This window comes from Homo sapiens, chromosome X (assembly GCF_000001405.40).
Source record: "Homo sapiens chromosome X, GRCh38.p14 Primary Assembly".
In the NCBI taxonomy this organism is placed as follows: domain Eukaryota; kingdom Metazoa; phylum Chordata; class Mammalia; order Primates; family Hominidae; genus Homo; species Homo sapiens.
In genome coordinates this window covers 113,911,590-113,983,678 of record NC_000023.11, presented here as the reverse complement: position 1 = coordinate 113,983,678, position 72,089 = coordinate 113,911,590, and the positions used below count along the sequence as shown (strand labels likewise).

At 37.0% G+C, this 72,089-nt stretch overlaps 2 long non-coding RNA genes, 1 other non-coding gene and 2 pseudogenes across 4 annotated transcripts, besides 2 other annotated features; 3 read left to right on the top strand and 2 right to left on the bottom strand.

Annotated features, from left to right (window-relative positions):
• Positions 1-6,553: 6,553 nt before the first annotated feature.
• Positions 6,554-12,890, bottom strand: LOC102724491 (uncharacterized). Of its 2 annotated transcripts, none has more exons than XR_430542.4 (3): positions 12,845-12,890; positions 7,882-8,023; positions 6,554-6,701 (listed from the first exon to the last, which is right to left on the bottom strand). It is a non-coding gene; the product is annotated as an uncharacterized LOC102724491 (long non-coding RNA). The 2 variants fall into 2 exon arrangements; XR_430541.4 differs by having other exon boundaries at positions 6,554-6,688.
• Positions 7,046-7,338, top strand: RN7SL93P (RNA, 7SL, cytoplasmic 93, pseudogene; annotated as a pseudogene).
• A 7,044-nt stretch (positions 12,891-19,934) lies between the features above and the next one.
• LOC124905236 (uncharacterized) lies at positions 19,935-56,605 on the top strand. The gene is made up of 2 exons (XR_007068366.1): positions 19,935-20,126; positions 45,359-56,605. It is a non-coding gene; the product is annotated as an uncharacterized LOC124905236 (long non-coding RNA).
• Positions 22,940-23,758: an enhancer, noted in NCBI's record as "OCT4-NANOG-H3K27ac-H3K4me1 hESC enhancer chrX:113203206-113204024 (GRCh37/hg19 assembly coordinates)". NCBI's record gives its function as "activates a minimal SCP1, AML or CMV promoter by ChIP-STARR-seq in primed H9 embryonic stem cells {active_cell/tissue: H9 hESC(primed)}" and the evidence as "EXISTENCE:reporter gene assay evidence [ECO:0000049][PMID:30033119]".
• Positions 33,597-33,762, bottom strand: RNU1-57P (RNA, U1 small nuclear 57, pseudogene; annotated as a pseudogene).
• On the top strand, positions 39,275-39,493 carry LOC124905291 (small nucleolar RNA U3). Its single transcript, XR_007068449.1, has one exon. It is a non-coding gene; the product is annotated as a small nucleolar RNA U3 (small nucleolar RNA).
• Positions 54,165-54,840: an enhancer, noted in NCBI's record as "OCT4-NANOG-H3K27ac hESC enhancer chrX:113172117-113172792 (GRCh37/hg19 assembly coordinates)". NCBI's record gives its function as "activates a minimal SCP1, AML or CMV promoter by ChIP-STARR-seq in primed H9 embryonic stem cells {active_cell/tissue: H9 hESC(primed)}" and the evidence as "EXISTENCE:reporter gene assay evidence [ECO:0000049][PMID:30033119]".
• Positions 56,606-72,089: the final 15,484 nt, after the last annotated feature.

Sequence of the window (72,089 nt, the reverse complement as noted above, 5' to 3'; positions counted from 1 at the left end):
CATTTGGGTTATCTAGAAGCATGGCTTGGTACTTTCCCAGTTGGCCTGCCGTCAACCAATAGCCCACTTTCTTCTGGAGTACAGTAACACATAATGCATAGTATTCACTGTCATGGGATACCCCAAGGTGAACTTTTCAGCTTCCTGCAATATATCACAGGTGGCAGCCACCACACTGAGGCAAGTAGGCCAGCCCTTAGCTACCATGTCAAGCTTTTTTGAAAAAAATGATCACAGGATGCTTCAAGGTCCCAAGGTCTTGAATTAATACTTCAAGTCTAATTCCCTGTCTTTCTTGAACAAAAAATAATCAAAAGGTTTGCATAGGTCAGGAAGACCCAGGGCAGGGACTATCATCAATTTCTCTTTGATGGTTAAAAAGGCTTTTTAACATTCCCCACTCCTAGAAAGGGGCTCCTTATCTTCTTTTAAAACCTCAAAGAGAGGTCTCGCTCTTAACTTGAATTTAGGGATTTAAATTTGACAAAATCTGGGAGCCCCATAGTTGTTTGTGAGTAGTGGGAACTGCCACCCTAATCTAATCTGAGAAAAGATTGTGAGCCCCTTGGAATAGTTCGAATCCCAGGTACAGGGGGAAGAAATATATATGCTTTTTTCCTCGAAGCTTTGGGCGCATTATCTACCAGGAAATTTAAAACTTTAAAGGCATAGAGAAGGAAGTCACTCTCTGTTTCACTGGCTATAAAGATATCATCTGTATTTGCAAAATAAGGCTGGGTGCATTGCATCACACCTGTAATTCCAGCACTCTGGGAGGCCAAGGCAGGAGAATCGCTGGAGCCAAGGAGTTTGAGACCAACTTGGGCAACATAGTGAGACCCTGTCTCAATAATAAAAATAAATAACAAATAATACATATGGCAAAATAGTTCCTTTATTGCAGGTTGTTTCCCTCGAGTCTTTGGCTAAGATTTCTCCAAAAATATTGGGGAATTTTTTAAATCCCTGGGGAAGCACAGTCCAGCAATGCTGACACATTTAGCTTGAGACTCCAAATCTTTCCACTCAAAAGCAAACAATTCCTGAGAGTCAGGAGACAGGAAGATGCAAAAAAAAAGCATCTTTAAGTCTATTACTGAGAAGCAGGCAAAATTCCCAGAGAGGGTGATAAGAAGAGTGTAAGCGTTGGTTACTATGGGATGACTATCTTCTGCTATTTGATTTATTGCTCTTAGATCTTGGACAAAATGGTATTCTTGGACGCCGGGCTTCTGAACCAGAAAGATAGGGCTATTGTAAGGAGAACAACAGGGTCAGAGAAGCCCATAATCTAGGAAAGCTGTGACAAAGATTGGAGCCCCCTTTAAGCCTGAAGTTTTAGAGGATACTGTTTAATTGGGGTGGGGGAATGTAATTTCTGGTTTCAACTTAACGTGGATTGGTGCCATATGATCCTGTCCAGGACACTCAGTGGCCTATACTTCATGGTTTACCTTCTTGAGGACTTCAGAGGGCAGAGCCTGAAGAACAGTCAAAGATGCAATTAAGGCCATTTGCAAAAAGCATGCATGTTCTGGACTTGCTCATTCTGGAAAGTCATTCTGAAATGTCACTTGGGCCTGTAGCTTGGAAAGAAGATCACAACCTAGTAATGGGAGAGGATATTCTGGCATATAGAGAAAACTGTGGGCCAAAGAAAACTTTCCTATTATACATTCTAGAGGCTGAAGAAAATATTTTTGGGATGATTTGCCAGACACTCCAGTGACTATCAGAGATTCCCTTCCAAGTTTAGCCAATTTAAGATTTAAAACTGAGTAGATTGCTCGAGTGTTGATCAGAAAAATCAACCAATTTATCACCTACTTTAGCAGCTACCTTAGGTTCCTGGTGGGTGATACTAATCACGGAAAGAGCCTTAAGGTCCTGTCATGCCAGGTCAGAGCCATGGAATCTAAATATTTGCAATTCTGGGTCTTGGCTCCCCATTCTATTCAGCTTGGGACAACATTTTTTCCAGTGTCCCTCTTTTCTGTAGTATGCATGTATTAGTCCGTTCTCACATTGCGATAAAGAACTACTGCAGACTGGGTAATTCATGAAGAAAAGAGGTTTAATTGACTCACAGTTCCACAGGCTTCACAGGAAGCATGATGGGAAGCCTCAGGAAACTCACAATCATGGTGGTAAGTAGTGGGGAAGCAAGCATGTCTTACCATGGTGAAGCAGGAGAGAGAGAAAATGAGAAGAGGTAAGTGCCACACACTTTTAAACCATCAGTTCTAGTGAGAACTCACTCACTATCATTAGAACAGTAAGGGGGAGATCTACCCTCATGATCCAATCACCTCCCATCAGGCCCCTTCTCTAATTCGACATGAAATTTGTGTGGGGACCCAAATCCAAACCATATCAATGCACATTGTTTTGTTTTGTTTTGTTTTTTCCTAAGGGAGAACTTTCTAAGGATTTTCTCCCTTGCGGCCTTTGCCCTTTCTGAGGAGGACCTTTTGCACTCTTAGCTAAGGCTGCTGCTAGGAACTTAGCCTGCTATTTCATCTCCTGCAGTTTCATTTCTGCTTTTGTTGTTCCTTAGTCTGCTCTCAACTTAGAAAGACTTTGTATGGCACATAAATCAAATGAGATACTGGCAACATTAGATTGCCCTCCAAATTTTGCAATTCATATTGAATGTTGGGCATCCTCTCTCCTATGAAAGTCATATTAATTAACCTGGAATTCTCAGGACTGTCTGGATATATATCTGTATATTTCTGATAAGCCTCCAAAATCCTTTCCAAAAATGCTAATGGGTTCTCATTCACTCCTTGTCTAATTTCCTAAATCTTGTCTAACCTTTTGGTTTTGTGGACCCCCTTTCTGAGCCCCACCAGAACAATCCCCGAAATGTTGGATCTCACTTTCATCACAATCATTTGGATTCCATTTGGGGTCATGGAGAGGCATTGCCATATTGGCATCAGTCCTCACTTGGTTATTAGGATCTTCTGCATGCAACCGGTCAGCCTCCTCCCAAGCCTTTTCTAGTACTCTGATGTTCTTCAGATTTCAACAAGACTCTAAGGAGGCTCTGAGCATCAGCCCATGTGGGGTGATGAGTAGTGAAAATAGACTCAAAAAGGCAAGTTATACTTTTTGGGTCATCCCTGTAAGCTGGGTTGTTCTGCTTCCAATTATATAAGTCAGACGTAGTGAATGGTCAGCATATCCACATCATTCCAGCAGGCTGTTCTTCAGTTAAACCCCAAATAGGGATCTGCCTTAGAAGAAATTTTCCTGCAAGGAGTAGGGGTGAACCTTGGCTAAATTGTGTTCCTTGACAGGTATGAGAGGGTGAGACCATTCCCCTGGAGTTCTCAGATATCTTCTTGACGAAATGAGAGAACAAAAGATAAAGGGAGGGAGGATCCGGTGGAACTAGGGTAGGGGTCCCAGGTTCATGATGAAGAGGACTAGCAAAAGTCAGGAAAGGGTTTTTCAGAGGTTCAGAAGTCTCAGGGGTTGGAGCTGTTGGAGAGGCAGAAGCTGACTCCAGGGCAGCTGGCAGAGGTCGGAGATGGTGGGATTGGGGTTTCAGAAGTTATAGCAGCTCAGGCTTCCTCATCTAAGGGAGAGTTTTCTTCTGCTGGTAAATATGATAACCTTAGTGCAAAGTGCAGACTCACCACCTTTCTTAAAAGTCTCTGTCCATTGTATCAAAATTTTACATTTGATTAGGTTTGCTCTGATAAAGAAACATAAAAGCCTAGACACAAGGAATTTCATCCCTCTTTCCCATTCAACAGCAAAATTAATCTAGTTTTAAGATCGCATTAAAATATAAAGACCCATTGAGGAGCCATACTTCTCCAGATTACAAAGAATATAGGGGCCAAACTGTACTATCAAAAATATCATTTTATTTTGTTCCATTGGATTATAACTATATTCAGACCAATTTTGAAGAATGCACCAGAGTGGGCTGCATTCTGGGACTGAATTTTAATTTCCCATGACTATATCAACACACACACACAAACAGAGGGACAGAGAGAGAGAGAGAGACACATGCACACACTTATCAAAATGCAATCTAGGTACTCAAATATAATCTAACTGCTGCAGTAGCAACTAAGAAGCCCCAAGAGTGTTCATTATCCTCTCAGCTGGTTGGGCTTTTTCAACCTGGAAATGGAAATTCCTTCAGAAGTCCTCAAATTGAGTGGAGCACATCCCATGTCTGGTAGGCACAAAAGACACTCACCCATTTAGACACAGATGTCTAATTTCAAAGACTGTTTCTCCTACACAATCAGGAAAATGGTAGGGATTTGAAGTGGCAGGGCCAAAGAGATAGAGACCAAACCCCACCTCTGGCCAAAAATGGGTAGGCAGCTGCTTAGGAACTCTCTGGGCCTGTGACAGCTGAGCCACGAGCAATGCGATTTTGATCAGGGAACGAAAATCTGTTACTGAAACACCAGAGGTTCGGTCTAGATCCTGCTGCTCGCTGCACAGAAAGCCATTCACTAAGGCAACGAATGTTTCCAAGGAAGAAGGCTTTAATCAGGTGCTGTAGCTGAGGAGATGGGAGATCAGTCTTAAATCAATCTCCCTGACTAAAATTAAGGGTTTATATAGCAAGGAAGAAATGTAACTATATGTGTGAAAATAGGAAATAGGGAGGGGTAAAGTGAGAGGAGTTGGTCAACAAGAAGCAAGTCTTCTTGGTTTCTTGGTTAGGAAAACAGGAATTAATGAGGAGTAAGGAAGCAATCATGACAGATGAGGGGTCTGTCATCTCATTGTCTAGATGCGGTGATCTGGTAAGTTTCAGTTCTTTGATACTTTTTGAGAGGTCTGAGGGTCCTTTCCTGAGGAAGGAACTTAGATAAAAGAAATGTAAGTTTCAAGCTTTAAGACCTGAGGGTTTGGGGGATAGCCAATTCAAAGGCCTTGATCCCCTTAATTTGGAACTCTCCTTCAGATTTAACCAAGTCAAGAGGTGTGTCTTGTGGACATACATTCTCAGGGCCATTATCCCATGAGCCGGTTTGGTCCCGCTGTATTATGGCCCCCTGACACAGCACATCAGAGGTTCAAAGTGTGGAGGGGGTTGGTACCTTATATGTACCTGCCAGCTGAGATTAGACCATAAGTACGCTTTTCAGAGGGGCAACCTAGTCAGAGCTGCTGTGCATCACTGGGAGCATTCCTCCCAGATACCTGCATGTGATTCTCAGTAACCTGGGAATGCCCTGAAAGGCTGAGGGGAGCAAGGGCTTTTTCTCTTTGGAGTGGAAATTCCACACTCATACACTAGAGGAGTTTAGAGTTGGTCAAATCCAATGGGAGAAGAGACCAAAACAACAGCAAAAACAACCAAAAAAAAAAAAAAAATCAAGTAAGCAATTGCAAGATTTATACAATGAATGAGCACTCTAATTGTAAGAAGTTAAGACCAGCTGGTTGTCAACCTTATATTTTAATCATTAAAGAGAATTTTTAAGATAAAATCTCAACTCAGCTATTTACCTAGGAGTGGGGCCCAGGCTGCAGATTGCTCTCTACCATTTTAGAAGCAGGAAGAAAGCACTTTCCTTATTGGAAGTGAGCAGAACTCCAGGAAGTAGTTAGCTGCTCCCCATCATCATGAAAGCAGGAAAAACTTGCCTCTCTTGTGGGAAGAAAGCAGAACTCCATAAATGAGCTGTACAGCAAAATAAGCCTTAAATCTCACCCAAAATTTGGGAGATCAGGTGTTCTCCGGAGCTGGGTAGCTTCCAGACCTCAGCAAATTTCCTTATTGGTTTGAGTGATAAAAATAGCCCAACCAGTACCAGCCACGGATAGGAGATTTGCCACAGGTTAAGGGCCACCTCCATTCAGAATTCCTCCTGTAGTGGCCAATTTGTAAACCCAAAAGTATCTGCAACAGGTTTCAATCAATTTCAAGGTTTATTTTGCCAAGGTTGAGGATGGGCTCAGGGAAAAGAAACACAAAACCCACAGGGACATCTGTGATTTGTGCTTTTTATTTCAAAGGGGGCTTGGGGACTCCAGTATTTCAAGGGGAAAGGGTGGGCAGTAGGAGAACCAAGAAAGAAACAAAATGTTGGGGTAGGGTAGATAAAGCTGCAGGTGGTTCCATTCTTCTGAGGCTTTCATCAGTGTTCACTGAATCTACATTTTATATGTAAAAGGAGGGGATAGAAGAACAGTCAATTATGCACTGGCCTGTGCTCAGTGAATCTGCATTAATACGCATTTGTCTCAGTTGGGTGGAGTATGGCTTCTGGTCTTGCCTTTATTTATTTGTTTTTATTTTATTTTATTTTATTTTATTTTATTTTATTTTATTTTATTTATTTATTTATTTATTTATTTATTTATTTATTTATTTATTTATTTTGAGATGGAGTCTTGCTCTGTCACCCAGGCTGGAGTGCAGTGGTGCGATCTCAGCTCACTGCAACCTTCGCCTCCCAGGTTCAAGCGATTCTCCTGCCTCAGCCTCTCAAGTAGCTGGGATCACAGGGGCGTACCGCCACGCCTAGCTAATTTTTGTGTTTTCAGTAGAGACGGGGTTTCACAATGTTGGCCAGGCTGGTCTCAAATGGCAGCACATATACTAAAATCTGTTCTTGTCTTTATCCGTTATGGTGGCAGCACATATACTAAATCTGCTCCTGTCTTTATCCGTGATGGTCTTGTCTTTGTCCCGTACCTGTGAAGATAAGCTGTTAATTACCTTGTCAGCATGAAATTCAACAGAACTGTTTTAGGGTAAATATCTTGCGACCTATGAGGAAGTTCCTTGTGAGCAAATTGTGAGGGAGGCTTCCTGGGGAAGTATGTGGCCTTTAATTTTTGTAGGAATAAAAATGGGAGACAATTTTCTATGACTCAATTCCCAAGCTTGACTTTTCCCTTTGGCTTAGTGTGTTTGGGGTCCCAAGATTTTATTTTCCTTTCATAATCCCAAATTCATATACTGATCTCCTAACCCCTATACGGGGGAAGGAAAACATTCCCTTCACTCTCTGAAGATTCACTGAAATATCAACTGACAAAAGGCAGATTAGCCAGGTACAGTGGGCATGCTTATAGTCCCAGCTACTCCAGAGACCAAGGCAGGAGAATCACTTGTGTCCAGTAACAGGCTGTAGTGCACTATGCTGATAGAGTGTCCACACTGTTTGCCATCAATATCGTAATTGCCAGGGAGTAGGGGACCATCAAGTCACCTAGGGAGGGATGAACTGGCCCAGGTTGTAAGTGGAGCAGATGAAAACTCCCTTGCTAATCAGTGGTGAGATGGTACCCATGAATAGCCACTGTAATTGAGCCTGGGGAACATAGTGAGACCGTGTCTTTATAAATAAAATTTTTAGAAAGGCATATTAATAGGAAGGAAGGCATACAAATTTATTAACATGTACATGGAAGAATCACAAAGTAATTACACCAACTCTGCAATGGGATACAGAAGCTTAAACACCATCTTGAGGTTAGAGAAAAAAATAGGGGCTCAGAACAGTTATGTTGGTAAATCAGGTGATGGTGGCAAGACAGGTTATGGGAAGGGGAGAAGAAGAGGTCTGGCTAGCAAAGGTGGTCTTGTTATGTAGATGAAACCTCACTGTTAGCAGCCCTCAGGGAGAATACGTTTTACATGTTTTTTTCAGACCTTTAAAAGTGTCAGGATCTCAGTTAATCTATCCTAGATCCGGACAAAGAAAGGTCTGCCTGCATCAATGCAGAAATGCAACTAGACTTAAATGCTAAATGGTCACACTTGTTCCATCATAGACCTAACTTCTAATTCAGTAATAGAGTCCTTTCCATAGGCAAGTAGTAGTAAATTTATACAAAGGCCATCCATAGCTTTTAAGGTGGAGCTACAAAGTAGATACTTACATGATACAATTGTTTTTTAAGAGTCTAACGTTGATTCAGCTCTGAAATCCTCATGTTTGTTCTTAAGCGTGAAGTGGGCCATAATGCAGCACTCATAAAGAATTCTGACCTGTTGCAATGGATGTCATCTTGAGGAATGCAACTATGAAAAAAGTGCATCATCATCATAAGATATTGCCTATTATGACTAAAGTGCAATTCCATTTCTCACTGTTTCTTAAAGGGGACCATATTAAAATTTTGAGTGTGACAAGTCTTTGTTATGTGGGACTTTTTGGTGTCTCTGACTAATAGTCACTAGTTGCTAATATGGTATCCCAGTCATTGGACAATGAAAAATATCACCCATATGTGCAGGATAATACTCTTCTTTGAAAATTACTGTTGCAGCAATAGCCAAGAGTAATGGTATTTAAATGGCATTGTTTTCATGGGTAACTACTAAAAATTATAGAGAAATATACACAGTTTCAAACAGTGTACATTTAGTCTGTCAACTCCTGGCCACATAGTAAAGCCCTTCATAAGTAACCAAGAGCTTGAGATTTTTATATCATTGTACCTTTCATGCAGCTGAGAGAGGCATTATTGGTATAAGTAACTCCCCAAAGATCCCAAGAAGTGTTTCTGTGACACTTGTGCTTTTTACATTTTACATTTGAATATCTGTCTTAGAGTAATTTAAATGTAATTTGAAGTACAACAATGGCCCTATCAAAGATCATTCTCAGGCCAAGTTTCCTTGGATTAAGCAAGCTTTAATGAATGCTATTTTCTTGTACTCCATTTAACCAGTGGTAAACTTGGAACAGCTCAATAAACTACTGAAAGGGCAAGAGATGCAGAACCTAAGCTGAAAAATCTGTTTGCTATAGGCAAGATAGTGTTTCTTTCATGTTGCTCCAAATGCCAAGGTATTCAGACTCTGGAATAGACAGATTTTTAAAACCCTAATTTTTAAATCTGCAGGCATCACTTGAAAAATATAATGACCATTCCCACTGCTAATTATTTAGGAAATTAGTATTATAAAATGTGAGATTGGAACACCTCACTCAGAGACCAAACCTGAGAGTTACTCTTGGGTTACATTCAAAGATACTAAATTGAAATTTCCTTGGAAAAGACACAAACTGAAATAAATCTGAGAATGGCGATCTTTCTAACTTTCTGTGATCCTCCATGTCAGACCCATCTGGTCTGAAGAATGCTGACTGTGTAACAACTGTATTTGTAATATGTATCATTCAAACTTCAGTAGACTATGATAAACATTCTGTAACTGTCTATATCATTTGAAATAGAAGTATCTAGTATGCCACAGGGCCTTGCAATAAAATTAGCCTTGCTGGCTAATATCCAGAGAGGAAGAATAAATGTGTATGCGTACTGCGGGGAGGGAGCGAAATGAGAACTATCACTACCAAAATTCTCATGGAATTATATTTCCCAAAGACATGCTATCTATGGAGGCAGCAAAACCTTTCTGAAAAATAAAAATTAAATGAGGCTATACTTTTGATATAACAGACAGTTTTGTTTATATCCCCAAATATTCAACTATTGAAATGTTCCCTTCACACTGTGCAAAGATGATTTATTAGAAGAATGTATTACTATATTGTAGAAGACATAATGTTCTGCAGCTATGAACAAAAAGTCAAAGCTGTCAAAGGTCCTAATAAAAGTAGCTTTACAAAAACCTCTCCTTCTGAAAAGCAATCGGAACATTGGAAAAAATCATCAAAACAAACCTTTCTAAAACTCTGGAAATTAATCAAAGGCTTGCAACATTGCAAGGAGTATTTCTCCAAGAAAAACAGCTAAACTTCTGTAAGAACTGCAATCTCTGTGATGTGTTAGCTCGCTCTATTACTATTCTTCACTCCCTAGATTTGTGAGAGTCTTGAAATCAACAGCCTCACTACTGCAGTAGTCATGAAAACTTGCATTTTAGCAACCACTAGAGGAAGCAGAAACAGGCATGTTCTTCCACAAAACCCATTCCCTGAGAAATGTGACTATTTGAAATGTCTGGAAACTCCCTAAATAGCTCTATTCTCAGGGTTGTCTTTAATGGACCTGAATCAGAGCTCACTCTGTACAAATAAGCCTATACCTAAAAAATTTTCTCACAAAAAGTGGTAGTTGTTTAACACTGCAGCTACCTGAAGCAATTAACAAGAGGTTGACTAAAAACTTAAAAGGAAAAACTGGTGAATGAGACATTCATAACAATCTTTGAAAATGTCAACATATTTCTGAGAATCTAGAAGGCCACACAGGTGTGCAAGGCTGTAGGCTCAAGAAAGTCCTCAGAATGCCCTATTTGCTCAAGTCTAACTAATCTTTTTCTTTTCTTTTCTTTCTTTCTTTCTTTCTTTTCTTTTTTTTTTTTTTTTGAGACAGAGTCTTGCACTGTTGCTCAGGCTGGAGTGCAGTGGCACGGTCTTGGCTCACTGCAACCTCAGCCTCCCAGGTTCAAGTGATTCTCCTGCCTCAGCCTCCTGAGTAGCTGGGATTACAGGTACCCACCACCACACCCAGCTAATTTAAGTCTGACTAATCTTAAGCCTCTGAAGAAGTTGAAAGTAAGGATAACAGAGTTGTTAATTACAGGAATATTTGAGGCATGTCTAAAAACTATACCAAATCCTTGGCAGTGGCTGGGAGAATTACTGGTTCATGGCATTTAAGGACACCTCTGTCTTGCTAATCACTAACCTAACCAAGGAGACACTTTAGTGGCTACATATGTCAAAGAAAACAGACTTTACAGTATCAGTCCAAGAAAGTCAGCAAACGAGGAACAATAACAATATAAACAACAACAACAAAACAGCTAACAGCAAGACCAACAAACCCTGGGAGAAGAAGTTCTGATTTCAAGATTTACAATGTTATATTAAAATGTCAAGTATTTTAAAGAAAAAGTAGACATACAAAGAAACAGGAATGAATGGCCCATACAAAGAAAAAAAAAAAAGAAAGTCAATAGAAAATGTCATGGTGGAAGCCAAGATGTCAGATTTATTATATAAAGATTTTAAATAGGCAATTATAAATATGTTCAAGTAACTAAAAAACATCTTGTCTAAAAAAATAAAGGAGTGTATGGCAATGATTTCTCACTAAAGAGAGAGTGTCAACAAAGAGATAGACATTATTTTTTAAAAGCACCAAATAGTAACTCAGTAGTTTAAAAATCACAATAACTGAAATGAGAAATTCACTAGAGGAGTTCTATAGCAGATTGCAACTGTCAAGGAAACAATAAGAAAATTTGAATATAGTTCATTGTGATTATAGTAAAGAACAGAAAGAAGAAATAATAAAGAAAATTAATGTAGTCTCAAAGATATGTGAGACACTGAAGTCCCTGAGGGAGAAGAGAAAGCTTCGAAGAACAGAAAGAATATTTGAAGACATAATTTCTAAAGGCTAACACAATTTGATGAAAAAACATGAATTTGCACATTCAAATAGCAAAACAATCTTCCAGTAGGATAATCTCAAAGTAGTCTACACCCAGACACATCATAGACAAAGTGCCAAAACACAAAGAGAATCTTGAAAGCAGTAAAAGAATTGTAGCTCTACATACAAGGTATTTTTTAATAGCAGTAACAGCTAACTTCTTATCGGAAATGTGGAGGGCAGAAGGCAGTAGGATGACATATGTATCATGCTGAAGTGAAAAAAGCAACCCATTAACCAAGAATTCTATCTCTAGCAAACTGTTTCAAAAATGGAGATATTAGGACGTGCCAAGATTTTAAAAATAACAAAAAATAACTGACATAATGAGTAGACCTTTCCTATAAGAAATACCAAAAGGAGTCCTTCACTCTAAAAAAAATTTTCACTAGACAAAAACTCAAATCCACATGAAGAAATAAAGAACACTAATAAAGGTAACTGCATAAGATGAATATAAAATACAGGATCAGTATATTTCTGTTTGTAACTATTTTCTTCTCCTATCTGACTTAAAAGACAACTACATAAAACAATAATTATAAAACTATTAGTAGGCTTCCAAGGTACAATATAGTTTCTATGTCAATAAATCATAATACAAAGAAGGGTGAAAAAAACAAAGTTGGATTAGAGCTACACTTTTGGATACTGATCAAAGTAAGTTGGTATTAATCTAAACAAGTTCTTTTTAAGATATGATATTAACTGTCATCACAAGGAGGACCATTAAGAAAATAACTAAAAGAATGGTAAAAGAAATAAAAAGGAAGTTAAAATGGTACACTTGAAAATGTCTATTTTATACAAAACAAGGCTATCCCATAAACATAAATATATACAATTAATAAATTTTCAGTTGATAGTAAAATAAAATTTTTAAAAATGCCAAAAATCCTAAGGCAATAACACAGAAATAGAGGAAACAAAAAGAGATAAGACATGTGGAAAACAAATAGCAAAATGGATACTTCAAAGGTACAGAGTAACAGAATGCATAAAATATAAATCAGGATCATACTGTAGGCTATCTACTAGAGACACACTTTAGATTTAAAAAGACATATGAATGTAAAGCAAAAGGATGGAAAATATATATAATGCAACAGTAACCAAAACAGAGCTGGAGTAACTATATTACTATTGAACAAAATAGACTGTAGTGCAAAGAATATTTCTAGAGAAAAAGAAAGATATTCTATAACGTTAAAAAGATGAATCCATTAGAAAACCATAACAATTACAAATATACATGTAGGTAGCAACAAAGCCCAAAATACATGAAGCAAAATCTGTCTGAATTGAAGGGAAAATAATGTTGGCAATTGAACAATAATTATTGGAGACTTCAACAGCTTCTTTCAATAATGAAAAGAACAACTAGACACAAGATTAACAAGGAAAAAATAAGATTTGGACAACACTATAAATAAACTAGACCAAACACATATATAGAATACTACACTCAAAACAGCAAAATACATACGATTCTCAAGCCCTTGTATAACTTCATCCTGAATAACACTTATGCTAGGCCATAAAACAAGTCTCAGCAAATTTAAAAGTATTGAAATAATGCAAAGTATGTTCTCTAGCTAAAATAGAATGAAATTTAGAAATCAACAACAGAAGGACATTTGGGAAATTCACAAGTATGTGAAAATTAAACAACACACTCCTAAATAACCAACGGGAAAGCAAGAAATCACAGGAAATTAGGAAATAATTTGAGTAGAAGGAAATGAAAACATAGCATACTATGCACACAGCTAAAGCAGTGCTTACAGTGAAATCTGTAGCTATTAAATGCCTATATTAAAAAAGCGAGCTCTCATATCAATTAACACTTCACCTTAAAAAATTAGGAAAAGAAGAACATGCTAAATACAAAACAAGCAAAAGGAAGTAAGTGAAAAGATTAGAACAGAAAAACAAAAGTTAAGAGTAGAAAAAAGAGAAATCAGTGTAACTGCAAGTTGATTCTTTGAAAAGATAAAGGAAATTAAAAACTAACATGTAAAAGGCAACTCAAATTACTAAAATGAGGAATGTAAGAGAAGATGTCATTAGTAACATGACAGAAAAAAATTATAATAAAAGAATACTAGGAACAATTATACACCAAAAAATTAGATACCCTGGATAAAATGGATACATTTTCAGAAAGATGCGAACTTCTGAAACTGATTCAGAAAGAAATAAAAAATCTGAATAGGCTTATAAGAAGTAAAGAGATGGAATTAGTAACAAAAACACTTCTCACAAAAAAAATCCAGGTCCAGCTGGCTTCACTGATGAATTTGAGCAAACATTACCAAAAAGAATGAACAGAAATCCTCACATGTTTTTATAAGTAATAGAGGAAAAAGAACCCTTTCTAACTCATTCTATGTGGCCAATATTACTCTGATACCAAAACCAGAAAAAATATCACAAGAAAAGTACAGGCTAATATACCTTAAGGCTGTAAATGCAAATATAGTCAACAAAATACTAGCAACCAAATCAGGCAACATATAAAAAGGATTATATATCATGACTCAGTGAGATTTATTCCAGGAATTTGGGATTGACTAAAATCAAACAGTGTTGTACAACCATATTGATACAATAAAGGACAAAAACTACATACTGTTTTTCAGAAGACACCAAAAAGGCCTGTGAAAAATTTAATGACATTTCATAATAAAAATACTCAACAAATAAGTCGTAAAAGGAAACCTCCTCAACCTTATAAAGGCTATCTACAAATAACCTATCATTAAATTGTGAATGATTAAAAAGAAATAAAGATGTTGTTCTCACTAGCAACTAGGTAAGTCTTTGCTATTGTGAATAATGCCGCAATAAACATGTGTACATGTGTCTTTATAGTAGCATGATTTAGAATCCTCTGGGTATATACCCAGTAATGGGATCGCTGGGTCAAATGGTATTTCTAGTTCTAGATCCTTGAGGAATTGCCACACTGTCTTCCACAATGGTTGAACTAATTTACTCTCCCACCAGCAGTGTAAAAGCGTTCCTATTTCTCCACATCCTCTCCAGCATCTGTTGTTCGCTGACTTTTTAATGATCGCCATTCTAACTGGCATGAGATGGTATCTCATTGTGGTTTTGATTTGCATTTCTCTGATGACCAGTGATGATGAGCATTTTTTCATGTGCCTGTTGGTTGCATACATGTCTTCTTTTGAGAAGTGTCTGTTCATATCCTTTGCCCACTTTTTGATGGGGTTGTTTGTTTTTTTCTTGTAAATTTGTTTAAATTCTTTGTAGATTCTGGATATTAGCTCTTTGTCAGATGGGTAGGTTGCAAAAATGTTCTCCCATTCTGTAGGTTGCCTGTTCACTCTGATGGTAGTTTCTTTTGCTGTGCAGAAGCTCTTTAGTTTAATTAGATCCCATTTGTCTATTTTGGCTTTTGTTGCCATTGCTTTTGGTGTTTTAGTCACAAAGTCCTTGCCCATGCCTATGTTCTGAATGGTATTGCCTAGGTTTTCTTCTAGGGTTTTTATGGTTTTAGGTCTAACATTTAAGTCTTTAATCCATCTTGAATTAATTTTTGTATAAGGTGTGAGGAAGGGATCCAGTTTCAGCTTTCTACATATGGCTAGCCAGTTTTCCCAGCACCATTTATTAAATAGGGAATCCTTTCCCCATTTCTTGTTTTTGTCAGGTTTGTCAAAGATCAGATGGTTGTAGATGTGTGGTGTTATTTCTCAGGGCTCTGTTCTGTACCATTAATCTATATATCTACTTTGGTACCAGTACCTTGCTGTTTTGGTTACTGTAGCCTTGTAGTATAGTTGGAAGTCAGGTAGCATGATGCCTCCAGCTTTGTTCTTTTGGCTTAGGATTGTCTTGGCAATGCAGGCTCTTTTTTGGTTCCATATGAAGTTTAAAGTAGTTTTTTCCATTTCTATGAAGAAAGTCATTGGTAGCTTCACGGGGATGGCATTGAATCTATAAAGTACCTTGGGCAGTATGGCCATTTTCATGATATTGATTCTTCGTATCCATGAGCATGGAATGTTCTTCCATTTGTGTCCTCTTTTATTTCTTTGAGCAGTGGTTTGTAGTTCTTGAAGAGGTCCTTCACATCCCTTCTAAGTTGGATTCCTAGGTATTTTATTTTCTTTGTAGTAATTGTAAATGGGAGTTCACTCATGATTTGGCTCTCTGTTTGTTTGTTGTTGGTGTATAGGAATGCTTGTGAGTTTTGCGCATTGATTTTGTATCCTGAGACTTTGCTGAAGTTGCTTATCAGCTTAAGGAGATTTGGGGCTGAGACGATGGGGTTTTCTAGATATACAATTATGTCATCTGCAAACAGGGACAATTTGACTTCCTCTTTTCCTAATTGAATACCCTTTATTTCTTTTTCCTGCCTGATTGCCCTGGCCAGAACTTCCAACACTATATTGAACAGGAATGTGAGAGAGGGCATCCTTGTCTTGTGCCGGTTTTGAAAGAAAATGTAAGTGAAAATCTTCCTGGAATTTGGCAATGGATTCTTAGAAATGACACCAAAAGTATAAGTAACAAAAGAAAAAAAATGATAAGTTAGAGTTTATCAAAATCAAAAACTTTTATGCTTCAAAGGACCCCATCAAAAATGTGAAAAGACCACCCACAGAATGGGAGAAAATGTTTGTCAGTTATATATTTGATAAGGGATCTGTATCCAGAATATATAGTAAACTCTTACAAATCAAAAACAAAAAGGCAGATGACCTGATTTACAAATGGTCAAGGTTTTGCTAACTGCAAATGGAGTCTAGCTGCAAATAGAGTGCAGCTCACATGTGTTAGGCCATATTTTCTAAGGTCTCAGTTCTCAGCTAACTGTTTATGTTCGAAGCCCAAATGGACGATTAAAAGAGATAGTAAAAAAGGAAAACAAAAGCAGCCATGGGAATGGTGCCAAAAGTTGGAAAAATGTGGGAGGGTAAATTGATGGGAAGAGTAAAGTCGACTTCTAGATCCTTTGTTGCTGCTGTCTCTGAGCTGATAAGCAAGTGTTGTAAAGAAGGCTGCTATTAGGTGGGTGATATAGTTTGGATATTTGTTCCTTCCAAATCTCATGTTTGAAGTAGGGCGTAAAAGAAGGGTTTGGGTCATGGGGGCAGATCCCTCATAAATGGCTTGGTGCTGTCCTTGGAGTAATGAAGTAATGAATTTCTGCTCTAATAGTTCACACAAGAACTGGTTGTTTAAAAATATGGCACCCCTCTCTCTCCTCTCTTTCTTGCCTCCTCTTCTCTCACCATGTGACACCACTGCTCCCCTTCACCTTCTGTCATGATCGGAAGCTTCCTAAAGCCCTCAGCAGAAACAGATGGTTGCATCATGCTTCTTGTACAGCCTGAAGGAACGTGAGCCAAATACATCTCTTTTCTTTGTGAATTATCCAGTCTCAGGTATTCCTTTATAGCAGTGCAGTAGTCTTAATGCAGTGGGAAAAGGCAGGCAGGAAAATCTTTGTCTTTGTAAATTGCTGTCCTGCCATCAGACAAGTAGAGGAAAAGCAAAGAGAGTCCCTCTGGATTATACCTGTCTTCAGCTCAACAATCTCCAGTATTTTAGAGAGGGATATTTTGGTTTTCTTCAGTAGAAAGGATTACAAATGTATGCCCTCAAAGGTCAAGAGTCACACAAATAATTTAAAACAAGTAATTCAAATTAATTTTTTATAAATATTTATCTCTTAAGCTAAAGTTACCCACTGAGGAAAGGAATTTTGTGCTGGTCTAAAGGACTTTAACTCTGTTTCAAATCTGATCTCAGCTGGAATGTTGCTTAGCTAATTCCCTGGATGTTAACATTTCATGGACATGGTAAGATTTATATCTCCAAGGGACCGAGAGGGCTCTGTATTAAAAAACAAATGAACAAACAAAACTTTGAAATCCCTTAACTTTGGGGCAAAAGAACTCTCTTTCATGCACATTTTAGTTTAAAACTAAGAAGCATTGGTCACAAATAAGACAAAAACAAGTCTGAATTAAAAACAATACAAAGCAACAGCCATTTGAAAAGAATGCTATGTGATTTAGGCCAAAAAAGTAAAACCAGTGGTGTCATTGGACTGCTAATACCATGACCTGGACCACTAGCTGTGAAGCAGGGGTAGAGCAGGCAGGTTTCTTCCCTTCCCTTCCCTTCCCTTCCTTTCTTTCCTCCCTTCCTCCCTTCCCTTCCCTTCCCTTTTCTTCTCTTTTCTTCTCTTTTTCTTTTCCTCTTCTTTTTAAATCTCCCTAAAATGTGAATCTCTTGTCCGGAGGAAAATATGGAACCTCTTTTCTAGAAAGAGAGAGTTGAAATAAGCAGACCGAATAACGTCTAGACCTCAGCCAAGAAGAAAGGAGGGCTACGAGCAGCAGCTCATGTCTGTAATCCCAGCACTTCGGGAGGTTGAGGAAGGAGAATCACTTGAGCCCAGGAGTTTGAAACCAGCCTGGAAAACATAGTGAGACCCTATCTCTACAAAAATTAAAAAAAATTAAAAAAAAAAAAAAAAGGCCAGGCATGGTGGCACATGCCTCTGGTCCCAGCTACTCAGGAGGCTGAGGTGAGAGGTTCGCTTGAGCCCAGGAGGAAGAGGCTGCAGTGAGCTGAGATCGCACCATTGCACTCCAGCCTGGGTGACAGAGTGAGACCCTGTCTCAATTTAAAAAAAAAAAAGAAAAGAAAAAAAAAAGAAAGAAAGACACTGTGGCAAATTAATATAGAGATTTTATTTGGCCTCAAGTTGAGGACGGTAGCCCGGGAAACACTGGGAAGTGGTCCAGAGAACAAAGGGAAGGTTCAAGTTTTTAAAGATAAAAGGATGAATCGGAAGAGGAGGCAATCACAAAAGTTGTTTTTCTAGAATTGTCATTGGTTTACAGAAATAACATTTATTTGTGATTGCCTATGCACTGTTGAACCGCAGGGTATGAATTACGGTGTCCAGCCTGGGTCATTGTTAGGTTAATTTATAAGGTATTTGCAGCAAAACTCACTCTAGTGTCCATGTAGCAGTTGGCTTTGAAATGATTACTTAGCTTAAGTGGTGGGGGAGCTAAGGCAGGGGGCGATGTAAGACATTATTGCTGTGACATTTCAATGGCTTTCTGGGTCTGATAAGTAAAAGGGGCTCACATTCCTCAGCGAAAAAGTTTCTTTTCTTTCTCATGCTAATGAGATATAGTATTTCAGTTAAATATTGGAACACCTATCTGAGAAACAAAGCTGTCATGGAATTCTAAAGAATTTCAGGAACATGAAAAGGTTGAAATCACAAGAAAACACATGAGTACTAAATATACTTACGAATGCTGAAAGAAGCCATGCCTGTATAAGCCAACTGTCAGGCCTGGTTTCTTTTATTCAAATTTTGATATAGTCATGTAATAATAACAAAAATAATAGGTGACATTTATTGAATGCTTACTATATAACATCAAATAAATAAGGAACAAGTATCATCATTTTATAGATGTGGAAACTGGAATTTAAAGTGGCCTCATGCCACTTAGGTAAGGCTAAAGTCACTTTGATTAGCAAGTGGCAGAATTGAGATTATCTGAAATTTTCCACATCTGACACATTCCAATCCTTTTAAACTTGGTTTTTGGTGACTAGTTTATAAAGCAAGTATTCCTTTAATAAAGTAGAAAAGTAAAGTATAATAAAATAGCATACTTTTTCTGGCTCTTGAACTGAACAAAGATATTGCATAAAATTTGATATTTATTCTTTTTTTTTTTTAAAAAAACAGAAATTTAACAACTGCAATCATCTTTCAATCTCAATTTTCCAAGGGGATCAGGTTTAAGAAGAAAATTACTTAGTATTTGTGAATACAATCATTTCGGTTCTTTTCTCTCTCTTTTTTTTTTTTTTTTGAGACAGGGTCTCTCCCTGTTGCCCAGGCATGAACATGGCTCACTGCAGCCTTGACCTCCTGGGTTCAAGTGATCCTGCCTCTTCAATCTCCTGAGTAGCTAGGACCACAGGTGCAGGCAACCATGCCTGACTAATTTTTTATTTTTTTAAAATTTTTGGTAGAGACTGGATCTTGCCGTGTTGTGCAGGCTGGTCTTGAAACCCTGGGCTCAAGCAATCCTTCCTCCTCAGCCTCCCAAAAGTGTTGGGATTATAGGCATAAGCCACCACATCTGTCCTTGGTTATTTCCAAATCCCCAAACAAAATGTGTTAAATTTGTATAAATACCTCTTTCAAATATGAATAAAATACTGAGTTTGATGAATTGGGTGCATAGACCAATGGTCTACTGCATTCCCAAGTTAAAAGCTAATGTTGATATGGTGCTAGTTCTGTGACAGTTTGTGATAAATAAGTATACATGAATATTTATGGATTCCAGATAAATCAGGTGTGTGTTAATTTTTGCAATGATATGATCAGCAATATGATGAAAAATGGTGAAAGTTACTGACTATAATGATCATTTAGCTTGTTGACAACATTCATAGTCCCATATTTGTAAGTTATAAAATTTGGCTGAACAAACAACCTAAAACAACTTAAAATTTTTTAAATAATGTACTCGTTATATTATCCCAATATCTACTATGAAAGTACATTTTTAGTGCAAGATATAAACACTTCATAGTCAAAAGAGGTGGAATATATTAAAGTAACCACATTCTGCAATTCCCCAAATAGGTAACATGTATACTTGGTAAACAGACAAAATTTTCTGCTTTCAGATGGTGTCCGGAATTTCAAATAATACTGAGTTATGGGAATTGCCACAGTAAGTAAAGATCTACAGTCGGGGAAAAGGATTTATAAGGCGTATGTTTTATAGCTCCTGTATGAGTAGGCTTTTGATGCATCATATACATGCTTTGAAGGTAGTATTATGCAGGGTACTAAATTGAGTTATACTTACAGTCAATGAATATCATTTGACCAATGACATTTTAGAAAAATATCTATATAATTTTCCAAGGCCATGTCTTAGAAATTTTGCTCTGAGTCTTATATCTGAACATCTCAGAGAATTTTTAGAGAAAACAATTTCACAGATAATGATAATTAGATACCTTCACTTTGCAAATATATGAACTGCCTTTTGAATGGCCCTTTTAGTAAAATGAGATTGATTACGTCCTCTTCATAGCAGAGATTTTACCACAAAACATCAATCTATTATGAAAAGTACATACGTGTAACCTGGTATCCTTGCTTGGCAGGGTGATGTTACATTTAGGTACATGAACTACCTACTGTGATAAGCTCCCTATCTCTTCAAATATTAACTCTCCTGCTCATTCCTGTCTGATGCCTGAAATTCCTTTAATATTACAAAAAGCTTAATCAATTTATTAATAATCCTACATTTTCTTGCATTATTGCTGCCCAGTGATCTGGATTGTTTGTGGTTGTTGATTGGAAAACTAAAAAGTCTTAGAAAATATCATTCTAATGTTATTGTATCACAGTGAATTACCCACATACAAGCACAAAGTAAAGCTGTAAAGCAATTAATTCAGTTCTTCAAATAAACCAAAAAAAGAAGACAGTGAATGATAACTATCAGTTTCTTTCTTAATTTGATGGATGAATTTATTCACTCTCCATTTTTCTCTCCCAGCCTATTTGTGGTTTTGTAGCAAAAAGATTTCTACATGGCTTTTTCTGTAATTATTTTGTGAAAACCCACAATATAAAAGAAACTGACTTATTTTAAGAATAATGGAACTTCCTCTTTTCAGAAGGGTCTGAAGCAATTTTTCTCTTTAAGCAAAACCTCTGTTCTATGGTTCACGTTCAGATGTGGCCTTCATTCAAACATACTTCCCTTCTTAGCTGCTGATGAAAGCATGTGGCAACATTTCTGCCTTGGCAAATTTAAATCATCTCCCTTAAGGTGAGGGTAGGTAAATACCTTAGCAAGTTATCTCTTTTATACAAACAGACTTATTTTGGCACAGTGTATAATTGTATACATACAATTGTATAAATACTATTTTAAAATGCTAGATTTTTTTCCCCATGCACACTGAATTGAATTCATTGTAACGTGAAAATGACTGACATGTAATTCTTTTCTCAGAGCAACATTAACCATAAAAATGGAGACAGAGCAACAAACTCCTGGGTGACTACAAGTCAGGAAAGGGAAAAACACCGTAGGGGTAGAATTTACAGAAGTCTTATTTTAAATACAATTTTGCCTCAAAAGATGGGCCATAGAAGGGAGGTGTGTATTCCACTCTCCTTGTAAAATATGAGTTTTTAAATCTATAAGTAGGAAGAGATGTACAACACATACTAATGAAGAAATCTGTTGCCACGTTTTAAGTATTAAAAAAAAGGCATGTCTATATCTGGTGGGATTTTTTTTTAATGACTTAATTTATTCCTACTGCAATAAATTAGGCTATTCAAGCAATCCAGGGTCCATCCATCTATTAATAGTATCAAGCTTTTAAAATGTAAAGCTTTTAGTTTTGCTGCTTCTAAAATCATATAGTGCTTTCATTCTAATTTATGTTGATTCAGTTCAAATAATAGAAATTTTGAATGACATCATGGCTATTTTGACACGTATACAGACTATAGTAAAGTGGTTTTGGACGTGTGTTCAGAATTCTATAAGCAGGGGAAAAATAAAAATAATGGATTCCTAATTTACAATGGTTGCTCTTTGCAATAAATAATGTTATAAGCAATTATTTTATAAGATCCTTATGTAATCAGTAAAATATGCAATAAAATTATAAAGATGCTGAACCTCCTATCAAGTTTAGTTATCATATCAAAATTCTTGCAAAAAGATGCTACATTTCATTTATTTAGAAAAAAAAGAACAATGATATTGTCAAGATAGATAATTTTGAATTCTGATTTACAAACATTCAGTGAGTTCCTAAAGCTATGTATTCCAATAGGGTACAGATATTTGAACTGAAAGTGAATATTTCTCTTGATCCCAAAAAGCGTGGGGTGTCTTAACCACCCTGAGAGTTTTCTACATAGTACTCAAATTGATTGACAGGTTTGTAGATCAACAATGTCTTTCTTTCTTTTTTTTTTTTTTTTTTTTTTTTTGACATGGAGTCTCGCTCTGTCGCCCAGGCTGGAGTGCAGTGGCACGATCTTGGCTGACTGCAGGCTCCACCTCCCGGGTTCACGCCATTCTCCTGCCTCAGCCTCCCGAGTAGCTGGGACCACAGGCGTCTGCCACCACGCCCGGCTAATTCTTTTGTATTTTTTAGTAGAGATGGGGTTTCACCGTGTTAGCCAGGATGGTCTCGATCTCCTGACCTCGTGATCCACCAGCCTCGGCCTCCCAAAGTGCCGGGATTACAGGCGTGAGCCCCCGCGCCCGGCTGATGTTTTTCTTTTAGCTTTACGTTATTTCTCTTCGAAGGTTATCTCAGCCCCAGAGATTCACTGACACTTGGGGGAATGGTAGTTTTAATTATTGATTTTTGAACAGTTTAACTTTGTGATCACTACCTCTTGATACGTGCTCAAGGTGGGGTTGGCCTTAGACTCCAATATAATAGCTAGTTGGGATATGAAGATCAGAGTCTCCTAATCTCTGTCTGCATCCCTTCCTTCCCTGAGACTCTTTATGGTGCAATGCCCACCAATAAGGATTTCTCCTTTATAAGCAGTGTCTTTCAAAGTTTCTCTCAGAGAGGTAACAAATTAGGATCTGACACATTATTGTGAAATAATTTATCAAATCTCTTTCCTTCATTGCTGGGAGGGAAGATCCCAACCATCAAGAATACACTGGACACCTTAGGCTGAGGCATTACACAGGGGCCAAAGAACACTCAAAGGGAGGCAGGGGAACTCAAAGGATCAACACTGCATCCTTCATAGTTTGGCTAAGGGCTGACTCACCTCTGAACAAAAGTAACCTCCCAAATCAACAGCTGCATCCGTAGGGTGCATATCTGAAGGACAATTGTTTCAGGCTGGAATGTACAACACTAAATAGCTTATTTTCCCTTCCTCTTTTTCCATTGAGGTTATAAAATCCTAAATCCAAATTCCAAGACAAAGGTCCTTAATAAGAGGAAATTCCTCTGGCATTGAATAGGGAAGATTAGCAATGGCTGTTATCCCGTTTTATAATCATGTAGCTACTTATAACAAAATGAAAGAAGACCCCCTGCCTTGCTCACTTTGTAAACACATGGGAAAGAATGGGATCACATGCCCAGGCAGGTCTGCGTGTGCTTGAAGGGTATTGCAAGGTCCTGCACCCCCACCACTGATTTGGCTTGGCATTTGCACCATTCAAGTCACTCTAGATCTCTTTTAACAAATGGAAGAAAAGACTGAGGACCTAGGAGCCCCCAGGGTTATTCACTCCCGGTTCCAAGGTAGCTCTATGACATCAATGAATGCTTTACTAAAAGGAATAACAGAAAGATATTATTTATTGAATGTTCATTATATGCCTGGCACTTTACATTTATCTGAGTTAATTTTGGCCACAATTCTGGTAGTTATGCTTATTATCTTCATTTTGCAGATGCAGAAATAGGCAAGGAAAAGCTATATAACTCCCTTAAGGTAACACAGCTAGTAAGCAGCTGAAAAGGGATTTGGACTCTAGCAGTGTACCCACATTGTCCACACTTTTTGCCATTATAGTAAGTTGTCAGTAGATGAACACAACTCAGTGAAGTGGAGGTGGCTATTGATGCAATTGAGCAGTTTATTGAGAAGTAAAACTTCTAATTGGATACAGCACTTGCATCGCCAGTGTCAAAACATTGTAAAGGAAAGATGAAAAATGTCATCAATAGTTCAGCACTTTGGAAGCATTTGTATATTTGGCATCACAGAGACAAAATATCCAGATGGGAGATTGAATATTTTATTTTGCATCTGGGTGTTCTGGCAAAATAGAAAGCAAGAAAAGTGATTTCTATTTGGTTATTTTTAATTTGTGGTGATATCAGCACCCTACAAACTGAAGGAGAGAAACTCAATGGTAGTGGTCCTACTATATCTGTTTTGTGCTGAAATGCACTTGCAACTGGAATTGTTTGCTTTAATATATTTCAGTGGGGTGTCACCAGGGGCAGCCTCAGCAAAATTGTAAGAGTTAGACTCATCTTTGATGTTCTTCTGCATCTTCAGGGATGCACTACCCTTTTGTCCCTACCAGGTGAAAACTGACTTCATGCTTTATATATTCCCCATTCCCAGCATGCTCTTATAAATAAGCCATTTGTAATAACATATAAAAGGCGTCAAAATTTTAAGTAACTGTGGGACAGAAGTGATGGTAGAATTTTAGGTACCTGTCATAGGTGACAAATTTGTGAGGAGAGAGGACTTCTGAGCCCCTTACATGCCCTCTAAATTACCACCAAATTATATGATTTCCAGACTTATAAGTCTTAAAACCCTTGTACAGGAAAATCACAGTGATAAAATAAAATCAAAGACTGATTAATTACTAATTATGTAACTTACAAGAATGGGGACACAAAGACTACACATGGTAATGGTTTAGATTAGAAGTATTTCTTTGAGAATAATCAGAAAGCTAAATACTTTAACTATGCCACTTTCTTCCAAAGGCAGTAATTCAAGACCCTCTGTAAAGGCTATGGCAATGCCAGTTACTATAAAGCATAATCTGTTTCTCTCTCTTGTTCTCTTTCAATTGTCCTAGAAATACAACTACTCAACCCTGTCATAGCATGGAAACTCTTATAGACGATATGCAAACAAATGAGTAGAGTTGTTTTTCAAAAAAACTTTATTTACAAAAACAGAAAGTCAGTCTACTGCCATAGACTGCTGTCCCTTTCTCTACAAGTGTTATTTTAGATTGTATATTTGAGTCCAGTGACCCGTTTTGAATTAAATTTTATATATGGCGCAAGGTATGTATCACAGTTTATTTTCTTGCATATTGATATCACATTGTGCAGTAACATTTGTTGAAAAGACTATCCTTTTCCCATTGACTTGCCTGTGTACCTTTGTCAAAAATCAGTTGTCCATGCACTTGTGGATCTCTTTCTGAACTTGCTACTCTGTTCTGTTGATTTACTTGCCTATTTTTAGGCTACAATTACACTGCTCTGTAAGTATATAATGAATCTCAAAATAAGATAGTGTTAGCTCTCCAAGTTTGTTCATTAACTCCTGGCTACTTTTAAGATTTTTCTCTTCATTGCTGGTTTTAAGCAATTTGATTTTGATGTGCTTTGTTATACTTTTCTCATGTTGTCGTGCTTGAGGTTCATTGAACTTTTACAGGACTAACAATAATGTTCAACTCAGTGGTGCCCCATTAACCTCAGTATCTGAATGGTATTATGAGTACAGGCTCGCCTTGCCACAGTGGACAGGTAGTATGAGCAAGCCATAAATCTTTGTTGCTTCAGCAATTGAGATTTGGGGGTTGCTTGTTATAATAACACAAATTAGACTATCCTGACTGATACTGGGGAATTATGGAAGATTTCGCTTTTCTTATTTATATATTTATATATTTCCGTCCAAAATTTACACAATGAGCTTTACTCTTATGATATAAACACTAATTAATATTAACATATTTCATTGAATGAAAGGTGACATCAATTGTAAGACACACCATTATTTTATGTATCCCTAAGAAAGAACAAATATTTTAAATTATACTATGACTCAGATAGTTCTATGTGTTATTTGAATTGGTCCACCAGTCTCTTGTTGCTTTGAGATTTCTTTTATCAGATCCCAAAGACTTGGCGATTTCTTCTGTCTTCTGCCTTTAGTTGCGCTACTAGTTGTATGGTAAATAATCATTTTCCACATATATGTGTAAGAATTTAATGGTATATAATGCAGGTTCAAGTACATGTAGGTATCTTTTACTTTTTAGTTTTTATAAAATATTTGGTTTATTCTTTGCCAGAAAATCAGAAATTAGAGTCTTTTCTCCACTAATCACTAATATAATTGTATTACCGTTCTATTGCTGCTGTAACAAATTACTACCAAATCAGTGCCCTGAAACAACACAAACTTCACTGTCTTATAGTTATGGAAGTCAGAAGTCCTAAATGTGTCCCAAAGGTCTAAAATAAAGTTGTCAGCAGAGCCGCATTCCTTCGCGAGGCTCTATGATAGAATCCGTTTCCCTGCCTTTTCCGGCTTCTAGAGGCTGTCCACATTCCTTGGCTCATTCAAAACCAGCAATGGAACCAGCTGGTTCCATTCAAAACCAGCAATGTCAGGCCATGTATTCACACTGCCATCTCTCTGATTCTCTCTTTTGTAGTCACATCTCCCTCGACTCTGACTCCTCCCCTGCTTCCCTCTCCCACTTTTAAAGACTCTGGTGATGTGATTGCATTGGACCCACCCAAACAATCCAGGAAAATCTCCCTATTTTAAAGCCATTTGATTAGCAATTTTAATTCTCCTTCCCCAGGTAAGGTAACATATTCACAGGTTCCCAGGATGGCTATGTGGACATCTTTGAGGGAAGAGGGATATTATGCTGTTTACCACAATCACTAACATCAAACTCATGTACCTGCTCTTTTTCTGCACCGTCCTGTATGTATAACAACTTTTGTTTCAATGAGGAATCACATTATAGTTTCTCTGGAGACATTTTAAACTCAATGCATGTAATATAGTACCTAGAAAGCATATAACACATTGCTGTGATGATCATATAAACAGCGATGAACAAATCTCGCTGTGTAGAAAATGACAAACAAGTCACTCTTAATTGATGAAAAGATGCCATAGAATTTCAGGATGCAGCCCTATTTCAGAGACATTAGCATGTAGAAAAACAATGTAATCTTAAAATAGATGAAATACAGTATATGCAAAAAACTAATCTACAGATCTGCCAGTTAATCATCTAATAGGTGTCTAAAGAATGGAACACATACATGATTCACTTTGATGGGAAAAGGAGAAGAACAAGGGCATGTTCCATGTCAGACAGTGAAAAACAGGCATGAGGACACTATATGTCTATGTCATGAGATACTGAAATGAGCTCTGAGATGACCAGCATATGCATTGACTAGAATATAAGTAATCCCAAGCTTTTTAAAAAAAAAAAACAAAAAAAAAAAAACAAAAACAAAACAGAAGAGTCCAACAAATATTCAGGGAAGTTTTCCATTTTTATAAATAAGATTTTCTACACGTGTATTTATTTTGACATTTTGAGTTGCACAGGAATGAATGTGCTTTGGAGGGTGGCTAATTTTTTAAAAATCATGTGCCATAAATCAGATAATGGTTATAAAATGATTTCACAATCTAAAAAGTCTTGAAGTACACTTTTCAACAAATCATTTTTCTTTCTTTTTTTTTTTTCTTTTTGAGACGGAGTTTCGCTCTTGTTACCCAGGCTGGAGTGCAATGGTGTGATCTCGGCTCACCGCAACCTCTGCCTCCTAGGTTCAAGCGATTCTCCTGCCTCAGCCTTCCTGAGTAGCTGGGATTACAGGCATGCTACACTACGCCCGACTAATTCTGTATTTTTGGTAGAGACAGAGTTTCCCCATTTTGGTCAGGCTGGTCTCGAACTCCTGACCTCAGATAATCCACCCGTCTTGGCCTCCCAAAGTGCTGGGATTACAGGCGTGAGCCACCACACCCGGCCTACAAATCATTTTTCTTAGCTAAATTTCCTTTTTCTTTATATCCATGGCATGGACTCTATGAAACTATCTTGGGATGATAAAAATACCAGGACAGCAAATATAAACAAAACTTTACCATTATGTCCTAAATTTCTGCTTTGAAAAATAGCAAAGCTTTAAGATGCAACTACAGCTAAAACTTCAGTAACTAAGAATAATTTGGAAGAAGGCAATTCTGATATAGTGAAAAGTCTAAATCATATAATTTTGAAAAGAAACGTAGCTGGGTTGCGTTTAAGCAGTGTAGTAAGATGCAGTTTTTAAAAAGAGATAACCAATTATTGGCAATCGGCGGGCCTGCTTTAGTAAAAATAAGGTTGTGATTAAGTTATATTATTATTATATATTATTTTGTCTCATCTAGACTTGTTTTTTCTCAATAGTGATAATTGCTAGAAATAGAAATCATAGGGTCAGACTTAATTTTAGGGGAATGGGGTCAGGGTGGGTGAGTTGGGAGGGAAACAAAATAAAAGGAAGGGGTACAGTGAAAATAAATTGGATAAGGAAGGCAAGGAAGGGGTTCTGGAAAAGTTTATAGTGGCACAAATGTAGAGTGGGATGTAAGTCACATACACACATACACCAAAAAGAAGGAAGGAAGAGTGGAAATACCCAATGGACTGGTGACATGACACATACGCCCTGCTCCCAGATCTGGCACTAGAAATGTTTTCAGTGTTCTCATCTATAAAATGAATGGATTAGAATAGATTATATCTGAGATTTCTTGAAGATCTACTACGCCTTAAGTATTTATCAGTAAATGGAAGTTGCTAAAGTGGTTTTAGAAGAGCTTGAATCAGTGATTTAGGCATTCTTCCTATAGTCCTCATTAAAATATTAATTTGTTTATCATTCCTCTTTTCTAGAGATAGTTAAAAAATAAAACAATATCTCTGGCATGATTTTTTGTTTTTGTTCTTTTGCTTTTGAGATTATTTCTGTGGTATTCTCACAGTTTATTGGAATTTGTAATGACAGATAAACATCAATTGAAGCAATTAAAACTAACACTATTGGGAAACACGACAAAGAAAGACATGAGAATTTCAACCTGCTTTCATTATGGCAAAGCATTAAAATTACTCTATCTAAAAATGATGCAATGCAGTCATTTCGCTGTCAGTCAAAATTTGATCTATGCTTTAAACTGAATGACAGCTAGCATTAAAGGGACAGACATGCTCTGAAATGTGTGTGTGGTAAGGACTTGGAATGGTGGTAAGAAGGAGGAGTAAACTCACAAGAATGAAGTTCAAGTTATTTTTGGTGTGTGCGTGTATGTGACTTACATCCCACTTTTCTACATTTGTGCAACTACAAACTTATGCAGAACTCCTTCCTTGCCTTCCTCACCCAACTTATTTTCATTGTACCCCTTCCTTTTATTTTGTTTCCCTCCCAACTCACCCACCCTGACCCCATTCCCCTAAAATTAAGTCTGACCTTATGATTTCTATTTCTAGCAATTATCACTATTGAGAAAAAACAAGTCTAGATGAGATGAAATAATGCCTATTTTGCCTAAAACTTGCTAAAATTTCAATGAGAATATAAAAATGAGACTAATCTGCCCGTGGCTTTCTCCTAATTTTTTAGGACCACTTTTAATAAAAGCAGCCCACAAACTTTATTTTATGGTTTTACATTTGGATCTTTATTTCTAATAGAGAATTCATTTAAATTGAAGGAAAAACTAAGTCGTTTGCATGCAAATATAGCAATAAGAGGAGATTGCACAAGTAATGAATGTGGTATATTAACCAATCTTTTCGCAATGAGTGACCAGGAATATATTCATTCTGAATGCGTCTCTAATTCATTCTAGTTGTTACCATAAAAGTGCACTAAGATGTGTATATCACTTTAGATTAAATGCAACAATTCACAGTATATTTTTCTCACAATATCATGAATTTTAAGGACTAAAAGGACTGTATCTGCACTGGATATGCTTAAAAACAGTCATATCATGAAATTATAAATTGCTCGTGTGGACCTGGATCTGAAAGCATTCAGAAAATGAAAATTAATGTTCATTAATGATCGATGGTTGTTTTTCTTCATAGAGTTGTCCTTTCTAAAATTGAAATATTACTTACTAGCAATGACTAAAAAAGGTTTGTATTTCTTTGACTTTGAGAACAATGAAATACATCCAGATTATTTTATCAAAAGATGAATGAGCTGCTAACAACAAGATGACAAGTTTGCTGCCAGCCACAATAATCATCTCTTTTTTGGATCAGGCTTTCTGGAACAGAAAGGGTCTTGATATCTACTGTTTCATTTGATTCCCAGCACATCTGGCAAGGAGGTAAAACCTGTGTGTTTATCCTGTTTTACAGCAGGTGACTGAGACTATATAACTTGCCTAAGTTCACTCAGCACACATTGTCCTGTTTGCTAAATCAGTGTTTCTGAAATGCTGGAAGAATACGTGGAAAGTGTTTGCAGTTCGAAAATATAGCCACTTTTTTCAATATTCATTTGTTTTCAGTCTTTATGTTTAATTTATCTTGAAATTACAAATAACATTAAAGGCAATTTAAAATGTTTAAACATCTATCAAAGGGGCATGGCTTATAAAAGGTAGGGAAATAATATGCTAGATAGATATTCCGATAAACTTCAATATTTAAAAATGCTCAGGGAAAAGTACTGTTATATGAAATTGGCAAGGAGATTTTAGTTTTACTTTTTTGGTGCCATTCATTTGTAAACCCTTGTAGGCAGTATTTTTTTTAAATGAGTTACTCTGTTTAAAATACAAACAGCCTCTCATTATTGACGGCAGTCAACTGTATGACATAGTAAAAATACTAACAATAGCTGTCATTTATTTAGTACTTTCTTTGTGTCAAGGATTATTTTAAACACTTTACATATTTACTCATTTAACTCATTAATTCTTCTTAACAACCCTATGTGGTAAGCATTATTATTATTTCATTTTACAGGTATGGAAATTGAGGCACAGAGAATTAACACACTTACTTATGGTCACACAACTAGTAAATGAAACAGTTGAAATTAGGGGATTCGAACCCAGGCAGTCTGGCTCTAGAGCTACAGCTCTTAACCATTATGGATGCTGTCTAAAAAAGGGAGGAGTTTCTAGAGTCTGACTATCTGGACTTCAATCTTGGATTCACCCCTTTCTAGCAATAGTCAAGTTATTTAGGATCTCTAAGCCTCAATTTCCACATCTGTAATATGTCATAATGATATCAACTTAATAGGATTAATGTAAAGAGGAAATTTTTAAAAAATTAATAAAGCATAGCAAGGTACCTGGAAACTAGTTGTTAGTGAATGTTAATTTTCCTTCTTTATTAATGACAATTTGAGTACTGCCTCATCATAATTCTTTTTCTGAACTTTAAGGTTTTCATAGGCTTGTATTTTTAACACTGTTTTACCTATGCCTCTTGTCCCCCCAAAAGCTGCATTCACACCACACCATCTAAAAGTATCTGTGTAGGTGGCAAGACAAAAAGAAAAAAAAAATAACCAAATGATTGATTCTCGAAGCAGCTATTTATTTGCCAGATTATTTGTTTTACCTTGAGTAACTTGAATTTGGACTAAAATTGAAATTGGCCCAATTGTCCCATAGAACTGACGTTTATGGTCTCTTTTGAATAAACATAGAAATTGTCCTCACATTCTTAAAACTTGAGAAAGTTACATTTGTCTTATCTGAGTTCCTTTCTCAGGAAACCAACCATCAGGCCTCCCAGATAGTATCAAAGAATTGAAATTCACCGAATCACCACATCTGGACAATGAGATGCCAGACCCCTAACCCATCATGATTGCCAGCTGACCACCTGTTTCCTGTTGACCAACTCCTCTTCCTCACCCCTCCCTAATTCCTTCTTTCCTGCATGTAGTTACATTTCTTCACTGCTATATAAATTCATGATTTTAGTCGGTCAGGGAGATGGATTTGAGACTGATCTCCCTCCCATCACCTCAGCTGCCCACCCAATTAAGGGCTTCTTCCTTGGCAATACTCATTGTCTCAGTGATTGGTTTTCTTTGTAGCAAGCAGCAGGACCGAGACAGAACTCTTGGCATTTCAGTAAAAAAATTCCTCAAGGGACTGCTAGTTTTGATTTTGCGTGTAGACTAAACTAACACTGTTAAAAGGCACTATGATTAGTGTCCACCTCTGAGAAATAAATGTGTGCACCAAAATTAAGGTTTGCTTAGCAGATTAAAAACATGTATGCAGATTAGAAAAACTTTTAAATTCTAAACCTCTATTCCGTTGACCACTTTGGCTGAACATAATTTCTTGGCATCCAACCACTGACCAACAAATACTACATTTTCAAGAGTAAAAAAGAAATACACGAAATGATTATTAAGCCCCTATTATAGACAAAAAATTACAGAGGCTCCCAAAAGATTCCAGGAGTTTTGTGATTGTTGAGTCAGTTTTCTGAAGTCTGACCATGGTGTGCACTCCAGTAAGCCTAATTTGGAAGAATGACCCAGCAGGATGTTTCTGATTGATTCTGGAAATCTTATCTAAAATCCAATGCTGAGCTAGCTAAAAATCAAAATAAACTCATGTTTAGAGCTCCAGCGAAGTTCAGCTTTGATTAACCTATCCAGATTTGTTATTTAAAAATACCAGAGAGATACCATATTAATTGTAACACATATTCAAGTTTTTACTGTTTTAAAAAATTAATTAAAAAATTATGTAGCAGTGTATAGGTCACTGTAATCATTTGAGATTTAGGACCTTAATCTAATCTTGCCTCCAATTTTTTTTTTTTTTAATTGGTAACACTACTGTGTGACTAATCACTGAATGATGTGTGTTCTGGAAAAGGGTCTTGAAGCAAAGTTACCTTTAATGGGAATGTACCATTCAAATTTATTTGTTTGTTTTTATGAAATGTGCCAGTGAGAAAATGGATGGGTTAGTTCTAAGTAACCTTGCCAAGGCTAACCTTTGAGTTATTATAAAAACTATTCAATTTCTAACTTCCAAATTCCCACTCATTTTTAAACGATTAGATCCTGAAACAGGATAGGAACCCTAGGAAGGCCAGTTGGTTGATTGCTGATTGATTGTTTCGGGGGGCTGTTCTGCAGAGCCTTTAGAAGAGCTGCCTGCTTCTTGATCCTATGCTGTTAGTACAACTCAGGCACCTGACAAATTCCCTTGCCAAGGGAGAATGGCCATTGTTCAGGGAAGGAATTCCCTTCAAGTGTCCTTGAAAGGGCTTTTCTTTTTGGAAAGAGCACCTTGTAAGCCTTCACAGTTTTATGTCTCCTTGGATACTAATTGGTGTGTAAGCCCGATAGGTTTACAAAAGTTAGCTAAAATTTCAAGTTGCTTTTGACATGTTCAAGTACCCAAATGGATAGACATCTCTAGCTGATTTTCTCTTTATATGATTTAGGCTTTGTCTGTATAATCCCAGTTTTATAATGTTGAGCCGAGGTTGAATATAGCCATTTTTGAAATGGACGTTAATCAAATGTTAAAAGAGTTCAGTCACTAGGAAATAAAAGGCCATTTGTTTTGTTTTGTTTTGTTTTTTGAACTGGAGAAAGAGTGAACACAGTTCACCACCACCATAAATTATGCAATCAAGTTTCCCACATTTGGTGAAATCTCAGGGGGTCAGCACATCTGGAATGGAATAGATGAGCCTTGGCGCTGGGAGAACCACCTTCATGATCATGGCACTACCCCTGACATATAAGAATTCATCATTTTTATTTAAGGGTTTCTCTTTAGGGGACAGAAAACAGTTTAAACTTACAAAAGACAAAAACAGGGTTTTTACCTACTCACTACATTGATTAGCACTCCTGTGTACCTATGTGGGCATAGGCCTTTTGGGGATAATGTAAAGAAATTGTACAATTGCTCAAAATAGTGACACTACCTGTGGTGATCTCAGACTCAACTAGAATTAGAACTCAGGAACTAAAATTAGTTCCCAGAAATCTTCCACCACACATCAAAGAGTCACAGCACACGCACAAACACAAACTCACACTTCAGTTGTGAAAACCAACTCATTTCAAAATATAACCTCCATATCTATTTGAATTTTGGTTGAAACAACTTATTTTATTGTTAACTCTCTCCTGCTGGATAGCTTCCCTTCAAGCTTGTCCATCCTTCTCCAAGATGCTGATGGCTTTAATGATTTAGGTTGGTATGCTTGGCTAGATATGTACATGCATAGGAAAAGTTTGTAGAAGTACCCATATACTTTTTCTCTCATCTCAATCTAGAAATACAAAGATTTCTTTGGAAGGATAATTCCCAGAATTACTCAGGAGTATGGAGAAATGTTAGAAATTGCATTAATTTTATAACCACCAGTTAAAGCAACGTTCATAGGTTTCCATAGATTGACAATATTACTAAAAAGCTCAAGTCATAGCATACTCTTCTAAAAAGTAAGAGTCCAAAAATAGGTTAACATTCATTTCATAAAAATAATGAAAAGTAAAATAAAAAATAGATGTTTTAAAAGTAAGAAATAGAAGACTAATAGGTTTATACTAAAAAAAAGCTTCTTATGAGGAAAATAATTTTCTATTAATGTGACTGTCTACTTAAGTTGGACAAGTCTTATTTATTTATTTTTATTATTATTATTTTTTTGAGACGGGGTCTCGCTCTGTTGCCCAGGCTGTAGTGCAGTGGAGTGATCTCAGCTCACTGCATCCTCCGCCTCCTGGGTTTAAGCAATTCTCTGCCTCAGCCTCCCAAGTAGCTGGGATTACAGGTGCCCACCACCGCGCCTGGCTAATTTTTTGGTATTTTTTAGTAGAGACGGGGTTTTACCACCTTGGCCAGGCTGGTCTTGAACTCCTGACCTCATGATCCACCCGCCTCAGCCTCCCAAAGTGCTGGGATTACAGATGTGAGCCACCGCGCCTGGCTCGAGTCTTTTTTATTAGTGGTGCTATGTATGTGTTTTAATAGTTATGTTTATTCATTTGGGCAAATTCACTCATAACTAACAGACATTAAAAAAGTTTGAAAGCTTTTGAAGCTGTGAACCTTCTTTACTGGATCTTCTTGATGGTATACTATAAAACACATCAGAATGGTCACATGTGAACTTATCAAGTGGAAATGTGAAGATTAGGGTAATAGTTCATTTGCTGTTCATGTTACACTTGATGGAAAAATCTTCAAATGACAAGAACAACAGCAATGTCTTGATTCCTTATCAAGAAATCACAATTCAAATCCTTATGAATATATTCACAATGCTGCTTGGAAAAAGAAAAAGAAAAACACCTATAGCCCTCAATATTGAAGACTTGTCACAGAGTTTTGGTCAGGTTTTTAAGGTAGAGAATATTTGAAGTTTGGCCCCTCTGATTATGGTTCAGTTATATATTTTAAAAATATAGCACATAATGATAGGGATTTTAAGTATATTTTGGGGTTGGAGCAGGTCCTCTATATAATTAATGTAATTAATGAATAAGCCTAACTAAAGACTGGAAAAGGACTGACAAAAATGCAGGAAGATAATAGTTACACGTTGGTTAATGAAATCAAGTTATTGGAGCTCTAAGATGAGCCTTAACAGGACTTACACATTTCAAGTCTTATTGGGAAACACTCTTAGAATCCATGTTTGCTAACATCAGTAATTTATGAAATAATGATTATACAGTTTTAAAATGTCTATTTCTAGAATGTAATTTTCAAATTGTTTTTCATAAATCAGAATTATTTTCTTTACTTGTTTTTACATAGTAAGCTATGTATCCCCAAATGCCTAAAAATAAAGCATCTGACTCCCACTTCAGAAGTAGATGGTGATTTTAAAAATCATGTTTTAGGAGGGAGCTTCCAAGATCAGAAGTTTATTTTCTCCTGAATTCTTTGACTTCAATTAAAGGTTAACTGCCACCAGGTGGACAGTGGTAGTTTCACAACAGCTAGGATAGCCTTATGTCTCAGCTTGCCTACAATAGATCTAAATTATGCCTGCTGGTCCACCTTAACTGGTAATAGCACCTACTTTTCACTCTTGAAAGCTTCCAAGTTTGGACAATTAATTTTTTGGTCACTCTATTAACTTCACGGTCAGAGGGCATTGCCAACTCTGGATGAATGAGTTCTTGTTTTTGCTAAAATGGTAACTGAAAGAAAAACCATAACAATCGTCTTAGTCTGCTTGGGCTGCTATAACAAAATACTGTAGATTTGATGGCTTATAAATAAAGTAAATTTATTTCTCACAGTTCTGAAGGCTGGGAAGCCCAAGATCAGGGATCTGGAAGATTGGGTGTATGGAGATGGCCTGCTTTCTGGCTCCTAGATGACATCTTCTAGCTCTGTCCTCACATGGATGGAAGACCAGGGCTATGTTCTGTTCAGCCCCTATTAGAGCGCTAATCCCATTCATAAGAGCGCCACACAGCACATGAATTTTGGGGGAGACACATACATTCAGACCATAGCAGCACTCCTGGTTACATTTTCTTTCACATATAGCATTTTTTCCCTCTGACTTAATAATTGTTATTTTTTGTCTATTAAAAAAAAATCTATGCCTAAGTTTTTCATCATCTCCAACATTTTTAAACCAGTTTAGTAATCTGCAGGTTACAAGTTTTTCTGGAGCCTTTCATCTTGTAGTCTATTCTGGACTTGTTGCACTTTAGCTCTGCTGAGTAACTGCTGATATAGTTTGGATATTTGTCCCTGCCCAAATCTCATGTCGAATTGTAATTCCCAATGTCGAAGGTAAGGCCTGGTGGGAGGTGTTTGGGTCATGAGGGCTGATCCTTCATGTATTGGTGCTGCTCTCACCATAGTGAGTGAGTTCTCATGAGAGACGGTTGTTTAAAAGTGTGTAGCACCTCCCCCAAACAACTCTCCCTCTCTCTTGCTTTGGCTTCTGCTATGTGAAACGCCTGCTCCCCTTTCGCCTTCTGCCATGATTGGAAGCTTCCTGAGGCCTCCCCAGAAACAGATGCTGCTATGCTTCCTATATAGTCTGCAGAACCATGAGCCAATTAAACTTCTTTATGAATTACCCAGTCTCAGGTATTTCTTTATAGCAATGCAAAAATGGACTAACACAGACATCCTGGAATTTCAGTTGGTCATCATTAATGGAATTCCCTTTTTCTCTTTATCTCTCCTTCTCTTTCTAACATTGAATCAATTGCTTTTTATATACTACTTTATTGTTTTTTTCTAGTTTAGGTAGAGTATGTTCTCCAGAAGCTTCCTAGGAAAGGCTATATGAAAGATAAAATACTTGAAGTTTTTAGTGTGTAAAAATATATCTCAATTGATAATTGGATTGCATATGGCATTTTAGATTGCAATCATTAGTCTCAGAATCTTGAGCATTGCCTTCTAGCTTCTAGTGTTGTTATTGAGAAGTCAGAAGCTATTGTAATTCTTCATTCTTTGCATGTTCATGTAACCTATCTATTTTTCTCTTTGGAAACTTTTCTTTGTCTCCAGAGTCCTAAATTTTATAATCATTTGCCTGGGTGTGGATTTTTTTTTTTTTTAACTTTCTTATGTTGTTGTACTAGACAATAGGTCCTTTCAATCAATGGATTGACAGCCTTCTATTCTAGGAAATATTTTTAGATTTTTATTTGATGATTTCCTAATATTTATTCTAATCTATTCTCTTTATTAGTTAAATTGAGCCATTACAGTAGTGAAATATACCTCACCCTCAGTGCAAATATCTTTCAGGGCCCTATTACAAATAATTTCAGAGAGTGAACAGTGCCTGACGTGTATTTAAAGAGTATATCAAAGTGTGTTGAATAAATGACAATTCTCATTACCTAATAGAAAGTATTAAAATGCAGTCTTTGCTTACAGTTAATATTTTCTTCATATGATTTTTCTTTTTACCATGGAACCATCTGTTTCAAAGGAGATGTGACTGGCATACTCCGATAATGTAATTTTATTCTCCCCTCACAAAGTCCCATTCCACCCTACAGCTATTTACTGGAAATTCTTCCTAACATTTAGATTTTCAGGGGTCACTTTTTCACTTCTTTGACTTTTAGGTACTACTGTATTCAATGATGATCTCTCTAGTGGGCCATAACTTTCTGGAAGGCATCCAATTAGTGCTTCTGAAAACAGTCTTAAAGGCTCAGTTTGGATGGCACGCTAAGTGATTACTCTGTCACCTAGAGCTATCTGCCTAGAAAAGGTGATCCATATCTAAGCAGGGCATGAAGGTGAGAGCAGCTATAATCCCCAAAAGGTTAGCTTATTTTTCAGGTTTCTTTTGCTTTTACCTAAAAAAGTTTAGTACCACCAAATAACATTTAAGAAATTCAGAAACTGGATGAATTGCAGTAGAGCTTGATGAAAGTTTCTGAGAGAATCTAAAAGCTAATTACTAAATTCCAGCTGCCTGATAAACTCTCAACATAAGTAGAATTGGCAACTTCCTGTCAAGAATTTTGTGAATGTGAGAACACTCCCCTTACAAACAAGTACCAGACTCTTCTACATCTACAGCAGGACAATTCTTACCACGAGAGTACTTTTGGCTTTAACATGGAAATTCTGAACTGAATAATTCAGGGGTGGCATTAACTGCCTATCCTCTTCTGTGGCAGGCTATTTATTTAGAAGCTCTACTTATTATTAAGCTCTACTTATTATTGGAGAAGCTCTACTCCATAACTTTCTGGGAGAACCAAAGGACCAATTCTCTTTAGCCACTAGTAACCACCCCCGCCCCCCCCCGCCCCACTTTTAGATATACAAGATTCTCAGGTGATTTCTAAGAATCAGGGAAACAAAGAATACCTTTTACACGGCTCTGTACTCTACAGAAATGACTAAAAAATACTAATCTACAGATTCTTGAATGCAGTGACACCTAAGTATGGTACACAAATTATATATAAAAATAAATCTACACTAGGACAAGTGACAGTGAAACTGCAGAACATCAAAGGCAAAGAGATTTTATAAATAGTCACAGTTAAAATAATAGTTGACTTCTCAAGAGCTACAATGGAAGTCAGAAGACAGTAGGATCATAGTTTTCAAAGCACTGAATGGAAATAACTGCCAACCTAGAATTCCATACTCATTGAAATATGCCCATTTTCTGATGATTAGTTTGAAATAGTGACATTTTCAGATAACCAATAGACCCTCACTAAAGGAAATTCTAAAGGATGGAGTTTAGGCTAAAGGAAAGTGATCCAGGTACAATAATAATCATATAAGAAATTGTGAAGACTATTTTCAAGGTTCATTTCTATAGTTCACTACTGGAGAAGTTTCTCTGAACATGTGGAACACCAGGAAACATGAGGAAGAAGCACAGCATTCTCTCCTAAATGTGAAGCCAGCTGTTGGTGTTGCTTTGCTATAACTGCTATTTGCCATTGATGATTATTTTCCTCTTCTTCCCAGAGAGTAAGAGGGAGAGGATGCAGTCTGTGTGGTTCCCATTAAAAAGAAAGAAAAAGAAAGGAAGGAAGGAAGGAAGAAAGAAAAAATTTTTGGATAGAATAACAAAGCGATAACAAAGAAAGATAAATAAAAAAAAGAATTGCTCTTCTTTGTGAAAATGTGATGCTCTCTGAGTTAAAACGTTACCTCTAAAGTCTCTGTAAAATGCAAACATGCTATAAAAAAGGGATGACGTATGACGTCATTAACATTTCTGATATAGTGTGTATTCTAATATAGAAAGTGTGTTCTCGACCAGGCGCGGTGGCTCACTCCTGTAATCCCAGCACATTGGGAGGCCGAGGCAGGTGGATCACCTGAGGTCAGGAGTTCGAGACCAACCTGGCCAACTTGGCAAAACCCCGTCTCTACTAAAAATACAAAAAAAAAATTAGCTGGGCATGGTGGCGGGCACCTGTAATCCTAGCTACTTGGGAGGCTGAGGCAGGAGAATAGCTTGAACCGGGGAGGCAGAGGTTGCAGTGAACCAAGATCCCTCCAGTGCACTCCAGCATGGGCAACAAGAGTTAAACTCCGTCTCAAACAAACAAATAGAAAACGTGTTCTCTGTAAGATTACTGCTCCAAGTGCCTTGAAAATAAGGTTCAAATAAGTGTGGGAAATGTGGTGTTAAACAAAGGGAAACCAGATTCTTAACTGTTGGACTTCGTAGCATCTTTAAGTATGCTAATGTACATTTTGAGTTTCCAAGAGAGTGATAGAGTATATATTTCCCAATTTTATTTAACCGCAGATTTTATTTTTTTCAAAACAATTTAATAGATTGGCATTCCTATAGATCACATTTAAAGCCCCTCTGTCCCTAGCATGGTCCCTGAAATTCTTCATCAAATTAGATGATATTCCTGGAACATGGAGGCATGGGATGGGTAAATCCTTACAGAAACATGAGAAAACAACAAGATTAAGAGTATAAAGTGGCTCATGGGATGGAAGATCCAGATTGGGGAGCTCCCTTGTGAGAATGAGAATTGCAAAAGCACAAGGGGTAAAATGGCAAACGGAAACATCATGTGCCCTTGTGCTGATGCTTCCATTGCTCAACTACATGGGTCATCCATGAGTATTTGCAATCTTTTGGCAGTATAAATAAAAATGGTTTAGATGGGAAATAAACAGAGGCCTCAAAAACATGCAACTGGGGCTATTTCTGATTTATCTGATTTGGAAGCAGTGTCCACTGACCATTTTTAGAATCATATCTGAAATTTCATCTCAGTGGTAACTTTTTGCCTTATTAGTAGATACAAAATAACAAAATCGGGTGGGTTTCCATTATACAAGATTGATATGACTTTATATACCATGACCAAATATTTGCTACATAAAACAATCTTCATCAGGCTGGGCACAGTGGCTCATGCCTGTAATCCTAGCACTTTGGGAGGCTGAGGTGGGCGGATCTTCTGAGGTCAGGAGTTCGAGACCAGCCTGACCAAGATGGAGAAACCCTGTCTCTACTAAATACAAAAAAGTTAACCGGGCATGGTGGTGCATGCCTGCAGTCCCAGCTACTTGAGAGGCTGAGGCAGGAGAATCACTTGAACTCGGGAGATGGAGGCTGCAGTGAGCCGAGATTGCACCGTTGCACTCCAGCCTGGGCAACAAGAGCAAAACTCCATCTCAAAATAAATAAATAATAATAATCTTCATTAGATACCTATAGATTAGTTCTCACTCATCAGCAACATTCATGTCTATGTTAGCACTGAAAGCAGTGATATATTCCCAAGCAATAAGTATTTATCCAAGTAAGTTTAGAATTAAAAAATTAAATTAATAGATTAGTACCAAAATTATGAAATCTCATTAAAATAACAAATTTTAAAAAGTATTTTTATGGAAGGGAATAAGAATTTTACATACAACTCAATGTAAATCTAGTGTATTTTTAATTTTTTAATTCATATATTTTCTAATGACTCATATACAGAATATATACATCATTTTCACAAAACACTAAGGAAAAGGCAATCCAATTAATGGTTAGAATGTTTAATAGATATTTCATAAAAGAGAATATTCAAATAACATAGATGTCTCTAATGAATTAACTTTAAAAGTTTGACCTCTTTGATCATTCTTTCCTTTTAATTTTTAATTTTCAAATTTAATTTTTTTTAAGAAGACCTAGCATGAGATTTACCCTTTTATCAGATTTTAAACTATATAATACAGTATGGTCATCTGTAGTCACAATGTTTTACAGTGGCTCTCTAGAACTTATTCATTTTGCATAATAAATTTTATACCCATCAGCACCTCCCTTTTTCCCTCTCTTCCTAGCCCCTGGAAACCACAATTCTATTCTTCGTTTCCATTAGTTTGACTAATTTTGATATCTCATGTGAATGAAATCATGCAGTATTTTCCCTTCTGTGACTGGTTTATCTTGCTTAGCATAGTGTTTTCCAGGTTCATTCATATTGTCACATATGGTAGAATTTCTTTTTTAAGGCTGAATAATATTCCATTGTATATATACATACAAAATTCCATTCATTTGTAAATGGGCGTTTAGGTTTTCATTTATTTTGGCTTTTGCAAATAGTGCTACAATGAATATTGGAGTGCTAATATCTCTTTAAGATTCTGATTCAAATTTTTTGGATAAATACCCAGAAGTGGGGTTGCTGGATCATATGGTAATTCTATTTCTAATTTTCTGAGGAATCTCCATATTGATTTTCACAATGGCTGCACCATTTTGTATTCCTGCCAACAGTACATAAGGGTTCCAATTTCTCCACAACCAGCCAACACTTACTGCCCTTAAAAAAAAAATACAAATTGAGTATCCCTAATCCAAATATCTGAAATCTGAAATGCTCCAAAATCTGAATCTTTTTGAGCACTGACATGATACCACGAATGGAAAATTCCATACCTGACTTTATGTGGTAGGTTGCAGTCAAAACTTCATTTTATGCACAAAACTATTTAAAATATTGTATAAAATTACCTTCAGGCTATGGTATAAAGTATATAAGGTGTAAATGAAACATAAGTGAACTTTCTGTTTAGACTTACATTGCATATCCAACATATATCATTATGTATATGTAAATATTCCAAAATCTGAAAACATCTGAAATGTGAAACAGTTCTGGCCTCAAGCATTTTGGTAAGGGATAGTCAGTAAGTGTGAGTGATATCTCATTGTCGTTGTGATTGCATTTCCCTGATGATTAGTGACATTGAATATCTCTTCATATACCTGTTGACTCTTCATATGTCTTCAAAGAAATGTCCATTCAAGTCCTTAGCCCATTTTAAAATCAAGTTATTAGGGTTTTGTGGGTTTTTTTTTGTTGCTGTTGTTGCTATCAAGTCATAGCAGTTTCGTATATATTTTGGAGATTAGCCCCTTATCAGATGTATGGTTTGCAAATATTTCTGTCTTTCCATAGGTTGTCTTCTTACTCTGTTTCCTTCACTGTGCAGAAGCTTTTTTAGTTTGATGTAGCCCCCTTGTCCATTTTTACTTTTGTTGCCTGAGCTTTTGATGTCATTTCTGTGAAATCACTGGATATACTGATGTCATAAAGCTTTTCCCTTATGTTTTCTTCTATGGGTTTTACAACTTTTCAGGTCTTATAGTGAAGTCTTCAATCGATTTTTAGTTGATTGTCATTACTCTGTGCACTTTATTATAAAATATTTTGGCTTTAGAGTTCTTATATGACAAGCCCTGGACTAAATAATCTCTAAGCACCCTTCCAGCTCTATTCTTCTGTGATTCATAATTTTACAAAAAAAGATGCAGAATTCTCACTTCTCTTTACTCCACAATACAGTCACTATACAAGCATTGTTTTTGGCAGGCTGTTCAACTGAAAGAACTAAATTACTAGCAGGCAGACCACATCACCTGGGAATTGTTTCTTACTATCTTACCACAGAAACTCAATTAATCTTAGGACTCTTGCTTTTGACTTTTCCCAAGAAACTTTTAAATCTGCCATTCTGTCAACTAGCATTTATTGGATTCCTACTATATGTATGGACGCAGGGTTAGGCGTGTGGGATAGAAAGATGAATACAACACATTGATGGTTTTAAAGGCAATCACAGTGTAGTGGGGGAGATAGAGATGTATGCTATATGGGCAATACCATGAAAGAGATATGTGCAGGATATTATGGGCATAGGAGAAAAGAGGATATAACTCAACTTGTAAGGGGTGATAATGGAAGGTTTCCAAGTAGAGGTTTTACCTTATATTGTTCCTCAAGCTGAGGTGTATACTTGTGGGAGAATGTTAGGCAGAGCATGCTAAACAATGAGAACAGTATGAGCAGATGAGCAGATGTGAGAAATAGCATTATGGAAAAGGTAGTTCAATCGTTGTTGTCTGCCCTATACCCCTTGTTTCTTTTTTGTTTTCTTTGTCCTTTAAAATGTTTTTTTGAGGCAGGATCTCACTCTGTCACCCAGGCTGGAATGCAATCACATGATCCAGGCTCACTGCAACCTCTGCCTCCTGGGTTTAAGCAATCTTCCTGCCTCAGCCTCCCGAGTAGCTGGAACTATAGGCGCAGGCCACTGCACCCAGCTAATTTTTGTATTTTTTTGTAGAGACTGGATTTTGCCATGTTGCACAGGCTGGTCTCAAACTCCTGAGCTCAGGTGATCCACCCACTTCAGCCTCCTAAAGTGCTGGGATTACAGGCATGAGCCACTGCCCCAGCCCTCTTTCTTGTTTTAGCAGTATACTTTTCCCTCACTCCAACTATGTGGTAGAACTGTTAAGCATATTACACAGCCCAGTTAACTATAGGGGTGGGTATATGACCCAGACTAAGCCAATCATTACATAGCATTCTCCTGGCTGGAGCAGTTCATCCAAGGGATGGCATATGACCCAAGCCAGATCAATCAGATTCTTTTCCTAGGGTTTTATTATACTAAAGTAGCAATTGAAAAATGGTGTCACAAAGTTTAGGACCATGTACTCTGGAGTGAAACTTCCTGGGTTCAAATATAATTTCCACTACTTAATGGCTGTGTAAGCTTAGATAAGCTATTAAACTTTTCTGTACCTCAGTTTTCTTATTTGTAAAACAGGGAGATCACAATAATACCTACATCATAGTACTGTTGTGAGGACGAATGTGTTAATACATGGAAGGACTTATAATATTTCCTGTCACATAGTAAATACTTATTAAATATTGTTGGTATTATTGTTGTGTTATATATGCTACTGTCATATTTGTTATACACTAGTGATTATTATGGGATTCTTACGCTGGAATGACGTAAGATTTGAATCACCCCTAGAGCAAGGATTCACAACATTGGAACTCTTAAAATTCAGGTCAAGATAATTCTTTGTTGCAGGCGGTTGTCCCAAACATCGTAGGATATTTAGCAGCATTCTGTCTCTATCCATTAGATGCCAGTAGCATCTTCCCAGTTATGACAACTGAAAATGTCTCCAGACACGTTCAAATGTTTTCCGAGAGTCAAAATTGCCTTTGGTTGAGAACCACTGTGGCCATTTTACCTTCCAACTGGAAAGAGACCATTTACTACAGGAAGGAATGAAGTCAGCGTGTAAAGAACAACTGAAAAAAGAGATGGGGAAGATGGAGAGAGAATGAGTCCTTAGGGCAACTACATCTTTAGTTCCAGTTTCTGAATCTTCTAAACTCTTCTTGTTCTTGCAGCTTACCTTTTGGTTTTCTTTATCCTTCTATTAAAAATCTTTTTTTTGTGTGTGCTAAATTAATTTGCTTGGGATTCTATTACTTGCAATCAAAAGAAATCTGACTATTGGTGTATACAGCTTATCCTCACTATATATATATATATATATATTCTGTGTCCCCTTAGGAATGTAAACACCATGAGAACACAGGCTTTGTCTGCCACATTTATTGCTGCATTTGCAGCATGTAGAATGGTGACTGACATATAAGAAGTACCAATTAAACATTTGTGGATGAGTCAATGAAGAAACTGTAAGTAGTTGGATGTTTTTATAGCTGAAAATTATGAAAGTGGGTATGTTGTATGTTATACGGGCAATTAAATAGTGTTAGAAGTCTTTTGATTGCAATCATCATTCCAGTGATGGTCGAATAACATGGAATACCATAATCAGGAATTATCACCTTAAAGATTGATTACTTAACATTGATCATGTGGCTGGGCAAGGTGGCTCATGCCTGTAATTCCGGTGCTTTTGGAAAGCTAAGGCAAGAGAATGGCTTGAGGCTAGGAGTTCGAGACCAGCCTAGGCAACATAGTGAGACTCTGTCTCTGTCAAAAAATTAAAACAAATTAGCTGGGAATGGTGGTGTGTGCCTGTGTCTCAGCTGCTCAGGAGGCTGAGGCAGGAGGTTCGCTTGAGCCCAGGAGTTCAAGGCTACAGTGATCTACGACCACATGACTGCACTCCAGCCTGGGTGACAAAGTGAGATACTGTATCTAAAAAATAAATAAGTACATAAAAATAACTTAAAAATAAATAAAAGCATGTTATTTAATGGGTGTATAATATTCTACCTTATGCATCTATCTTAACACTTCCATTATTGGATATTTGCAGTGTTTTTCATTTCTGCAATTAAAAACAATATTCTGGAGAATATCAATATCAATTAATAATAATAATACTGTCGAATAATTGCTTTCAGTACCTTAAGCTATGAAATAAGCAAAATAAGGATTGTAGTAGCTATGGCATACCAAGTAAGTACTATAAAACTCAGTTCTTTGGATGCCATCTAAATGAGTTTACACAAAGTAGAGCTAGAAAGTCTGGGTCACTGATTGACACCATGGCAAGAAGGATGTCTTCTTATATTTAAATGTAAGGTTGAATAGGTTGAAAATGCCACTTTCAGCAAAGGTGGGAAGATCGCTTGTGCCCAGGAGTTTGAGGTTATAGTGAGCTATGATCTCGCCACTGCATTCTAGCCTGGGTTGAGAGAGTAAGACCTTGTCTCTTAAAAAAAAACAAAAAAACGGCCGGGCACAGTGGCTCACGCCTGTAATCCCAGCACTTTGGGAGGCCGAGGTGGGTGGATCACGAAGGTCAGGAGATCAAGACCATCCTGGCTAACATGGTGAAACCCCATCTCTACTAAAAATACAAAAAAATTGTCCGGGCGTGGTGGCGGGTGCCTGTAGTCCCAGCTACTGGGGAGGCTGAGGCAGGAGAATGGCGTGAACCCGGGAGGCGGAGCTTGCAGTGAGCTGAGATCGCGCCACTGCGCTCCAGCCTGGGCGACAGAGCGAGACTCCGTCTCAAAAAAAAAAAAACAGAAAAGAAAAAGAAAACATTGGTCATCTTTAACAAAAGCTACACCACAGGGTCTACTTGTCTTCAGGAACATAAGAAATAAATTTTTGTTATTGAAATGAATGGTGTTTAAGGTAGGCAATTGTTAGAAATGATGTATAAGACCCACTTGCTCCTGCATGAAGGAGGTTTTAGAGTTCAGCAAAAGCTAGGAGTCTAGAGCCACGTTGGTCTTATGTACCTAAATTTCTCAGTCTTCTGCTGCCCAGTCTGACTGTAGAGCACCCTAGTCCTACCAGTGACTCCTACATTGCGCCTTCTTGAAAATGTGCTTTTCATGTAAAGTACTAGTCTTTGGGTTTAGGTCAGAGAGTGGGATCTCCCAGAGCTATCGAATAGATTATATAGTTTTTTTTTTTTTTTGCCTCCTTTCTAATGAACATTTGTGCATTGTATGTAATTTAACTTGATACTTTATTTTGTTGTAACTACTATCTAATAGCCAAGATTTGGGAGAGAGAACATGTAGTTTTCACATATCTTTTACCACCAGATGCTACAATATTTACAAAAACAAAACAAAACAAAACACAACTTGGCATTTGCTGTATTATCCAAATTGTTTTCACTCATCTGCAACACATAGAAATGGCTTAAAAAGAAAGGTAGAATAGCTTTAGCTTTATTCTGAGTTGGTGAAGAGCCACTAAAGAGTTTAAAAGATGTGAGTGAGTGACATCATAAGTTTTGAATTTTAGATGTCATTCTTGTAACCGTGTGGACAAAGGACCTAAGGAGGAGAAGAGACCGAAGGCTGGGAGATTAGTTAGAAAGGTTTTAATTTGGGTAAGAAACAAAACAGGCAGTGATTGCAGGAGAGAAAAGGAGGGGACAGATTATAAAAGTATACACAGTATTTAGAATAGGTAAGTGATTAAATAGGTTAAAGAAGGTACAGAAAAAGGAGAAATCATAGATGCCTCCTAGGTTTCTAGCTTGTATAATGGGGCATGATGGTGGGATCAAATGCAATAAATAGGGAATAGAAGAGGAAGTGCAGGCATTTGTATTTATTTCTTGAGTTTTTGTTTGTTTTGTTTTCTCTTATTTGCTTCCTTATTCTGTCAGCTTCCTTTATTTGCCAAATTCCATTTTAACACCCTGACTTCCTGACTGGCTTCTCTGTAGCTATGGTAAATGTTTACTTTTCAGTCCCCTTTGAGCTATGTCTACTCATACATCATTTTGACAATAAACAAAATAAAACAATAGTTAAATTCAACTAAAAGTGGCTGTTGAAAAGAACAACATTGAAATAAAACAACGTTGAATTGCAACAATTTGTCGGTGACTCATTAGCACCATCAACATTAAAGTCAACAAATATTTGAATGCCAACTCAATGCCAAGCACTGTCCTGGGCTCTTTAGAAACAAAGACCCAAAGCAGTTCAATAAAGTGGAGAGAGTGGTGATTTTGGAGTTATAACTGGATTGGATTTCTCCTTCCATTACCTACTGGGTTTGTGACCTTGAGCTAGTGGTTAGCTCCTCAGGGTCTCATTTATTTCCATTTGTAAAATGAGGAAGAATGCATAATAGAGATATCGTTCAGCTGTCATCTTAAGTGAGATAAAAAATCCAACTTAGCCCAGTAGCTGACATGTTGTAAGCACCTGATAAATGTTAGCTGCTATGGAAATATACTCATAACTGTACTCTCAAGAAGCTTACAGTCTATTACATATGTTTTTTTATATAAGCCTCTTACATCATTTTTATGATTAATTCAGAGAATAGCATAGCATTGGATCATATTCTTATCACAGAGAGGGCATAATGATTCAAAATGGTAGTACCTCATAGTCTTAGAGCAGCATGTTTTTCAAAACTCTGAATATAATCAAGTATAACATTTCAAGTCTTTGAGACTTACTTGAATGATCTAATGAAGAAAATGAAAAAACACAAACTCCTTTAGAATAGTAATAAAAACATGATATATTACAAACAGTTAAAGTATGTTAATTGGCTATAATGTAACACCAAGGGTGTGGTGGGGTTTGGATGAGAGGGGAAAGAAAAGAACTTTAAAAAGCAGAATTACATGAGGTAATACAAACCCAGAGTAATGAGAGTTTCTGCCAGATTGGGTTATAATGAACACACTGTGTTTTAATGAAGCTAGTAACTGAGTATCTTATTAGATTTCACTAGAATCCATTGCAGGCCATTTTATGGTAGCCCAGTTAAGATCTTTTATGAGTTTAGAATTCTGCCAGATATTTTGAAAAAGAAAACCTAACTTTATTACTCTACTTCCAGCATATAATTTGCTTGAGATGTTTGTCAGTAGTTAATAAACCATATTTTTCCTCAACTCAATATTTTTATTATAATAAATGAGGAAAAATGTTGAAAAATAAAAATATGCACCTAAAATATTCTTGCTTTCACAAAATCAGAAGGACTAAATTTTAAGTGAAGCATATGTTTTTGTAAAGTTTTAAGTTAAAAGAATAAAAATAAAAAGGCTTTTGGCTTAGATTTTCAAAACTCAGTAGGATTTTGCAAAGTACAAATTTATATATTTCATGCAAACTTGGGTAAACTCTGCAGAATAGCAAATTCCAGTAAAACAGATGGCAGTGACTCCTGGGTTGATTTGTCCAAGTGATGCTTTTCAACATTCAGCAATAGATTCTTTGACCATCCACATGGAAGGCCAGTGCTTGGTGATGCTATCCAGCTGGCAAGTTCTTTCTTTGTTGTCTACTATTCCTGGTTTTGTAGTCTTTCCCAGACTTTCAGCTACCTCTCATTTATTGACAGTCATAAGTTCTGGCTATGCTGCTATCCACATATCTTCTCAGTAGAGAGTAACTCACATGAATAATATGTTATTTTCTCAAGGGTATTTTATTTCACAAGTTAATGCTTCAAGAACATTTACTGAGCACAAAACAAAAATGTACACATTTAGTTTCAGACTTGGACAGTTTTAATGGAGCATTGGATATCTGTATATATCCTAATCTGATTTTTTTTTTTTTTTTTTTTTTGATGGAGTCTTGCTCTGTCTCCCAGGCTGGAGTGCAGTGGCTCAATCTTGGCTCACTGCAACTTCCCCTTCCCGGGTTCCAGCGATTCTCCTGCCTCAGCCTCCCAAGTAGCTGGGATTACAGGTGTGCACCACCACACCCGGCTAATTTTTGTATTTTTAGTAGAGGTGGGGTTTCACCATGTTGGTCAGGCTGGTCTCAAACTCCTGAGCTCAAGTGATCTTTCCACTTCAGCCTCCCAAAGTGCTGAGATTACAGGCGTGAGCCACCATGCCCAGCCCTCTAATCTGATATTTTATCATCAGTGGCCAATTCAAGGCTCTAACCATGTCCAGAATTAATATTATTCTTCTTCACATGCCTTCTCAATCACCATCCAAGGTAGAGTCACAGTCACTTCTCTGCATCATTCAGGAATGCTTTGTCTAATGGCCTTTAAATTGGACATTTCCTGCTTAGGGTGGAAATGGAAGGATGGGAAAGAGGTGGTATTTGTATGAGCCAAGTGAACCCCTAAACAGACAATTCCATTATTTATAAAGCCATGCCCAAATTTTAAATCAAGATGAAGATATGAATTTGTCAATGTTATTGATACTGTCAAGAAGTAGAGTTAGTGGACTTAATGATAGTGTTTTATATAATGGAGGTCCAAGTCAGACAGGAAAATAAGTGAAAACATTTCATCTATTTTTGATGTATTGTAGGGGGAAGAAGAGGAAGAGAGACAGAGAAAGGTGGTCCGATGTTTGTCCAATCACCCTTCTCTGGGTAAAAGTCCTGGAGGGAGAGGTTTATTAGATAAGCTGAAGGGAATAAAAAGGACATGAAACTTCTGTTCCACTTCCTACTTGGAACTCTTCAAAGAAGCAGTTTTACCACCTACCTCTGGCCCCTGCCTAATTATACCAGCTTTGAGAGTCAGAGGATCAACGGCCTACTACTCATATCAACTTTTTCTTTCCCTGGGAAAATAGACCTCACGGGTAGGTTTAAGAAGTGGAATACTTCAACAGAACATGATTAAAGATGGGCAAATGAATACAAATACCCCCTACCAGAAATTAGCAAGTGTTGGCAAGGATGCGGAGAAATTGGAGCCTTTGTGCACTGTGGATAGGATTGTAAAATAGTGTAGCCACTATGGAAAACAGCATAAACAAAGCTGTAGTAATCAAGACAGTGTGTTACTGTCATAAAGGCAGACATATAGACCAGTGGAATAGAATAGAGAGCTCAGAAATAAATTCTCACATACAGGGTCAAATGATTTTTGACAAGATTACTGAGACATTCAGTGGGGAAAGTATAGTCCTTTTGACAAACGATGCTGGGAAAACTGGATAGGTAAATACAAAAGAATAAAGTCGGACTAGTATCTTACACTATATCCAAAAAACCTCAAAATTGATCAAACACCTAAATGTAGTAGATAAAACTATAAAACTCTTAGAAGAAAACATAAGAAGAAAAGAAAAAACTGGGAAGTTGGACTTTATCAAAATGTAAAACTTCCATGTTTCAAACGACACTATCAGCAGAGTGAAAGAGCAGTCTGTGAAATGGAAGAAAATGTTTGCAAATCATATATTTAATAAGGGATTAACATCCAACATATAAAAAAAAAAAACTCGTACAACTCAACAACAAAAACAACCAGATCGAAAAGTGGGTAAAGGACTTGAATAAACATTCAACATCTGTACATCTTATACAGATGGCCAATAAACACAAGAAAAGATTCGCAACATCACTGATCATTAGGGAAATGCAAATCCAAACCACAATAAGATTCCATTTCATACCCATTAGTATAGTTATTATAAAAATAAATGAATAAAAATACCCAAAAAACCCATTGGAAATTGGCAAATGTTGGCAAGGATGTGGAGAAATTGGAGCCCTCGTGCACTGTGGATAGGATTGTAAAATAATGTAGCCACTATGGTAAACAGCATGGTGGTTCCTCATAAACGAAACATACAATTACTGTATGATCCAGCAATTCTCCTTCTGGGTTTATACCCCAAATAATTGAAAGCCCGGATTCAAAAAGATCTATATCTATAGATATAGGTATTGATATAGCTCTATCTATCTATCTATCTATCTATCTATCTATCTATCTATATATCTGTGCAACCATCACCACTATCCATCTTCACAACTTTTATGTTCCCAAAATAAAACTTTGTACTGGTTAAACAGTAAGCCCCCATTCCCTCCTTCCTCCAGTCCCTGGTAACCACTAATCCACTTTCTGTCTCTACGGTACATACAAAAGAATAGGTACATACAAAAGAATAAAGTCGGACCACTATCTGACTACTATCTGATTGGTCAGGCTACAGTGTGTGTGTGTGTGTGTGTGTGTGTGTGTGTATACACGTATACACATATGTGTATACGTGTATATACACGTATACATATATGTGTATACGTGTATATACACGTATACACATATGTGCACACGTGTGTACACGTGTATATACATATATACATGTGTGCACACGTGTATACATATATGTGTATGTATGTGTATACGTGTATACATATATGTGTATGTATGTGTATACGTGTATACATATATGTGTATGTATGTGTATACGTGTATACGTATATAATGTATATGTGTATACGTGTATACATATATGTGTATGTATGTGTATATGTGTATACATATATACATATATGTGTATGTGTGTGTATATGTGTATACATATATACATATATGTGTATGTGTGTGTATATGTGTATACACATGTAATATATGTGTATGTATGCGTATATGTGTATACATATATACATATATGTGTATGTATATGTATGAATATGTGTATTTGCATATATACATATATGCATACACATATATACACAGTGACATTCATATATACATATATGTATGCATATATACACACACATTCATAGTAACATTATTCACAACAGCCAAAAGATGAAAATAATTCAAATGTTCATTAACAGATGAATAGATAAACAAAAAATGTGGTATGTACGTACTAGACTGTTCCTCAGCTTTAAAATGGAATAATATTCTGGCACATGCTGCAACATAGATGAACCTTGAAGGCATTATGTTGAGTGAAATAAGCTAGTAACAAAAGGAGAAATAATTTATGATCCCTCTTCTATGAAGCACCTAGTGAAGACAAATTCGTAAAGACAGAAAGTGGAGTAGTGGTTACGGGGGCTGGAGGAAGGAGGGAATGGGGACTTATTGTTTAATGAATAGAAAGTTTTAGTTTGGGAACATAAAGGTTGTGAAGATGCATAGTGGTGATGGTGGCACAATAATATGAATATACTTAATACTACTGAATTGTACACTTAAAAATGGCTAAAGTAGTAAATTTTATATATATGTACGTTTATATATATATATATAAACACAATAAAAAAGAACATTAAAACTAATCAGTTACACACACAGACACACACACACACATATATATTTTTTAAATCCTTGTAGATAAAAGGAGGAGGCAGAGCAAGATGGCCAGATAGAAACCCCCAGCAATTGTCCCCCCTACAAGAACACCAAATTGAACAACTGTCCATGAAAGAAGTCACCTTTATAAGAACCAAAAAAATCAGGTGAGCAATAATAGTACCTGGTTTTAACATAATAGCAAGGAAATATGCTTTGGAGAGAGTAAAAAGGACAGGCTTGCATTGCTCACACCACCCTCCCCGAAGCCCAGGTGGTGCAAGATAGAGAATCTGTATGCTTGGGGAGGGGACAGCAAAGTGAGTGTGGGATATTGCATTAGCACTCAGTGCTGCCCTGGTCATAACAGAACACAATACAAGGGAGAATTCTGCCAGTGCCCGTGGAGGGAACATCTGGACAAGCCCTAAGCCAGAGGGGAATCTTCTGCTCCACTGAGAGGAATCCAGGTCCCGGCCATGGCCACCTTCACTACCAGCTGACTAAAGTGGTTTGGGGCTATCAGCAAATTTGACTAGCAGTCAAGACACAAGGATAGCAGTCCTTGGGCAAGCTCTGGTGCTGAGCTGGTCTAGGAAGCAGTGGACTTGGGATGGGACCCTGTGCAACACCAGTTGCGGCAGACATGGGAGTGCCTGTGTCAACCGTCTCTCAACTCCAGGCAGTGCAGCTTGGGGACAGACTCCTTCCACTTGGGAGAAGGAGAGGGAAGAGTACTTTATCTTGCAACTTGGGAACCAACTCAACCACAGTAAACAAAGTACCAAGGAGATTTCTTAAGACCCTGATTTCAGACCTTTGCTCCTTAATGGCATTTCTAGACATACCCTGGGCCAGAAAGTAATGTGCTCCCATTCCTGGCAGAATTCACCACCTGATGACTAAAGTGGCTTTGGGCTTTGATTAAATATCACCAGCAGCCAGGCAATAGTGACCATGAGCCTTGGAAAAACCCCAATAATTTGCAGGTCTGGAAGATGACATGAAGTGGTGCCCCCGGTAGGGGCCATGAGTGCCCACATCAGCCCTCCCTCAAGTGCAGGCATCCCAGTGCAGAGAGGGGATCATTCTGATTGGAAGAAAGAGAGGGAAGAGAGTACAAGATGTTGCCTGGTAAGCCAGGGAATGCTTTATCTTCCCCAAGTCCACTAAGGCTGTTTATCAGGAGCGTGCAAGAGTTTCAGCGTTCCTGGGCTTAGGGTTCCCCCTAGTGCTGAAACAGATGCAGTGTCCACAGGCTTAGGTCACTGCACTAAATCCCCTAAGAATTCTTGGAATGCTCTCTCAAGAATGGGTACAAACAAGCCCAGACTACAAAGATTAGAATAAATACCAAACTCCTCAAAACCCAGATATTGACAAATGTTCAAAAACATCATGAACATCCAGCAAATCATGACTACACCAAATAGAGTTAAATAAGGCACCAGTATCCAATCCTGGAGTAACAGAGATATGTGATCTCTCAGACAGGGAATTCAAAATAGCCATCTTGAAGAACCTGAATGAACCTCAGGATATCGCAGAGAAGAAATTCAGAATTCTATCAGAGAAATTTAACAAAGAGATTGAAATAATTTTTAAAAATTAAGCAGAAATTCTGGAGCTAAGAAATTCAGTGGACAAACTGAAAAATGCATCAGTCTGCCAACACCAGAACTGATCAAGCAGAAGAAAGAACTAGTGAGCTTGAAGACAGATTATATGAAAATACACAATCAGAGAAGAAAAGGTAATTTTAAAAAATGAAGCATGCCTACAAGATCTAGAAAATTGCCTCTAAAGGGGAAATCTAAGAATTATTGGCCTTAAACATGACATATATATAGAGAGAGAATGAAGTAGAAAGTTTATTCCAAGAAATAACAGAGAACTTTCCAAACCTAAAGAAAGATAAGAATATCCGGGTATAAAAAAGTCAAAGAATGCCAAGCAGATTCAACGCAAATAAGACTAGCACAAGACATATAATAATCAAACTGTCAGAAGTTAAGGATACAGAAGGAATCCTAAAAGCAGCAAGAGAAAAGCAAACTACATATGAAGGAGCTTCAATACGTATGGAAGCAGACTTCTCAGAAGAAATCTTACAGGACAGGAGGGAGTGGGAGGACATATTCAAAGTGCTGAAGGAAAGCAACTTTCAACCTAGAATATTATATCCAGGAAAATTACCCTTCACAAATGAAGGAGAAATAAAGACTTACCCAGAGAAACATAAGCTGAAGGAATTTGTAAACAACAGACATGTCTTAACAAGAAATGCTAAAGGGAGTTCTTCAATTTGAAAGGAAAGAAAATTAAGGACCAAAAAGAAATCATCTGCAGGTATAAAAATCACTAGTAAAAGTAAGTACACACACAAATATAGAATACTCTTAACACTGTAATTGCAGTGTGTAAACTACTCATATCTTTAGTAAGAAGACTAAAAGACAAACTTATCAACAATAATAATTATAGTAATTTTTGAAGAGATTGACAATATAAAAAGATATAAATAGAAACAACAAAAAGTCAAAAAGTCGAGGGATTGTGTTAAAATGTAGTTTTTTAGTTTTCTTTTTACTTGCTTTTCTTTTTATCAGAGTTAAGTTTTCATCCATTTAAAATAACTGGCTATAAAATGTTCTTTGCAGGTCTCATGATAAACAAAAAATGAAAACCTATAATAGATATACAAAAAATAAAAAGCAATGGATTGGCTGAGTGCAGTGGCTCAAGCCTGTAATCCCAGCACTTTGGGAGGCTGAGGCAGGTGGACTGCTTGCGACCAGGAGTTCCAGACCAGCCTGGCCAACATGGTGAAACCCTCTCTGTACTAAAAATACAAAAATTAGCCAGGTCTGGTGGTGTGTGCCTGTAGTCCCAGCTACTCCAGAGGCTGAGGCATGTAGCTTGAACCTGGAAGGCAGAGGTTGCAGTGAGCTGAAGTTGCGCCACTGCACTCCAGCTTGGGCAACAGAGTAAGACTGTCTCAAAAAAAAAAAAAAAAAAAAGAAAGAAAGAAAAAAAAAGTCCCAGTAAATTAAAACACACTACCAGAGATCACTGTCATGTTAAAAAAAAAAAAAAAAGATAGGAAGGAAGTGAGAAAGGACGAGAGGACTCACAAAACAACCAGAAAACAGATAACAAAATGGCAGGAGTATGTCCTTACCTATCAATAATAACATTGAATGTAAATGAACTAAATGCTCCAATCAAAAGACAGAGTGGCTGAATGGATTTAAAAAACCCAAGACCTCATTATATGCTACCTACAAGAAAACCACTTCATGTATAAAAATAAACACAGACTGAAAATGAAGGATTGGGAAAAGATATTCCATGAAAATGGGAACTAACAAAAAGCAGGAGTAGCTATATTTAGATAAAATAAATTTTGAGAAAAAAATCTGTATAAAAAGATAAAGAAGATCATGGAGTAAATTCAGCAAGAGGATATAACAATTGTAAATATGTATGCATCAAACACTAGAACATCCAGATATATAAAGCAAATATTATTAGAGCTAAAAAGAGAGATAGACCCCAATACAATAATAGCTGGGGACTTTGACACCCCTGTTTTTGGCATTGAACAGATCATCTACACAGAAAATCAAAGAAACATCAAACTTAACCTTCACTATAGAGCAAATGGACCCAATAGACATTTACAGAACATTTTATTTAACAGCTGCTGAATACACATTCTTCTCTTCACACATGGTTCATTTTCAGGGATAAGACCATATGTTATGTTACAAAGCAAGTCTCAAAAATTCAAGAAATTGAAATCATATAAAGCGTCTTTTCTGACTGTAATGAAATAAAACTAGAAATCAATAAGAAGAAGAACTTTGGAAACTATACAAACACATGAAAATTAAATAATATGCTCCTGAACAATCACTGATCAATGAAAAAACTGAAAAGAAAATTTAAAAATTTCTTGAAATAAATGAAAATAGAAACACAATATACCAAACATATGAGACACAGCAAAAGCAGTATTAAGAGAGCTCACAGCAATAAATACCTACATCAAAAAAGTAGAACAACTTCAAATAAACAACAATGCCTCTGAAAACACTAGAAAAGCAAGAGCAAACAAAACCTAAAATTGGTAGAAGTAAGGAAAGAAATTCTCTCACATCAGCGGCCCTCCTAGGGAACCCTCAAAATAAACTAATATCTGGCCCTTAAAGATAACAACAAGCTTTGTGCCAGAACTCTTGATGATGGCAGTTTTCTTTGAGGAAAAGGAAGATTTTTAACACAATTTTTAGTTTGCACATAGGAATTTAGAAGGAGCAAGAAGGAGAAGAGAATACTTCCAAACTTGTTTCACAAGGCAAATATTACCCTGATACCAAAATCAGACAAAAATCAGATCTAAAAAAGGAGAAATCTATAGGCCAATATCTCTGATAAATATAAATGCAAAATTCGTCAGCAAAATGCTAGCAAACCAAATTCAACAGCACATTAAAAAGATCATTCATCATGATCAAGTGAGATTCATCTCAGAGATGTAAGGATGTTTCAACATATGCAAATGTATAAATGTGATACATACCATTAACAAAATGAAGGACAAAACTATATGATCACTTGAAAAGATGGTGAAAAAGTATTCTAAAAATTCAACATCCCTTCATGATAAAAAAAATCTCTCTGTAAACTGTGTATAGAAGGAATATACCTCAACACAATAAAAGCCATATATGACAAACTCACAGCTAGTATCATACTGAATAGGGATAAACTGAAAGCCTTTCCTCTAAGATCTGGAACAAGACATGAATGATCACTTTCACCACTCTTATTCAACATAGTACTAGAAGTTACAGCCAGAGCAGTAAAACAAGATAAAAAATATAAAGGGCATCTAAATTGGAAAGGAAAAAGTCAAACTGTCCTTATTTGCAGATGATATAATCTCCTATTTAGAAAAACCTATTGACTCCACCAAAAAAACTGTAAGAACTGATAAAAATTTCAATAAATTGCAGTATAAAAATCAACATACAAAAATCAGTAGCATATCTATATGCAAACAGTGAACAATCTGAAAAAGAAACCAAAAAAGTAATCTCATTTGCAATAGCCACAAAAAATTAAAATACCTAAGAATAAACTTAACCAAAGATGTGAAAGAGCTGTACAACTAAAACTATGAAACATTGATGAAAGAAATTGAACACTATACACAAAAAAGGAGATATTCCATGTTCATGGATTGGAAAAATCATTATTGTTAAAATGTCCATACTACCCAAAGCAAAATTTATACGGAACTATGAAAGATTCAGAATGACCGAAACAATCCTCAGCTAAAAGAACAAAACTGGAAGTATCACATTACCTGACTTCAAATTATACTACAAAGCTATAGTAACCAAAACATAATGGTACTGGCATAAAAACAGACACATAGACCGATGGAACAGAATATAGAACCCAGAAACAAATCTATGCATTTATAGTCAATTTGTTTTTCATAAAAGGACCAATGACATACAATGGGGAAAGGACAGTGTCTTCAATACATGGTGTTGGGAAAATTAGATATCCATATGCAGAAAAATGAAATTAGATCCCAATCTCTTGATACATAAAAAAGTCAAATCAAAATTGATTAAACACTTACATCTAAGACCTGGAGCTATGAAACTACTAGAACAAAACATTGGGGAAGCACTCCAGGACATTGGGCTAGGCCAAGATTTCTTGAGTAAGACCTCAAAAGCACAGGTAAACAAAGTAGAAATGGACAAACAGGATTATATCAAGCTAAAAAGCTTCCGCATAAGAAAGGAAACAGTCAACCAAGTGAACGGACAACGCACAGAATTGCAGAAAATATTAATAAACTACCCATTTGACAAGGGCTTTATGACCAGAATATACAAGGAGCTCAAACAACTCAATAGGAAAAGAAACCCAAATAATCCCATTTAAAAATGGGCAAAATATTTGAATAGATATTCTTTGAAAGATGACATATATGAAAAAATTCTTAACATCATTAATTATCACAGAAATACAAATCAAAACTATAATGAGTTATCATCACACCCCAGTTAAGATTCCTTTTATTAAAAAGACAAGCAATAATGGATACTGATGACAATATGTTGAAAGGGGAGCCCTTGGTGGGCTTCATTTTTCTGCATATGGATATCTAGTTTTCCCAGCACCATGTACTGAAGACACTGTCCTTTCCCCATTGTATGTCATTGGTCCCTTTGGGAAAAATATGCTGTTGGTGGGAATGTAAATTAGTATAGCCACTGTGGAAAAGAGTATGGAGGTTACTGAAAACTAAAAAGAGAACTACCACATGATCCAGCAATCCCACTGCTAGGTATATACCAAAACATAAGGAAATCAGTATATTAAAGAGATATTTGCATGCACATGTTTATTATAGCACTAGTCACAATAGCCAAGATATGGAATCAACCCAAGTATGCATCAGTGGAGGAATAGACTAAAAAAAAAAAAAGCGGTACATATACACAATTAAATGATAACTCACCCAAAAACAAGGAGTGGAATTATGTCATTTGCAACAACATGGCTGGAACTGGAGGATATTATATTAAGTGAAATAATCCAGGTACGGAAGGACAACTATTGCATGTTCTCACTCATATGTGGGTGCTAAAAAAAAAATTGAATTCATGGGGATAGAGGGTAGAATGATGGTTACCAGAGGCTGGGAGGTGTATTGGGAAGGGGGATTATAAACATGTTAATGAAAACAAAAGTATAGTTAGATAGAAGGAATAAGATCTAGTGTTTGGCAGCACAATAGGGTGACTATAGTCAATGATACTTTATTTTATATTTTAAAATAACTAAAAGAGTAGAATGTGAATGTTAGAATGGAAATGTTCCTAACACAAAAACATGATAAATGTTGCAGGTGATAGATATCCCAATTACCCTGATTTGATCATTATATATTGCATGCCTATATCAAAACCTCACATGTACCCATGAATATGTACAACTATTATGTATCCACAATAATTAAAAATAGAAAATTAAAAAAATCACCCATTACAAGTGTCTTGTCAGTTGCTATACTTCCTCCTAATGTCAGCTATTCATAGGGACATGCTCCTTAACCCTACTACCCTCCTGCATCTCCCTTTACTCTCAACAGATTTTGCCTTCTTAGATACCTTTATAAGGTAACTCCCTGACATGTTTTCCTCATTTTGACTCCATACCTAAATGTGCGTCTATCCTTATATTCTACTGAGAAGAAGCAATTTCCCTCCTTCTGTCAAAGCCTGTGTTCCCTTTTGTGATATGGTAGTTATGAAATACAGGTATTGGGGAGAGAGGAAGAGATAAAGACAAAGTCAGAGAGAGAAGGGAGGGACAGAGAGATGGGCAGGGAGACAGAAAAGGATTTCCTAAATTTCTTTTATTTCCAATTACCATACCAGGAGGCAAAGACACTTTGACTAGAGCTTTACATCAGGGAAGTCATGGTCAGATAGCAAGGAAAAGGGAAATATTTGTTCCTATTAGCCCGAGTGGAATAGGGGGAGTAGAAAGGGGAGGTACAAGAAGCAGGAAGGCAGATGCATCCCTATCTTTGCTCTCTGGACTGAAGTTTTAGAAAAAAGAGAGGCAGTTAGGTTGATTGAGGCAAATTCCTGGAGGCAGGGAGGATTCTGTCTTACTTGTTTGGGATTCTGGAAGATTCTGGAAGGAGAAGGCCTCAGAGGTTGCCACCTTACCGAAGTCTCCTTGAGCTCCCCTGTGTTGTGAAAGTTATTTATTACAAGCTACTGTATCCTGTGAAAAGATGTAGAATATAGCTGGGGGTCCTGAATGGGGAGCTTGTCTGGGTGGGTTGTAGCAGGGATAAAGTAGCCCTGGCTCCCATGAACACATGATACTATTCTCAAGCCCTTACTGTGTCAGGAATTGTTCTAAACACTTACACGTTTGTACTCATTCATACATCACAATATTCCTCTAAAGTAGAACCATTTTTATTATCTCAAAGCCTTAAGTCTTACACAACTTATTCTTGAATATCATGCCTACCCAATCAACTAAAAATACAACATTAATAGGAGAACGATATAAAGTATATTTCAGAAAGTAGGTTATTGGTGCATTGCAGAGGTTATGGAAATAAAGCTTTACTGCATTCACCTTATACTTTATGTCACTAATGTAGTTCAGTAACTTTGATTTCATTTCCCCCTTCACTGGATAATTGCAGGAACCTTGGCCCTTACATTCCAGTTCCAAGTGGTGAACATATCCTTTAAGTAGGTCTAAATCCTTCAGTTGGCTGACTGTCATTATTTTGTTTCAGACTAAATTTCCCATTGAGGGAATATTCATTCTCTTTTCAGACTCATCTATGTATTGCCAGGTGCCAGTGCACTCAATCTTTCATAATTTTGCAAGTATGTCTCTTCTATCTTTGGCAGGGAGCATACTTGCAAGGTGGCTTTACTGCTTAATGTAAATAGAAAGGGTTTCAATAGCACAGATCCCTTTCTTCAACTGTTAAATAACTATAGACATTCCCTAAATAACATTCCCTATAAAGATTTCACTTAATGTCAATTACCTGAATGATATTTGGAAAACTGCCAGAGCTATTTCTCATTCCCATTTTCATTCTCAAAGATTGAAACCATGAAGTGTAAAATCTCTCCCTGTGTCAAAAAAAGAGGCAGCTTCCTCATCCCTAGATGGTTTTGAGTAATTACTCTTTCATATGAACTGATAATCTTTCTCTCACTGATTGCTTATTACACAGATGTTACTTTTGTTCCCCAATTTCAGTGTTATAATTGGGTTCCACTACATTCTTTGCCTTGTTGTCAGAAAACCAGTAACATTTTCTCAATGTACCATCCCTCTGATTTGTATCCAAAATTACTCTAGTCAACCTTTGTGTGGTATTTGATAAATCATGTCCCCTTTCCAAATCTGAACTGCTTTCATATACCCTCTTGATCTTTATTGTCATTTCTGTAAACTAAATCGACTGAAAAATGTTGATGCCTTTATATTTTTAAGTAACTTCTCTTTTTACTTAGCTTGTGTGAAATTATTATCCTTAGCTAAATTACTATTTGTTAGTTTATCCTAATTCCTTGAAACTAGATTTGTATTTCTCTTTTTCCCGGAAGTATTATGAAAACAAACTACTCTTATCTCATTCTTCTATGCCCCGAGACAACTTTATCTGTACCTCTATTTAGCACTAACCACAATTTGCCTTGCATTATTTTCATATATAAGCGTCTAGCTAAGTGACTGCCCCATAGCTTTTTGTTTTTATTTTCTAGAGGGTAGGGATCACAGCTTATTCATTCTACAGAACTTAGCACAGTGCTGTAAATATAGAAAGTAGTTAATAAAGCGGTAAGTTATTTATATTGGGTGATGTGATTTGGCTGACAATGAGCACATAGCTGTATCTGTTTCTTGAAATAGTCATTATTTCCCTTTCCTTCTCCCTTGCTTTCTGATAACATGTGGTCAAATGCTGGTGCTTGTTCTAGCCCATGTTTGTTTTGAGACCATGAGTAAGAACAAGAGGCTGAGGTATTTATCGGCTAGAGTGAAGGGAGTTTGTGGTTCCCTGTGTGGATATCATGAGTGTTTTATTATGATTGTGGTTAATAATAATCATTGTGATAACTAATCGTTCTGTAGACCTTCGCAATTCTGCTTGTAAAATGCCAATTATGTGTCAGGAACTTTATATATTATATAACTAACCTTCACATGAGATATAAGAAAGCTATTGTTATGCCAATAACAATATAAACAACAATAATATTTATTGATACCAAGCATTGTGATAAGTGCTTTCCAAGCATTCTCCCACTGAACTCTCATAATAACCCTAGGAAGAGGTTAGTACTATCAATATATCTAGTTTATAGGTAAGTAAACTAAAGTTCAGACTGTTTATGTAACTTGCCCAATAGCAAACAACTGGTAAAAGTAAACCAGAGGAAATGGAAAAAAATAATGGGCAAATATATACTAGAATTAAAGTTTAATGAGATGAATGAAGAATGAAATCTACAAGTTGAAAGGACTTATTATAGACCAGAAAATAAAGAAGATAGATTAAACTCTAAACTAATCTATCTGAAAGTTTTAAATTTTATGAACAATGGGAGTTCTGAAAGGATCCAGAACCCCAGCTCCCAAATCAGATCACCTTAAAGCAATAAAACTCAGACCGGCCTCAGAATTAGCCTCAGCACAAAAAATGCCAGAAGACGATGCGATCACCTAGTCATTAATTAATAATAATTAATGATTATTATGCACCAGGCATTGTGCTACATAATTAATATTGCCAGTCTCATTTAATCTTCATTACAACCTTTTGAGGTTGGTATTATTTTTTATTTCCACTTGAAGTTGAAGAAATGAGGCACAATGTAAATTTCTCGGGTTCACATAGGTAGTAAATTGCAAAAATAGAATTTATACGTGTTTGAATCCAACACCTATCTTCTTACCACTTTTGTGCCCTGCCTAACTTGCTTTTACATCTCTGTTGTCAGTTGCTTAAAGCTGTGACTTATTCTACTTCTTGCTTGATTTAACCCAACACATGGATTATTTCCTGATATCAAGATTTGGATGTTTGCTTTAACACTTATTCTTCTAACATGTCTCACACTCCATGTCCAAAATGACCTTAGGTTTCGGTTTTAAACCTATTCTTGCTGTATCTGGTTTCGTATGTAAGATACTAATTTTGAAATCTGACACTGACAGTGATTTGGAAGTCTTCTGTGTTTTCTCACATCTACCTTCACTTCTCCACAGTCTGCCTCAGCATAAGGCTCACCAGACATTACTTCCTGCCTGAAACACACTGTATGGACAGGTAGATTTGGTGACCAAAGAGGGTCTGAATGTTAAATTTGGCTAAAATATTACTCTGCGTATTGCTTTCTTGAACGAATGGTTTTTTTCCCCCAATGATTTCAGTCATACTAAAAGTTTCTCTTTTTTACATAAAAACAATATCAAAGAACAAGGACTTTAACTGAGAATGGAACTATGTGTTTTTCTAGCACACTGTTTGTCAAGCTTTCAGGAGACAGAGTGGGCTTATAAACAGAACAAAGCTGGGAATAGAAATGATTTGTGTCAATATATGTTATCAATATTTGCATACATGCCAATTTGCAAAACAAATACTTCAAATTCATTTCTACAACATTGAATAACTAACTACTCTAGGCAAAACTATGTCTGTGTCCTCCGAGATGAGCCAACAAACTACTTTGTAAAGAGACCTTAGTTATTCTCCACAAAGGGGCATGTTTCTGGAAGAAGATAGAATAGGCTCCGAAAGAACACAGACTTAGTTTGAATCTTGATTCTTATTCTTAACACCAGTGTGACCTTAGACAAAAGATATTAGAGTCTGTGAATTTCAGCTTCCTAATCAAACAAGATTTGGGGATTTTACTACTTAACTCTTGGTTTGATTGTACCAATTAAATGACATAGTGCACATGAAAATACCAAAGGAAATTCCTAGTATATGACACTAAGTACTCAATGTTACTTACTCAGTCTCCCTTCCCACTTGGTATCTTGAACCTGTCAGACAGTAATGGTGACAGATTGGTTTTATGAAACACTTAGTAGGAACTCTATAAAGTGCTTGATTCAGTATTCAAAGAAATATAAATATACATAACAAGAAAATTTAGCATACACAGAATGCTTTTATACATTTTAAAGTGTCTTTTCTGGCCTAGCGTGGTGACTCACACCTGTAATCCCAGCACTTTGAGAGGCTGAGGTGGGAGGATTGCTTGAGCTCAGGTGTTAGAGACCATCCTGGGCAAGATAGTGAGACATGGTCTCTACTAAAGATCAAAAAAGGTGGCCAGGCATGGTGGGACACATGTGTAGTCCTAGCTACATGGGAGGCTGAGGTGGGAGGATGGCTTGAGCCTGGGAAATCGAGGCTGCAGTGAGCTATGATCATGCCACTGCACTCCAGCCTGGGTGGCAGAGTGAGACTCCAACTCAAAAATAAAAATAAAATAAAATAATTTAAAAGTGACTTTTGTTAGGTTGCCTCATTTGTATTTTACAAAATTTCTGAGGCCAGGTGGATAAATTATGAGAAAATTGAGGCAAAGACATGTTTAGTGCCACCCAAATCATGGGAACAAATTAGTTAAAACTGTGTTGGTGCAGTCCAAAGAGAGAGCTCTGAAAATTCCAAAACTGAATCAAGGTCTGAACTTAGGAGGTTTGAGGTTTCCTACTGCCAGTGGCCCACCAATCAAGCATAACCTAAATCCTGGCTAAATCCTAAGTCATTCCATGCCAGATAGATCATGCTAAAATGCAATCATGGATTATAGTTGACTCTCTGAGGTAAGAGTTATAAGATAACAATGAGATTCCAACATCAAAAACCTAATTCGTCTCAGCTTCTCATACTAAAACAGCTAGGGTGGAGGAGCAAAATCGTCTTAAAGTAGCATTACCCATTTTCCTTGTTTTGATATTATACTTAAGCAAAATGTTACCATTGAGGAAAACTGGATGAATGGTGCATGGGAGCTCCCTGTACATTTTTTTTTTCAACTTCCCGTAACTCATAATTATCTCGAGATAAAAATTTTAAAAGATAGCATCACACATCAAAATCTTGTACTATTTGGTACTTAATTCATTTTTCTTTTTTTAAAGTGTAGCTTTATTGGACTGAGATTGGAATTTAATATTTAAAGACCTACGACAATAAATAAATAAATAAAGGAGTCACTTCCCAAAATGAAAGATAAACTTTGAAACTCAATGAGGCTGGGCGTGGTGGCTCACACCTATAATCCCAGCACTTTGGGAGGCTGAGGTGGGCAGATCGCCTGAGGTCAGGAGTTTGAGATCAGTCTGGCCAAAAGTAGTGAAACCCTGTTTCTACTAAAAATACAAAAATTAGCCAGGCGTGGTGGCGTGCGCCTGTAATCCCAGCTACTCAGGAGGCTGAGGCAAGAGAATTGCTTGAACCTGAGAGGCGGAGGTTGCAGTGAGCCGAGATCACCCCACCACACTCCAGTGTGGCGACAGAATGAGACTCTGTCTCCAAAAAATAATAATAATAATAATAAAATAAAAGCAACATCAGAGTAAGGAGGCTCCCCACCACTAGGCCTAGCTGGGCACTAGTTTGCATGCACTCAAGTCTATAGGCACAGATCAGAGTCCCAGTAAAAAAGTGATGGGTGGCATGGCATATTATTACTGTGGGTTGGTATTGTTCCTCAGGCATTGTCTTTCTTTACCTTATGTTTCAGGCCCAAACACTATTTGTGCAAGAAAATATCAGCCAGGGTGTCCATGGGAAACCCTTTTTCTAGTCTACTGCAATCAATACTCTTGTGAGTTAGGCCCTTGCAACTGAAGAGAAAGCTCCATCGATTATGGTTAGCTTTAATCTGTTCTGCAAGGGGGTTCAGATATTCCTGGGACCTACACAACACTGTTAAAATAGTGCCCTATTGAGAACAGCATTGCTCAAGCTATGACAATGCTACACACTAAGTAGGCAGGACCCTTGTGACAACTCAAGTATGAAACTGGAGTGCCCTATTTACCTATGCTTGGTCCTGCTGTTTTCTTCTCTTTGTTTCATTTACCTGTATTTATTCATGATCCTCTGCCTCCAGACTGCTTTCTTGAAAATATATCCTTACCATTATCTCCATTATAACTCATCTCTTTATTATCATTCTCCATCATAATCTTAAGTTCCTTCACACGGGCCCCCAAATATCCAAAGATCCATACTGTGGTATTCCACCCTGATTATCCTGATGTGGACATTAACCTCATGGTTAGGTCCTTTCTCTCTATTTTCAGCCCATGAAAATTTACCCATTCTGTGTCTCATACAAATGGAGTTCAATTACGGTATGTTACACTGAAAGAATCTGATCAACTAATATATTAAACTCTAAATTAATTTTTTGCACCAATGATTATTGAGAACCTACTATATGCAAGGCATATTCTAGGCAATGAGGTTATAAAGATTAATAAAATAAATTCTTTGCTCTCAAGGAACTTACATGATAGTGGGGGAGACAGAACATAAACAAATAAACAAGCATGTAATACAATGTCTAATAGTGGAATTCCCTATGGAAAAAATATAAAATAAAGCAGGATAAAAGAATATAGAGGTTATTTTATTTTCTAATTTGGTCTTGAGGTCTTTCTTAGGAGAGTGGCTATAAACTCTAGCCTTGCCCTGATGGGGTTCCAGGGGATTTGGTCATGGTTATTTACAGTGTGCCTTTCACAGGATATTTCTTTATCCTGACTGACAGCTAATGCCTAAGTGTCTGACCTGTGACCGAGTGTCCCTCTCACAGAAAACTTGTTTATACTGGCAGATGCCCTTGTGGCTCTTGTCTGACCTGTGTCTAGTTTATTCTTCCAAGATAGCCACTCTCTAGGAGAGCTCTGACTGGGAGAGAAGTTAGGTGTGGGTGTGTGGGTCAGGTAAGACACAGAGGAGACAGCACAACAAAACAATGAAAAGACAGAGGCAGTGCATCAGTTACAGGTCCACAAGAGAAGAGAGGTATTGATGAAGGTCGACTGGAAGGTAAAGAGGGCACTGTGCTCAACCAGGAAATATGGAGCCAGTTAGAGGAGAACCCGTTGATGCAGGATTTTTCTTGTTGGTCACTTTGCAAGCCAGGGACCCCCAGGTGGTGATGCCCCACCTGGGCCTCTCTCGGCCATGCTGGCATGCCCCAGCTCGCCTGCGTTATAGCTTGTACTTGCATTTGGAGTTCCTGAGCTCTTTTACCATGCCCAAGAAGAATGAGGATATGTGGGACATTGGAGAGTGAGGAGGGCGGAGAATTTTATTGAGCAATGAAAATGGCTTTCAATGGAGAGGGGAGGGCAGGGGAGGGGAGGGGAGGGGAGGGGAGGTGGGGAGGGCAATGGTTCCCCCATGTGGCTGGGTCTGGGGCCCTTTATGGACTCAGAATGGGGAAAGTGTGCTGATTAGTTTTGAGTATGCAAAAAAGGTTAAAGCGAAGACAGCACACAAAGGTGGGCATGACAGTGTAGAAAAACCAATAGGAAAGGGTAGGTATATGTAAAATAGGCGAAAGGTGGGGACCAATCAGAGGAAAGCATGCCAAACAGGAAGACAAGTTCTCAATTCAGTCTGACGATTTAATCTGTAGCTTGGCTTTCAGGCTATAAACTGTCTTCGACTTGGAGATGGTGTTTTGCTAGGGACCCGCCCCTATCTGTCTAGGCATTTGTCTGCCTCTATCACTGTGGGCAGAGGCCTTTATTGGGGTCAAGGGTATTACCCTTGCCCTTGGTTTTCTGAAGAGAGTTCTAATTGGTGAGTTTAAAGCAAGCAGGCACAAATTCTGTGGGGTCACAGAGAGATAGTGACTGAGACATAGTCACTGTGGCAGATCCGTGCAGTCTATACGGGATGTGGGATGAGTGGGGTGAGTGCAGTAGGTTGTTATTCTATATGTCCCATAGGGAAGTGGTCACCAGGAGGCAGCTATATAGAACAGATATTTGGATTGATAACACTGGAACTGAGAGGAGGCGGAGAGCTGGAAATTGTCAAGGGCGACTAAGCCCGGCTTCTGGTATGATAAAATCTAACTTATATTCAGAATGGATGCCAAGGCAATATGAAATTGTAAGTATTTACTATAAGAGAATAATCACAAGGAGGGGCTGAGAGGACTCGCTTGAATTGATATTTGAGCAGAGACCTGAATGAAATGAGAGAGGGAGTCATGGGAGGGAAAAAGTTTTAGGTAGAAGGCATAGCAAGTACAAAGATTGAGTGAATAGAAGTAAATTATTGCATTAGTTTTTTGGCTTTCTCTAGGGCCCATACCAATACTTTTGTAAATTTCAGTTTTTATTGTGAATATTCCTTGCAACCTTAATTCCCTGGAGGCCCCACAAGATGGTAGGCTGTAAAAGGTCATAGTAAGAGCAATATTTAATTGTTTTGAAAGTTTCCTTCCTCCCTGTGCCTGCCAGATGCAGATTAATTCTGCATCTAATCCTTACTATTTTCCAAATAACCAGAATCTACAATGGAATACACTATTTTTCTCCCAAAGGGCCTGAGGAATCTTAAATTGACTGGTCAAAGTTCTGCTTTGTTCTGCTCCATTGTATAAAGACACATTGTCTTGACTGTCAGTGACAGTCACATTTAATCAATAAAGATTATTAAGATTGACAAAGTGACAGTCTTGCTCCCTGTGAGTTCCTTTCATACTAATTGGTTTAGCTCTTAAAGATCACAGTCTATCCCTCCCTGCAAAAAGACCACTGCACATGATGTCATTTTTCTTTTCAACTTCTTTTTCAATGTTTTTTTGGTTTTTCTGTTTGTTTGTTTTTTTCCTCCTCTCCATTGATTCTGATGCAAGGATCACCAGCTCTATTTTCTATGAGATACACTATTATGTTGTTAAAGTATCTTATTTGGTCATTCTGTGTCAAAACATCTCCCACAGATTATGATTCTGCAAGGTTCTGCCCTTGGTTACTTGCAATTATGGCTGAATAAAATCCTGGGCAATTACTTCTGGATTTAATTATCATAAGCACGCACATAACACACTTGGTGCAGTCAGGTGTAATACCCAAATAATTCATATCTAAGATTTAGAGTTCTATAAGGGAAACTTGGTTGTAGTAATTAATTTGGATGATCTCTTTAAGCTCCCATAGCATTTTATTTTAAAACAATTGACACCTAGGCCGGGCGTGGTGGCTCATGCCTGTAATCCCAGCACTTTGGGTAGGCTGAGATAGGTGGATCACCGGAGTTCAGGAATTTGAGACCAGCCTGGCCAACATGACAAAACTCCGTCTCTACTAAAAATACAAAAATTAGCTGGGCGTGGTGGTACGTGCCTATAATCCCAGCTACTTGGGAGGCTGAGGCAGGAGAATCGCTTGAACCTGGGAGGTGGAGGTTGCAGTGAGGTGAGATCGTGCCACTGTAATCCAGCCTGGACGACAGAGTGAGACTCTGTCTCAAAAAAAAAAAAAAAAGAATTGACAACTAGAATAATGCATATGGATTTTAATTTGTGAAGTCCATCATACATTCAGCAGTAAAGAACGAGTCACATTTATAATGCTTTTATTATACATTTCTAGTCAATCAAATAGCAGTTTATGAAGACAAACTTCTTCCTAAATGAGTTCCAACACTAATTTAGGAATGAATATTCCATAATTTGTTGCATCTGTTATGTCTGACCCAGTGGATGTGTGGGTCTCTACTAGAATATAATTGGGTATATAGGTGGGAAATGAACAGTTAAATTAAGCTGCATTGTTTTGAACTAAATTTCAATTAATCATGTCTTTTATTATGTATAGGGCAAAGTTCCACTCTTTCCAATTGTGAAGTCACAATACACATTAGATATTAAAACTAACATTATTATGAATCAGTCTACATGTTGATTGGATATAATTTTATTCTGTAAGAGTATAGAGACCGAGGCCCTCAAAGTATTTGTGACACTGAGAGATGCAGTTATACTTAGCATTTCAAATTTTAGAACAGAATCTTAATATGACTGATGAGATGAATTCCATATAATAGGGATAATAGAGATAAAGAACTTCTCTGTACAGCTCCAAAAGTGTACTGGAATTCTACTTACTTTAACTTTGTTGATACCTGGTTCCTAGAGTTATCTCTACTTTGATACAAGTTCTTTTTTGTTTCTGCCTCTGTGTTCCTATAGCACTTTTTTCATCTTCAGTATAGTGTGTAAGATATTACACTCTTTCATCTATTATGGTTTCTTTGTATCCACTATACTCTGAGAGCAATTTTGTGTTCTCTTCAGCTTTATTTCCCCTTGCTTAGTGCAGTGCTTAGTACCAAGTAGGTACTTAGTACCAAGTAGTACATGTTCATGGAATTAATAAATGAAAAAATGGATGCATAAAAACAGAATATATGTCACTGCAGTTTTTTCTTTCATTGTAAATTACTTTGCAGCGATGATATTTTCTGGTAATTAAAATATTGAGTACCCTGGAAAACCTGAGGAATTCTTAGTCCTTGTGCATGAAAGACACCTAAACAAATCATAAAATCTATACTAATTTTCTCAGTCATAAATCATTAAACTGACCTTGAGGACATGCCTACTGATATGATTAGAATTGCTATTTCATGCTAATTTATTATTGAGCCACACAATTATGAACCCCAACAAAAAAAGCAGAATATGATATTGCGTACTAATGTGATACCTTTGAAAATATAATAAATCGTAATACCACCCTCTTTCTGAGGTTCTGAAACTAGAAATCACATTCCCCTGTGAGATTTTTGATTTATATAAAATTGTTAACTTGTCTTGGTAACTTGGATTAATAAAATCATAACTTAAAAAATACCTACAGTGCCTTCTGTTTAGAGAATTGCATCTGAAATTGGAAATTATATTTTAACTACCGATGGGAAAAGGACTGGCTGTTTTTTAACCTTTCAGAACAGTGCAAATATTCTTCTTGCTAAAGAATATAAAACTACAATCTCAAAGTGATAGAGCAAGGCTTTAGGACTTGGTAGAGCAAGACCAAGTCCTTTAGGACTAGCCACAGACTGGTTATCTAGTTGGGATGAGTCTGTAGGTCACTGCTCCAGTCTGCTGCTTGAAGAGAACACCCAAAGCCTTTGCATTATTGACACTATGCAATGCTCACA